The 72,089-nt window shown below is 43.0% G+C and overlaps 1 protein-coding gene across 1 annotated transcript; it reads left to right on the top strand.

The window, feature by feature from the left end:
* Positions 1–45,249: 45,249 nt before the first annotated feature.
* On the top strand, positions 45,250–65,940 carry atox1 (antioxidant 1 copper chaperone). The gene is made up of 4 exons (XM_068043915.1): positions 45,250–45,372; positions 54,243–54,318; positions 58,126–58,281; positions 64,903–65,940. The coding sequence occupies exons 1-3, from the start codon at positions 45,259–45,261 to the stop codon at positions 58,248–58,250; spliced, it is 315 nt and encodes a 104-aa protein (XP_067900016.1). The 5' UTR covers positions 45,250–45,258; the 3' UTR covers positions 58,251–58,281; positions 64,903–65,940.
* The last annotated feature ends 6,149 nt before the right edge of the window (positions 65,941–72,089 follow it).

Raw genomic sequence — 72,089 nt, 5'->3', positions numbered from 1 at the left:
AGTTTCTTTAAATATTCAAATTGAATGGTAGGGCTCAAAGCCCTTTAAAAATGGCATCAGTGCCTACGTACAGGCAGCTGACGCCATTGCCAGGGACGGACAGATCACCCCCTCCATGTCATCGGGGTGGGGGAGGGGGATCATGGCGGCTCCGCGACATGCGGCCCTTGCGGACGGGCCGCCATTGTTTTTGCCCACTGCTGATTTCGGCGGCGGGAGTATAAATTTCAGCCCAAGGAGTCTGCAAAAGGATATAGGTAGGTTAAGTGAGTGGGCAAAGATTGGGCAGATGGAGTATAACGTGGGAAAGTGTGAACGTGTCCACCTTGGCTGGAAAAATATAAAAGCAACATATTATTTAAATGGAGAGAGATTGCAGAACTCTGAGCTGCAGAGGGATCTGGGTGTTTTAGTACACAAAACACAAAAAGTTAGTATGCAAGTACAGCAAGTGATTAAGAAGGCCAATGCAATGTTGTTGTTTATTGCAAGGGGAATGGAATATAAAAGTAGAGCTGTTTTGCTACAGTTGTACAGGGCATTGGTAAGACCACATCTAGAGTATTGTGTACAATTTTGGTCTCCTTAGTTAAGAAAGGATATAATTGCATTGGAAGCAGTTCAGAGAAGGTTCACTCGATCGATTCCTGGAATGAGAAGGTTATCCTATGAGGAACTGTTGGATAGGTTGGCTCTGTATTCATTGGAGTTTAGAAGGATGAGAGATGATCTTATTGAAACATATATGATCCTGAGGGGCCTGACAGGGTGGATGTTAAAAGGATGTTTCACCTTGTGGAAGAGACTAAAACTAGGGGACACCATTTAAAAATAAGGGGTCTCCCATTTAAGACAGAGATGAGGAGAAATTTTTTCTCTCAGAAGGTCGTGAGTCTGCGGAACTCTCGTCCCCGGAGAGCAGTGGAGATAGGATTATTGAATATTTTTAAGGCAGAGGTAGACAGATTCTTGACAAACTAAAAAGTCAAAGGGTATTCGAGGTAGGCAGGAAAGTGGAGTTGAATCCACAAACAGATCAGCCATGATCTTATAGGATGGCGGAGGACGCTAGAGGGGCTGAATAGCCTACTCCTAGGTCATATGTTCGTATGTAACAGTGCATCTGAGACCTCGGTGAATGACGGGACCATAGGAACATAGAAACACAGGAAATAGAAGCAGGAGTAGGCCATTCGGCCCCTCAATCCTGCTCCGCCATTCAACTAGATCATGGCTGATCATCTACCTCAATGCCATTTTCCTGCACTATCCCCATATCCCTTGATATCTTTAATATCTAGAGATCTATCGATCTCTGGCTTGAATATACTCAATGACTGAACCTCCACAGCCCTCTGGAGTGAGAATTCCAAAGATTCACCACCCTCTGAGTGAGGAAATTCTTCCTCATCTCAGTCCTAACAGGCCTACCTCTTATTCTGAGACTGTTTCTAGACTCCCCAGGTTCTAGACCCCCCAGCCAGGGAAATGTCCTTCCTGCATCTACCCTGTCAAGCCCTGTAAGAATTTTGTATGCTTCAATGAGATCACCTCTCATTCTTCTAAACTCTAGAGAATATAGGCCCAGTCTCCTCAATCTCTCCTCATAGGACAATCCCGCCATCCCAGGGATCAGTCTGGTGAACCTTTGTTGCACTCCCTCTATGGCAAATATATCATTCCTTAGATAAGGGGATCAGAACTGTACACAAGACTCCAGGTGCGGTCTCACCAAGGCTCTATGTAATTGTAGAAAGACTTCTTTACTCCTGTACTCAAATCCTCTTGCAATAAAGGCCAAAATACCGATTTCCTTTCTAATTGCTTTCAGCACTTGCATGTTAGCTTTCAGTGACTTATGAACAAGGACACCCAGATCCCTTTGGACATCAACACTTCCCAATCTTTCACCATTTAAGAAATACTCTGCATTTCTGTTTTTCCTACCAAAGTGGATAACTTCACATTTTTCTACATTATATCCCATCTACCATGTTCTTGCCAACTCACTTAGCCTGTCTAAATCCTTTTGAAGCCTCTTTGCATCCTCCTCATAACTAACATTCCCACCTAGTTTTGTGTCATCAGCAAACTTGGAAATATTACATTTGGTCCCCACAGCCAAATCACTGATATAGATTGTGAATAGCTGGGGCCCAAGCACTGATTCTTGCGGTACCCCACTAGTCACAGCCTGCCATCCTGAGAATGACCCGTTTAATCCTACTCGCTGTTTTCTGTCCGTTAACCAATTCTCAACTAACAGGGTATCTCCTTATCCAATGAGATTTAAGGACTGGGAAAGAAACAGAGGAATGAAGGTGAAAGGTGAATTAGTGTCAAATCAGGTACAGAAAAAATTCATGAGAGGGGAAAAGCTTGGATTAAGAAAGAGGAAATAAAGATAGAAAGGAAAAGTAAGAAAAGTTAAAGTTTAAAATTTGGCATTTTTAAAATCTCTAACATTTGATTACAGACAGGAATGAATAGTTTAAACTGTTCCCTTTCTGGGCCAGAGATTGGCATTACATTGGTAACTATCTCCTCATATAAAAAAAATGCTGCTAAGTACTAGCCCTAAAGTGTGAGCTTAATGAGCAATTAATGTGCAAATACAGCAAGTTCTTAAAAATAACAGGGAGGCTAAAGGCAAGACCCTGTTTGTATGAAGCAAACAGTGTAAACCGACCAGCAAGTTTGGGAAGTTTGCAACTCATGGTGTATCTCTTAATCCCCTGAATTTGCTGGGTAATTTGTGCATTAATAATGGCGTACGTCATTAACATGCCATTATTTTTCCAGCAATAAGTGGCCCATTGTAACATTAGATAAACTGAGGCACAGAAGATTTTTTTTTATATGAGGATAATTAGAACAATGAATACTTTCCCAGAATTGACTGTTGAAAAAGAGTACAATATCACCTCAAAGAGAATTTGGTGAATACCTGAAAAGAATACAAAGAAAAGGCAAGTCATTGAGATCAGAATCGATCACTACAGTTGACAAACTAGTACTGACTCAGGAAAAATGGGCTACAATCGTTACATGCATATAGAGATGAATTTTATTTGGGCGCCATGCTCTGCAGCAGCGCACTTTAAACTCGGGGGGGGTGGGGGAAGAGGGGTGCCTGCATTCAGCGGTGGCCGCAGAGCCCCCACGATATTTTGCGTAGGGACTCACTTAAATAGTGGGGGCAGAGTGCCCGCCCCCGTTGATGTGTAGCGGCGGCGTCCGCGTCCCCGGTAATGGCGTCTGGCGCCACCGCGCAGGTGCCGGCTCCATTTTTAAAGGGTTTTAAGCTCTTAGAATTACTTCCAATTTTTAAACGGGCAGCAGTATGAAATTTTTATTAAACAATAAAAAAAATGTGGATGGCCCTTCCCCAATCCCCCAATGGTCATTTCAATGGCCAAAATGACCAACACATTCCTTTCTCCCTACCCGAACTTTACCCGCTAAACTTATAACATTTGGCCTATAACCCCTTCCCATCATCCCCACATCCAATAAAAATTGACTTCCCTGCTCCTCCACCCGTCCCGCCCTGAAATTTTTATTACTGCCCCCTCCCCACCAGGTTCTTGCCTCGGAACTCCGCGCAGAGTTTTAAAGGCGCGCGAAGGCTGAACGGAGGGCGTAAAATTGGTGTGGGACGGCAGGTAAGTCGATTTAAATATGCAGATGAAGGGCCCACTGCCAGGTGGCCGGGGGGGGGGGGGCAGTGGTTGGGGGGTGCACTGAGGTCCCCCCACTGCCAGTAATATGCGGCGGGCCTTTCTCGACGTCGCGGGTCGAGGCGGGCCTCTCCCTGTAACATTTTACCGGCCCCTGTGTCACGACCCGCGATGTTGAGGGGCCGGTAAAATTCAGCCTATAATGTTGCAAAGAATAGTAGTAAGTCTGAGGATCGGGAGAATTCTAGAATCCAGCAAAGGGCAAACAAAAGTTGATAAGAAGGGAAAAAATAGAATGAGAGTAAACTAGCTAGGAATATAAAAATGGATTGTAAGAGTCTTTACGAGTATATATAAAGGAAGAGAATAGCTAAAGTAAATATTGGTCCTTTTGAGGCAGAGACAGGAGAAAGTTTCATGGGGATTGACAAAATAGCTGAGACGTTGAACAAATATTTTGTGTCTGTTTCACAATAGAAGATACAAATTACACATCAGGGCGGCACAGTGGCGCAGTGGTTAGCACCGCAGCCTCACAGCTCCAGCGACCCGGGTTCAATTCTGGGTGCTGTCTGTGTGGAGTTTGCAAGTTCTCCCTGTGTCTGCGTGGGTTTTCTCCGGGTGCTCTGGTTTCCTCCCACATGCCAAAGACTTGCAGGTTGATAGGTAAATTGGCCATTATAAATTGCCCCTAGTGTAGGTAGGTGGTAGGGAAATATAGGGACAGGTGGGGATGTGGTAGGAATATGGAATTAGTGTAGGATTAGTATAAATGGGTGGTTGATGGTCGGCACAGACTCGGTGGGCCGAAGGGCCTGTTTCAGTGCTGTGTCTCCAAAACAAAACAAAACTAAAACAAGAAATAGAGGCTAACCAAGGTGCTAATAAGAGTGAGGAACATAAAGTAATTAATATCAACAGAGAAAAAATATTAGAGAAACTTGAGGAACTAGAAGTTGATAAATCCCATGAACTTCACCCTGGGGTTTGAAAAGAGCTAACACTGGTTATGATTTTTAAAAATTCCCTGGTTTCAAGAGCGGCCCCAGTGGATTGGAAGTTAGCAAATGCAACACTGCTGTTCAAGAAAGAAGGGAGAGAGAAAGCAGGGAACTACAGGTCAGTTAGCCTGACATTAGTCATCAGGAAAATGCTGGAATTTATTACTAAGAAAGTCTTAACAATGCACCTTGAAAATCATGGTGTGATCAGACAGAGTCAACATGGTTTTACGAAAGGGAAATCATGCTTGACAAATTTATTAGAGTTTTTAGAGGATGTAACTAGTAGGGTAGATAAAAGGGAACCAGTAAACGTAGTATACTTGGATAAAAGCAAAATACTGCGGATGCTGGAACTCTGAAATGAGAATAGAAAGTGCCAGAAATACTCAGCAGGTCTGGCAGCCTCTGTGTAGAGAGAAACAGGGTTAATGTTTCAGGTCTGTGACCCTTCATCAGAATACTTCATTAGAATCAGTGTACTTGGACTTCCATTCATTTGATAAGGTGCCACACAAAAGGTTAATACACAAGATAAGGACTCATGGAATTGGGGGTAATATATTAGCATGGATGGAGGATTAATTAACAGACAGGAAGCAGAAAGTCGGGATATATGGGACATTTTCAAGTTGGCAGGCTGTCACTAATGGAATGCCACAAGGATCGGTGCTGGGGACTCAACTATTTATAATCTATATTAATGACTTAGACGAGATTGACAGTAATGTATCCAAGTTTGCTGATGATACAAAGCTAGGTGGGAATGTAAATTGTGAGGAAGACACAAAGAGACTGCAAAAAAATGTAATCGGGTTAAGTGATTGGGCAACAAGGGGGCAGATGGAGTATAATGTGGAGAAGTGTGAGGTTATTCACTTTGGTAATAAGAATAGAAAAGCAGAATATACATTTAAAAGGTATGAAACTTGTAAATATTGATCTTCAGAGACATTGGGCTGGATTTTGTGTAGGAGGCAGGGCTCCCAGCGCCAGGTCGAAGAGGCAGGGGAATCCCGGCCTCTGCCTTTTCCTGCCCCACCCCACCCCGCTCCCGGAGTGATCCTCTGATCTTTTCCTATCAAAGTTTCACGAGCCGGGGTCCCCGTCCCTTTAAAGACTTTACAGGCCTTGGACCCAGGCTCAGCACTGGAACCCCAGCCCACAGGTAGGTGAGGCGGGATCGCCGGGGGCCAGTCCGGAAGGCCCCAGCAAGGGGTGGTGGGCGGGGGTGCAAGAAGGTGGCTGTGTGGTCCAGGGGGAGGGGGTTCCCTCCAGGGGGTGAAATGGTTCCTGGCAGGGAGCCACAGATTGCCCACAGAAGAGGGACCAACACCCCCCACCCCAAGCCCACAAGGTGGTCAACTTGTGCTATAAGGCGACGTCCCCGTGTGGCAGAAGGCCCCTTCCCGCTACTGGTAAGATCCCAGCGGCGGCGGGAAGAGGCTCTTAACTAGCTAATAATATGCCGTTAAACTTTTCTTAATGGATATTTTCTCAAAATAAAAACAACAAAAAAGAATTTGGCTCAGTGACAGAAGGCTGAAGGACTGTTTGAAGGATTAGTGGATGGACATTGGTGGAAATCGGAGTTCAGATTTGGCTGATGGCCCCAGAGGCAAAAATTTAGGTGAGGAGCCTGGGAGCACAGAGATCCACAACAGGGTCCAGGAATGGTGGGGCTCCTCGAGGTCCCACAATAATCTTCCAGCCTTCCAGCCACTTTTCTCATTCCATCACCACCACCCACCTGCCCCGCTCACCACCATCCGCCAAGAACCCACTGAATCCACTCCACCACTACTCCTCCCACCCCTCCCTCACCAACTGAGTTTTGCGTACTGGTTGTCTCTGTGCTACAGCCTGTCGATTTTGCTCCAAGACAGAACAGCAATTTGCATTTGAGGCCAAACCTGAAAGTATAAGCCCACCTTCAGCATCGGAGGGGAGTAGAGGCACTCTGCACCATTTTTTGGGTTTTTGAGGTTAAGCAATTGAAGGTTTTAGTTCAGCATAACAGGCTATAACTGAAGATTAGGATGTCCTGTAAGATTCCAACACTAACGTAATTTATTTTACTTAAGACTGCGACATAATATAGGACTTGAGCTGGAAATGATCTTGCAATCACATGCCTCAGGGACGCTGTTGTCAAATCGAGGAATATGGCGGGCTTAAAGCACTTGATGAATTAGCGTCTATGTGGCATAATGGTGCAGCAAATTTAAAAACACACTGACAGTGGAGACACAGGTGTAATTGATGCAGTGATGTCCTGGGGCTGAGCTGATTGGCCTCCAACAATTCACAATCATCTTCCTTTGAGCTCGGTTTGATGCCAACAATGGAGAGTTTTCCCCCGGTTCCCATTGACTTCAATTTTTCTAAGGGCTCCTTGCTACCACGCTCAATCAAATGATTGATGTCACTCTGAACACACCTATGGAATTCAGCTCTTTCATTCATCTTTGGACCAAGGCTGTAATGAGGACTGGAGCCAAGTGGCTGTGGTGAAACTTTGGAATTAGGAGTGTTGTACTCAGATTTGCTCAGGCACAGTTGAAAGTACACAAACCCATCTGTAGCTGCTGTTCAACCCACATTACAGACGACATATGATGAACAGGAAAAGAGCCTTTGGTCCACTCAGCCTGTCCCACACAATGCAATACCTTGTGCATCAGAATATGTATACCATCCCCCCAAACCCACCCAAAATCATGTGAGCTCCTGGAAGAGGTGAAAAAACTGGATAAAAATCCAGGTCAATTTAGGAAAAATGAAATCGGGGGAATTCCTCTCTGGCTCCCTTAGACAATCGAATCAATTCAGGCGATCACTCTGACCCTAATAATTCTATGTAGTATCTAGCTTCTCAGAGATGAACTCAATTTTCATACTCAGATATCTTTGATTAGATTTTAGTGTCTTTATGTGATGCATTCCAGCATCAGCAAAAAAAAACACAAACTGTTTTACAATGATAATCATTAGCATACAATACCATATATTATCATAAAAGCAAAATACTGCAGGTGCTGGAAATCTGAAATAAAAACAAGAAATGTTGGAAATGCTCAGCAGGTCTGGCAGCATCTGTGGAGAGAGAAGCAGAGTTAACGTTTCAGGTCAGTGACCCTTCACCTGAAACGTTAACTCTGCTTCTCTATCCACAGATGCTGCCAGACCTGCTGAGTATTTCCAGCATTTTTGTTTTTATACCATATATTATCATGTGTTTTTAATTTCATTTCAGGGAAATACAAATTCCTCTTGTGTTTAACCTCAAGAACTGACCTACAATGCAAACACATGGCACAACTACAGGGTGGCTTCCATCAGTACTAAGATCCTTGCGGCCCATTTAAATGCAACTTTAAACCTGTATCAGGTGAACAAGTTGCAACACACCAGACTGGAAAAGAAGATTAAGCAAAAAAGAACAATAAACATAGCAGTTTTCTCAGCCTGGTCACACACTGAATCAATTGTTATTGCAGACTAAAAAAATCTCCCTGCATTTACTAATGAAACAGGAAATAATTCTCTATCAGACCATGCATTATTTGTGAAATATTAACCAATGCCAATAGACACAAGGCCTTCAGGTAAGACAATGAGAGTCGCTGTGTCAGCAAAAATGGGCGGGCTCACAAAATGAATCAAATTGCTGTTGGTACAGTTCATCATAGTGACAATCGCTGCTGATCAAGCATTTATTAATATGAGCAATTACTGTAACATCTCACAGCTCAGCCTTAAATATAATAAATATTCTGGAGCATATCTGTGTATCTGCCCCTCCATCAGTGTGCAATTGTGCTAGAATGAACAAATGCGCCACTTCATTGCTTACAGGGATGGATGAAAGCATCCAGGTCTCGATCCTCTCATAACTATTCAAAAGTACATCCATTAAAAATGTGTTGCGTAAAGTGCATGTTTAAATCATTACTATTTTTCTTTAGCTGTTAAAGTTGTTATAAGATGCATGAGATCATTATAGAATTTACAGCACAAAAGAAGGCTATCCAACCTATCAGAGCTATGTTGGTGTTACCCCTTCAACTGGAGCTAACTTTGATAACCCCATTGCTCTGCCCTTTCCTCATATCCTTTAGCATTTTTCGTTTTCAAATAATTACTGGGCTTCTTTTTAAATAATTTTGTGATACTTGGGAATGCTGACTGCCTGGCCAAAGCTAGTGTCACATGTATAAGAAGTGCGATGATGAAAAATGATGGCCTAAAACTGAAGAGTTATAAAATTGATTTTATCTTTTAGAAAATGGACCTTTTATTTTAAAAAATGAACAGTGTGCTCTAAAATGGCCACAGAAGCTAAAGGACTTGGCCTTTGTATCTTCAAACTGTCTGACAAGGGACAAAGGAATACCTTCAAAGTTAAGAGGTGCCAATTGCACCCATCCTACACTCATCCTGAAATATTCCTGAAATGAATGGGTTCTTCTGAAACAAAGAAGGTGTGAAGTGAAAACATCATAACTGGATTATTCTCATCCTGAGCCATTGTGTGATCACCATGGGGGAGAAACCAAAGCATCTCCTACCAGAAGATGATGTGACAAACTTTTTTTTATCTTAAAAGGGCAGTCCTCAAAGAGAGAGAGAGAGAGACATCAGAAAGAAGCTTTCAAGAAGGTAGTTGTCAAATAAGGGGCTGAGAGAAATCCAGCAACAAGGAATGTGCCCTGCTGAAGAATTCTACACTGTCTTCAACTGAACTTTCAACCAAGAGAGAAATCTACAAACACCTCAGGCCTGCAACCAATGAGAACTTGACTTCCGAGACAATTCAACAGGTTTACAGTGACACCCCCCCACAAAACCTACCCCCCCCTTATCATCGGTTACCCCTTTTCCTTTCTATCTGCTTCTTGTGTGTGTGTGTGTGTGTGGGTGTGTGTGTGTGGGTGTGTGTGTGTGCGCGCGCGCACGAGAGCAAATGCATGAGTGGATGCGGTTGCGACAATTTTGGGTTAAGACGTATTGATCAATAAATAATTGATTTTCTGTTTTAAACCTACAAGAAAACCTGTTGCTGTCTGTTTACTTGATAAATAAAACACAAAGGGGTTCAACTGTAATAACAAACAACACTTGCCGTGTTCAGCTGGGAGTTGAACAGTGGGAACCACCCAAGCCCCTGACCACATTGCCATAACATTAGCTCATATTGGCATGACTACGCCCAATAACCAGCATGAGCTCACAGCTTTGACCTTACATAGGCAATTTACCTACTGGGTGTTAGTAGCTCAAATTGAAAGAAATATGAAAAGTTAAAAGTAAGTGGCTTCATATTGGGGGAAATGTAGTTTCAGTTATAAAAATAACAAAATTATTTTGAACAATTGTCAACTTTTGCCTAACACAGAGAAAGGTATCCCAATTAAAGTAAAAATAAAAGGAGACACCATGTGGAATTGTGAAATGGAATTGCAGCAATTAATGTAGCAGAGAAGCACCCAACCTTCTGTTTGATTGCTGTGTCAGATAGTTTTTCCAATATGGTAGTTCAGCACAGCATTCCCAGAGGACAACAGTGCACTTCACTCGAGTCATGCTCTGTACATTACATTGTTACCACAACTACACATTGTACTCTTGGGAACCTGGTACTGAGAAAATATCTTGTGCCCTGTCATGCTGATGCTTTGTTTCCAAATTGAAAATTATAAATGTGCTGCCCTTTGTCAAAAAGACCTGAGTACTTACTATCTTTGGGATTGAGCAATTTGGAATTCCCTCCCAAAACCTCTCCATTTCTCCTCTCCTCCTTCAAGACACTCCTTAAAACCTACCTCTTTGACCAAGCTTTTGGCCACTTCTCCTAATATCGCCTCATGCAACTTGGTGTGAAATTTTGTCTGATGTTAACAGTGCTATGTAAATGAAAGTTTTGTTGTTATTGATAATGCAGCTGTTATCAGCAAACTAACTAATTTTGCAATGAAGGTTTGGAAAGATCTTGCTGTAAGCGTTTTATGCATGCCAACGGGAAGAACCATCTCTGTGGTACAAGTTGTCTACAGATTGGTTTCCAAGATACGACATAGCTATATGCCAGCCCTTTTGTGAAGCAAAATGTCCTCTGTTAGGCTCTGGAAGGATGGTCTGAGCAAGTTTTTTTTTACTCTTTCATGAGATGTGGGCATCGCTGGCCGGCCAGCATTTGTTGCCCATCCCTAATTGCCCTTAAACTGAATGGTTTGTTAGGCCATTTCAGAGGGCAGTTAAGACTCAACCACATTGCTGTGGGTTTGAAGTCAGATGTAAGCCAGATCAGGCAAGGACAACAGATTTCCTTCCCTAAAGGACTTAGTGAACCAGATGGGTTTTTACAACAATTGGTGATAATTTCATGGCACCATCACTGAGATTAGCATTTAATTCCATATTTTTATTAATTAATTGAATTTAAATTCCACCAGCTTCCATGGTGGGATTTGAACCTATGTCCCCAGGACATTAACCTGGGCCTCCAGTGGAATTTAAATTCAATTAATTAATAATAAATAAAATCTGGAATTGAAAGCTAATCTCAGTTATGGTGCCATGAAACTATCACTGATTGTCATTAAAAATCCATCTGCATCATTAATGTCCTTTAAGGAAGCAAGTCTGCTGTCCTTATCTGGTCTGGTCCACATGTGATTCCAGACCCACAAGCCCAGCAAGCCTTTCAGTTGTCAAGGACAATTAATGGGCAATAAATACTGGCCTTGCCAGTAATGCCCACATCCCATGAAAAGAATAAAAAAAACTCTCCCTCCACCACCAACACACAGTGGCAACAGTGTGTACCATCTACAAGATGCACTGCAGCAACTCACCAAGGCTTCTTCGACAGCAGCTTCCAAACCTGCGACCTCTATACATTAGAAGGACAAGGGCAGCAAATGCATGGGAACACCACTATCTGCAAGTTCTCCTCCCAGCCAAATACCATGCTGACTTGGAAATATATCGCTGTTCCTTCACTGTCGCTAGATCAAAATCCTGGAACTCCCTCCCCAACAGCACTATGAAAGTACCTGCACCAGATGGACTGCAGCAGTTCAAGAAGGTAGCTTACCACCACCTTCTCATGGGCAATTCGGAATAGGCAACTAATGCTGGCATTGCCAGCAATGCTCACACCTCATGAAACAAATAATAAAAAAAGAGTACAAAAGCAAGGAAATTATGCTAAATCATTATACAACATTGTATAGGCCTCAATTGGAGTATTGAGTTCTGGGCACTATTCTATAGGAAGGATGTCAAAGCCATAGAGAGGGTGAGAAGAAATTTACTAAAATTTTACCAGGGATGAGTTAGATTAGATATGTGGAGAGGCTGGAGAAGCTATGGTTGTTCTCCTTAGAGCAGAGAATGTTAAGAGGAAATTTGATAGAGGTGTTCAAAACCATGACTGGTTTTGATAAAGTAAATAGGGGAAACTGTTTCCAGTGGTAGGGGCTAACCACCAAACAGGGGATTGAGTATTTTCAGCCACCTTTGGAAAGGTTCAAATAAGCTGGTAAAATATTTTTTAAAATGTCTTTGGATTTTTTAAAGAACATGTGTGGAATGTTTATGTTAAAAGGAAAGTAGTTGAATGTTTACAAAAACAGTGGAAAGCTGACTGCAATTGAGGCATTTACAAGATTGCACCAGGATAGGAATAGATTGAAGAAAAGGAGACCAATTAAAGAATAGTAAGTCCTTTTATGGCAAGTTTTACAGGAGCACTGGGAACAACAAGGCAAGGCATCTAAGTGTAAGGTACAGAGTCACTAAGTTAATTTAAAATTTCTGATGGGATTTGATTTTAAAGTGTTCCAATACAATTTTTCAGATTGAAGTGATACAAGATAAAATAAAATAAATGTTGCAAAGATTAGCATTTATAAAGCACTTTTCACACCCTCAGGATGTCCCAAAGCACTTTACAGCCAATGAAATACTGTTGTAATGTAGGAAATGTGGCAGCCAATTTGTGCACAGCAAGCTCCCAGAAACAGCAATGATATAAGGACCAGATAATCTGTTTTTATGATGCTGATTAAGGAATAAATATTGGCCAGGACACTGGGAACAGCTTCCCTACTCTGGTGCCAGGGGGCCTTTAATGCCCATCTGAAAGGGCAGATGGGGCCTCAGTTTAACATCACACCTCTAACATTGCAGCACTCCCTCAGTACTGCATTGGAGTATTAGCCTTCATTTTTGTGCTCAAGTTCTGGAGTGGGATATGACCCCCACAACCTTCTGACTCAGAGATGAGAGTACTAACAACTGAACCATGACTGAATGCAGTCTAGTTAATAACTCACTTAGCTCAGTGTCAGAAGGTTGTGGGTTCAAGTTCCAATCCAGAGACTTGAGCACAAAAATTTAGACCGACACTCTAGTGCAATATTGAAGGGGTATTGCACTGTTGGAGTGCCGTTTGTCGGATGAGACATTGAACCAAGGTCCTGCCTGATCTCTCAGGTGGCTGTAAAAGATTTCATAGCACTATTTCAAAGAACAGCATGGGAGTTGTTCCTAGTTTACTGGCCAATATTTATCACCCAATCAACATTACTAAAAAAAATTATCTGGTCACTGTCACATCGCTGTTTGTGGAAGCTCGTTGTGTGCAAATCGGTTGCCATGTTGCCTACATTACAATAATGGCTACACTTTAAAAGAAGCCCATTGGCTATAAAACACTTTGGGACATCCTGAATTCATGAAAGCTGCTAAAAATGTAAGTCTTTCTTTCAAATTGGATATCTGTACTCTATTATGGCACCAACTGTGGTCCTGACGCATATACCCAGTGATAATTGAGAACAACTACCATGTTGCCAAGGCATACCATCTGTTACAAAGAAACTTGTAGTCAACCTGCATCTCAGGGATGGCACTACTGGTGGCAGGCAAGGTCATCACCATGCACAATTGGGATCAATAAGAGAAGCAAAGAGAGAGTATGCGAAGAGACTGGCAGCTAACATAAAAGGGAATCCTAAAGTCTTTGCAAAAAGGTGGTAAAATGAGGATTGGGGCCAGTTAGACACCAAAAAGGGGATTTACGCATGGAGGCAGGGCCCAGAGCGGAGGTATTAAATTAATACTTTGCACCTGTCTTTATCAAGGAAGAAGATACTGCAGAGGTCATGGTGAAAGAGGAGGTAATTCAAACACTTGAAGGGTTTAAAATTGATAAAGAGGATGTATTGGATAGGCTATCTGTACTTGAAATTGATACGACACCAGGATTAGATCATATTCATCCAAGGATATTCAGGGAAGTTTGTGTGGAAATTACGGAGGCACTGGGCGTAGGTTTCCAATCTTCTTTAGACTCGGGGTGCCAGTGAACTGGAGAATTGGAAATGTAACACTCTTGTTCAAAAAAGGGTGCAGAGATAAGCCCAGCAACTACAGGCCAGTCAGTTTAACCTCGGTGGTGGGGAAGCTTCCAGAAACAATAATTCGAGACAAAATTAATAGTCACTTGAACAAAGGCAGGTGAATGAAGGAAAGCCAGCATGGATTTGTTAAGGGAAAATTGTGCTTAACCAACTAGTTTGAGTTTTTTGTTGCGGTAACAGAGAGGGTTTATGATGGTAATGCTGTTGATGTGGTGTACATGGACGAGTCGAAGAGACTTAGCAGTTGGCAGGAAAAAAGACAGAAGCACAAGGGGAGAGCCAGCTGTGTAACAGCCCCGACATCCAATTTTATCTGCAGCACCTGTGGAAGAGTCTGTTACTCTAGAATTGGACTTTATAGCCGCTCCAGGTGCTGCTTCACAAACCACTGACCACCTCCAGGTGCTTACCCATTATCTCTCAAGACAAGGAGGCCAAAGAAGAAGAAGGTGTACATGGACTTGCAAAAGTCATTTGATAAAGTCCAATATAACAGACGTGTCAGCAAAGTTAGAGCCCATGGAATACAGGGACAGTAGTAACATGGATATAAAATTGGCTGAGTAACAGGAAAAGAGAGTAGTGATTAATGGTTGTTTTTCGGATGCAGGATGATTTATAGTGGAGTTCCCCAGGGGTGAGCTTTAGGACCCGTCCTCTTTCTAATATATATTAATAACTTAGACTTTGGTGTACAGGGCACAATTTCAAAATTTGCGGACGATACAATACTTGGCAGTATTGTGAACTATGAAGAGGATAGTGATAAACATCAAAAGAGCATAGGTAGATAGGAATGGGCAGACAAGTGGCAAGTGAAATTTAATGCAGAGAACTGTGAAGTGATTCATTTTGGCAGAAAGATTGCGAAGGGTATAATTCTAAAGTGGGTGCAGGAGCAGAGGGACCTGGATGTACATATGCATAAATTATTGAAGGTGGCTGGCCAAGTTGAGAGAGCGGTTAATAAAGCATACAGCATTCTAGGCTTTATCAATAGGGGCATAGAGTACAAAAGCAAGGAAGATATATTATACTTGTATTAAACACTGGTTCAGCCTCAACCAGAGTATTGTGTCCAGTTCTGAGGACCACACTTTGGGAAGGATATGAAGACGTTAGAGAGGGTGCAGAAAAGATTTGCAAGAATGGTTCCAGGGATGAGGAACTTCAGTTACATTGACAGTGTTATGACCAAGTAAGAAAGGTGCCTAGGGGTCTCTTTCAGCCTCCATATGGCCTTACTACAATAGGATTTTATTTTTAAACACACTGTGTTTTGAGCTCCTCCTTGGTGAAACCTTATTCACCGCTTTCCAATTATAAGGTAAAGAAATGAGCACAAACAGGCTTTCTTAGGTTTAAAGAAGAACAGTGAAATTTATTAAAACTTAAACTTAAACTCTAATTTGGTTAGCGCCTAAGGATACATGCCCCATGCTAGCATGCATACGCAATACGCACATGCAAATAGAGACAGAAAAGAGCAGAAGAAAAATAAAGTGGAGAGGTTTGAGGCAATATCTGAAGAGTTTCTTGTTACTGTGCTTCGAACTCATTATAGACTCCTTGCTTGTAGGTAATTCTTGCTTTTCGTTGGGGCTCAGCATTCTTCTTAAACCTTGTTCACTGTAGGAGACTTTTCTCTCTTGGGGTTCCTGTGTCTTCAATGGATTCAGAAGCTGGTGAGAACGAGATGAGAGCAGATGTTCGCAATCCGGGAGCCAGGAGCTTTCTGTCTTCAAACACTGTTTTCTCCAATTTAAAACTCTCAGTTTAAAACTCTGGAATAGCCAGTTAGTCATGTGACTAAACTGGTCTGACTACATCCGTTTGTGTATTCGACCATTTTAGCAATTAATCTGGAATGCGAGCTCCTCCACCCTCAATGTCTGGTAATCAAAAGTCCATTGAGGATTAAATTGGAGCAGGGTCTAGCCCTTTGTCCTTTCCAAGTATTGTCTGTTACTATGCAAAAATGTCTCTCCAGCCAAGGATCCATTGTGGGTTTTTTAACCAGTTCTTTCTTTACTGGAGTAACAGTTTAGAATGAATGTTCATGTGGCAAAATTAATATTCCTCATTCTTGATAGGTGTAGGCCTGCATGACAGATAGATTGGAGAAGTTGGGACTGTTTTCCTTCGAGAGGAGAAGATTGAGAGGAGATTTGATAGAGGTATTCAAAATCATAAAGGGCCTGGACAGGGTTGAAGGATCGAGAACCAGAGGCGACATGGGGAAAACATTTTCACACAGTGAGTGGTTAGGATCTTTTCATTGCAGCAGCTTTTTCGGGAGCAGAGTGTGAGCGAGTGAGCAGCTGGGAAGGTCAGTTTGAAAGTAAATTTAATTTCCTTTTGTTTTTCGGCGGAGGCCAGGGGGCTGCTGGGTAAGTAAAACACTATATATTTGGGCGGTTTAAAATAACTTTCCTTTCATTGCAGCAGCTTTTTCGGGAGCAGAGTGTGAGCGAGTGAGCAGCTGGGAAGGTCAGTTTGAAAGTAAATTTAATTTCCTTTTGTTTTTCGGCGGAGGCCAGGGGGCTGCTGGGTAAGTAAAACACTATATATTTGGGCGGTTTAAAATAACTTTCCTTTCATTGCAGCAGCTTTTTCGGGAGCAGAGTGTGAGCGAGTGAGCAGCTGGGAAGGTCAGTTTGAAAGTAAATTTAATTTCCTTTTGTTTTTCGGCGGAGGCCAGGGGGCTGCTGGGTAAGTAAAACACTATATATTTGGGCGGTTTCTGAACCCGAGACACCACACTTGTCGTGTCTCCCACCCGCCCTCCTCCTCTAACCAAAAAAAAAGGACTCGGTGGGGTGTTTATAAGGTAAGGCTTTTTCGATTTCTCTGGTTTTATTGTGATTGGTAAAAACTTTTCGTTCCTTTTTCATTTAACTAAGTTAAGCTTAAGATTAAAAATGGCAGGAGATCTCAGACCCGTGTCATGCTCCTCTTGCTCAATGTGGGAGCTCAGGGACATGGCTGATGTCCCTGACTCCTTCACGTGCAGGAAGTGTGTCCAACTGCAGCTCTTGTTAGACCGCATGACGGCTCTCGAGCTGCGGATGGACTCACTTTGGAGCATGCGCGATGCTGAGGAGGTCGTGGATAGCACGTTTAGTGAATTGGTCACACCGCAGATTAGGATTGCTGAGGGAGAAAGGGAATGGGTGACCAAAAGGCAGAGAAAGAGCAGGAAGGCAGCGCAGGAGTCCCCTGCGCTCATCTCCCTCCAAAACAAGAAGACCTTTTTGGATACTGTTGAGGGAGATGGCTCACCAGGGGAAGGCAGCAGTAGCCAGGTCCATGGCACCGTGGCTGGCTCTGCTGTTCAGAAGGGCGGGAAAAAGAGTGGAGGGGCTATAGTCGTAGGGGATTCGATTGTAAGGGGAGTAGATAGGCGGTTCTGTGGTCGAAAACAAGGCTCCCGAATGGTATGTTGCCTCCCAGGTGCACGGGTCAGGGATGTCTCAGATCGGCTGCAGAACATTCTAAAGGGGGAGGGTGAACAGCCAGTTGCCATTGTGCACAAAGGCACGAATGATATAGGTAAAAAATGGGATGAGGTCCTACAAGCAGAGTTTAGGGAGTTAGGAGCCAAGTTAAAAAGTAGGACCTCAGAGGTAGTAATCTCAGGATTACTACCAGTGCCACGTGATAGTCAGAGTAAAAATGAAAGAATAGTCAGGATGAATGCGTGGCTTGAGAGATGGCGCAGGAAGGAGGGGTTCAGATTTTTGGGACATTGGGACCGGTTCTGGGGGAGGTGGGACTATTACAAATTGGACGGTCTACACCTGGGCCGGACTGGAACCAATGTCCTTGGAGGTGCTTTTGCTAATGCTGTTGGGGAGGGTTTAAACTAATGTGGCAGGGGGATGGGAACCAATTGAGGTCAGTTGACAGTAAGGAGGTAGTAACAAAAGCCTGTAAGGAACTAGATAATGAAGTCAGTGTGACTAAGGGGAAGAGCAGGCAGGGAGCAGATGATGAATATAAAGGGACTGGTGGTCTGAGGTGCATTTGTTTTAATGCAAGAAGTGTAGTAGGTAAGGCAGATGAACTTAGGGCTTGGATTAGTACCTGGGAGTATGATGTTATTGCTATTACTGAGACTTGGTTGAGGGAAGGGCATGATTGGCAACTAAATATCCCAGGATATCGATGCTTCAGGCGGGATAGAGAGGGAGGTAAAAGGGGTGGAGGAGTTGCATTACTGGTCAAAGAGGATATCACAGCTGTGCTGAAGGAGGGCACTATGGAGGACTCGAGCAGTGAGGCAATATGGACAGAACTCAGAAATAGGAAGGGTGCGGTAACAATGTTGGGGCTGTACTACAGGCCTCCCAACAGCGAGCGTGAGATAGAGGTACAAATATGTAAATAGATTATGGAAAGATGTAGGAGCAACAGGGTGGTGGTGATAGGAGATTTTAATTTTCCCAACATTGACTGGAATTCGCTTAGTGTTAGAGGTCCAGATGGAGCAGAATTTGTAAGGAGCATCCAGGAGGGTTTTCTAGAGCAGTATGTAAATAGTCCAACTCGGGAAGGGGCCGTACTGGACCTGGTGTTGGGGAATGAGCCCGGCCAGGTTGTTGAAGTTTCAGTAGGGGACTACTTTGGGAATAGTGATCACAATTCCGTAAGCTTTAAAATACTCATGGACAAAGACTAGAGTGGTCCTAAAGGAAGAGTGCTAAATTGGGGGAAGGCCAACTATACCAAAATTCGGCAGGAGCTGGGAAATGTAGATTGGGAGCAGCTGTTTGAAGGTAAATCCACATGTGATATGTGGGAGGCTTTTAAAGAGAGGTTGATTAGCGTGCAGGAGAGACATGTTCTTGTGAAAATGAGGGATAGAAATGGCAAGATTAGGGAACCATGGATGACAGGTGAAATTGTGAGACTAGCTAAGAGGAAAAAGGAAGCATACATAAGGTCTAGGCGGCTGATGAAAGACGAAGCTTTGGAAGAATATCGGGAATGTCGGACCAAACTGAAATGAGGAATTAAGAGGGCTAAAAGGGGTCATGAAATATCTTTAGCAAACAGGGTTAAGGAAAATCCCAAAGCCTTTTATTCATATATAAGGAGAAAGAGGGTAACTAGAGAAAGGATTGGCCCACTAAAGGACAAAGGAGGAATGTTATGCTTGGACTCAGAGAAAATGGGTGAGATTCTAAACGAGTACTTTGCATCGGTATTCACCGAGGAGAGGGACATGACGGATGTTGAGGTTAGGGACAGATGTTTGATTACTCTAGGTCAAGTCGGCATAAGGAGGGAGGAAGTGTTGGGTATTCTAAAGGGCATTAAGGTGGACAAGTCCCCAGGTCCGGATGGGATCTATCCCAGGTTACTGAGGGAAGCGAGAGAGGAAATAGCTGGGGCCTTAACAGATATCTTTGCAGCATCCTTAAACACGGGTGAGGTCCCGGAGGACTGGAGAATTGCGAATGTTGTCCCCTTGTTTAAGAAGGGTAGCAGGGATAATCCAGGTAATTATAGACCGGTGAGCCTGACGTCAGTGGTAGGGAAGCTGCTGGAGAAGATACTGAGGGATAGGATCTATTCCCATTTGGAAGAAAATGGGCTCATCAGTGATAGGCAACATGGTTTTGTGCAGGGAAGGTCATGTCTTACCAACTTAATAGAATTCTTTGAGGAAGTGACAAAGTTGATTGATGAGGGAAGGGCTGTCGATGTCATATACATGGACTTCAGTAAGGCGTTTGATAAGGTTCCCCATGGCAGGCTGATGGAGAAAGTGAAGGCGCTTGGGGTCCAAGGTGTACTAGCTAGATGGATAAAGAACTGGCTGGGCAACAGGAGACAGAGAGTAGCAGAGGAAGGGAGTTTCTCAAAATGGAGACGTGTGACCAGTGGTGTTCCACAGGGATCCGTGCTGGGACCACTGTTGTTTGTGATATACATTAATGATTTGGAGGAAAGTATAGGTGGACTGATTAGCAAGTTTGCAGACGACACTAAGATTGGTGGAGTAGCAGATAGTGAAGGGGACTGTCAGAGAATACAGCAGAATATAGATAGATTGGAGAGTTGGGCAGAGAAATGGCAGATGGAGTTCAATCAGGGCAAATGCGAGGTGATGCATTTTGGAAGATCCAATTCAAGAGTGAACTATACAGTAAATGGAAAAGTCCTGGGGAAAATTGATGTCCAGAGAGATTTGGGTGTTCAGGTCCACTGTTCCCTGAAGGTGGCAGCGCAGGTAAATAGAGTGGTCAAGAAGGCATACGGCATGCTTTCCTTCATCGGACGGGGCATTGAGTACAAGAGTTGGCAGGTCATGTTACAGTTGTATAGGATTTTGGTTCGGCCACATTTGGAATACTGCGTACAGTTCTGGTCGCCACATTATCAAAAGGATGTGGATGCTTTGGAGAGGGTGCAGAGGAGGTTCACCAGGATGTTGCCTGGTATGGAGGGCGCTAGCTATGAAGAGAGGTTGAGTAGATTAGGATTATTTTCATTAGAAAGACGGAGGTTGAGGGGGGACCTGATTGAGGTGTACAAAATCATGAGAGGTATAGACAGGGTGGATAGCAAGAGGCTTTTTCCCAGAGTGGGGGTTTCAATTACTAGAGGACACGAGTTCAAAGTGAAAGGGGAAAAGTTTAGTGGGGATATGCGTGGAAAGTTCTTTACGCAGAGGGTGGTGGGCACCTGGAACGCATTGCCAGCGGAGGTGGTAGATGCGGGCACGATGGAGTCTTTTAAGATGTATCTAGACAGATACATGAATGGGCAGGAAGAAAAGAGATACAGAACCTTAGAAAATAGGCGACATGTTTAGAGAGAGGATCTGGATCGGCGCAGGCTTGGAGGGCCGAAGGGCCTGTTCCTGTGCTGTAATTATCTTTGTTCTTTGTTCTTTGATCTGGAATGTGCTGTCTGACAGAGTCGTGCAAGTAGGTTCAATTGAGGCATTCAAGAGGGAATTGGATTATTATTGGAAAAGGAAGAAAGTGCAAGGCTGTAACGAGCTGGTGGGGGAGTGGCACTAGGTGAATTACTCCTTCAGAGCGCCAGCACAGACATGATGGGCCAAATGGCCTCCTTCTGTTCTGTAAGCATTCTATGATTCTATTCTACCTGCAGTGCCAGCCAATATGCTGCCCACACAGCTATCGACATGCAGTTGATACCTCAGTCAAGAACATAAGCAATAAGAGCAGGAGCAAGCCATTCAGCCCTTCAAGCCAGGGCTAGTCATTCAATGAAATCATGGTTGATCTTCTACTTCAACACCATTTTCCTGCACTATCCCAGTATCCCTTGATGTTTTTAATATGTAGAAATCTATCAATCTCAGTCTTGAAAGTACTCAATGACTGAGCTCCACGCTACTCTCGGGTAGAGAATTCCAAAGATTCACCACTCTCTGAGTGAAGAAATTCCTCCGCATCTCAGTCTTAAATGGCCTGCCCCTTATTCTGAAATTGTGTCCCCTGGCTCTAGACTCCCCTGCCAGGGGAAACATCCTCCCTGCCATCAACCCTGTCGAGCCCTGTAAGAATTTTGTATGCTTGAATGAGATCACCTATCATTCTTCTAAACTCCAGAGAATAAAGGTCCAGGTATTTAACCTTTCCTCATAGGACAATCCCTCCATCCCAGGAATTAGTTTAATGAACCTTCGTTGCACTCCTTCTATGGCAAGTATATCTTTCCTTAGGTAAGGAGACCAAAACTGCACACAATACTCCAGGTGCAGTCTCACCAAGGCTCTATATAATTATAGTAAGGCATCTTTACTCCTATACTCAAATCACCTTGCAATAAAGGCCAACATCCCATTTGCTTCCTTAATTGCTTGCTGTACCTGAGTGTTAGCTTTCAGTGACTCATGAACAAGGAGCCCAAGTCCCTTTGAAGTTCAACACTTCCCAGCCTCAAACCATTTGGGAAATACTCTGTATTTCTGTTTTTCCTACCAACTCGGCTGGCATGTTCATTTCCATTCTATTGAACAGCAATAGGAGCATGTTAGAGCTGGACAATGTCACCATAATGCTGCATTACTCAATGTGTGTGGGCAGGGGGCATTGATGCAGCCATTTAGTCCCCTGGCTGTTCCCCTCTGCTGCTGACATTCTTTAAGCATCCTACAAATTTATTTATTTATTTTCCCCCATACTTCTTTAAGGTTTTGTTCTCTGCCCTCCTCTCCTGGAGCAGTTGTCTCAACAGTAACAACTTGTATCTATGTAGCGCCTTTAACATCGTAAAATGTTTCAAAGGGCTTCACAGGAGCATTATCGAATAAAATTTGACACCGAGCCACATAAGAAGATATTCGGGCAGATGACCAAAATCTTGGTCAAAGAGCTAGATTTTAAGGAGTGTCTTAAAGGTGGAAAGGGAGGCGGAGAGGTGACGATGTTTAGGGAAAGAATGCCACAGCTTAGGGCTTTGGCAGCTGAGGGCACAGTTATCAATGGTAGAGCAATTAATATCAATTTTGCTCAAAAGACCAGAATTGGAGGAGCGCAGAGATCTCGGAGGACTGTAGGACTAATGGAGATGACAGAGAAAGGGAGGGATGAGGCCTTGGAGGGATTCAAAAATAAGGATGAGAATTTTAGAATTGAGGCATTGCTTAACTGGGTCCAATGTAGATCAGCGATCACTGGAGCAATGGGTGAACGTAACTTGGTGCAGCAGAGCTTTGGATGATCTCAAATTTATGAAGGGTGGAAGATGGTAAGCCAGCCAGGATTATGTTAGAATTGTCAAATCTAGAGGTAAAAAAGGCATGGGTGAGATTTTCAGCAGCCGATGAGCTGTGACTGGAATCAGGCAGTGTTATGGAGGTGGAAGTAAGCGACAGCGCAGATATACGGTCAGAAATCAATCTCGGGGTCAAATACAACACCAAGATTGTGAACAGTCTGGTGGCCAGGGAGAGGGCTAGAGTGGGTGGCTAGGGAACAGAGCTTGTGGCATGGGCTAAAGACAATGGTTTCAAAATATTTAGTTGGGGGAAATTTCTGCTCATCCAGTACTGGATGTCGGACTAGCAGTCAGACAGTTTAGAGACAGTGGAGGGGTTGAGAGACGTGGTGGTGAGGTAGAGCTGAGTGTCGCTGGTGTATATGTGGAAAGTGATGCTTTATTTTCAGGTGATGTTGCTGAGGGGCAGTATGTAGATGAGAAATAGGAGTGGGCTAAGGACAGATCCTTGGGGGACACCAGAGGTGCAGGACCAGGAAGAGAAGTTATTGCAGGTAATTGGCTACGACTAGATGGATAAGAATGGAATAAAAACAAGAAATGCTGGAAATACTCAGCAGGTCTGGCATATTGTTGTGATAGTGGAAGTAAGCAAAGCTATTTGAATGAATGTTGATGATATGTATGCACCATGACAGGAAGTGATGTAATCACCTACGTGGTGCCACCATGATGCCCAACTAGGAGCACATGTAAGAACAGTCCCTCAATAAAGCACCAAGTACAGCGTATATGCTGACTCTTCGACTGAATTTGTATTGATCTAAGCACAGATAACACAACAACAATCACATTGGCTAATATTTCTGAGTTTGTTAAAAAGCTGTTTCGATTCTGTGGCGGGGTGGAAGCCTGTTTGGAGGGATACAAACATGGAGTCCTGCGAATGATGGCCCTATTTGGGAGGCAACAAGTCATTTCAAAGACTTTGGAGAGGAAAGGGAGGTTGGAGATATGGCAGTAGTTTGCAAGTACGGAGGGGTCAAGGGTTGGCTTTTTTGAGGAGAGGGGTGATGATGGCAGATTTGAAGCAGAGGGGAACAGTACATGAAGAGAGAGAATCATTAACAATATTTGCTAACTTGGGAGCCAGGAAGGAAAGTTATGTGGCCAGCAGTTGAGTGGGAATAGGGTTGAAAAAGCTGGAGTTGGGTCTCATGGGCAAGTTGAGCCTGGAGAGGGCATCAGAGAAAAATGAAAGTTCAAGGCTAGGGCAGGGGGAACCTTAGAGGAAGTTTGGCTAGGTGGGCTAGTGGATGGGAGGGAAGTGACAGAGACAGCTGAACGGATGGACCCGACCTTAGTGATAAAGAAGTTCATAAGCTTCACGCACATATTATTGAAGGTGAGGGCGAAGGTGACCTCAACCAAGTATCCATTCTTTGGGGGCAAATTTTGTAGTGGCTGATTTGACCCACCCACTGTGCCCTGCCACCTGGGATCTCTAAGGCTAATTGCACTTTCACTGTGGCCCTATCTGAGGATAGCTAACTCAGCATAGACTTAGAATCAAACTCTAGATATCTGGAACTCATATAGTTAATCTTTTTTTTAAATTCATTCATGGGATTTGGGCGTCGCTGGCTAGGCCAGCATTTATTGCCCATCCCTAATTGCCCTTGAACAACTGCAGTCCATTTGGACTTCATAGCAGTTAGATACAATTGCTTGGCTTGCTAGGCAATTTCAGAGGGCATGTAAGAGTCAACCACAGCACATTGCTGTGGGTCTGGAGTCACATGTAGGCCAGACCAGGTAAGGACAGCAGATTTCCTTCCCTAAAGGACATTATTTGAACCAGATGGGTTTTTACAACAATCGACAATGGTTTCATGGCCATCATTAGACTAGCTTTTTAATTCCAGATTTATTAATTGAATTCAAATTCCATTTTCTGCCGTGGTGGGATTTGAACCCATGTCCCCAGAGCAATACCCTGGGTCTCTGGGTTACTAGTCCAGTGATAATACCACTATGCCACCGCCTTCCCTTATCTACACACCGTGCCTTTGGACAAGCTCATAAGGAGACCGAGAAATTCTATTCTGAATGAATTCTGAGTCTAAAACTCCAGCCTTTCATCAGCCTGAATAGCAGGTCTGTGCTGCCCACTGCAGGCTACATATAAGAACAGCAATTTATGATCTCAAGCATGTCCGAAACTGGGAAGACGAGGTTTAAAGCCGTAAAAATGCACATGGGATTGATGGATTTATATAGATGGGAATTGGCAGCAAAGATGAAGATGCAATCTTAAAACTATGCAAATCCTTTGCTAGGCGCAATTAAAATATTGTGCCCAGTTTTGTGTCCTTTAGGGAGGATGCCAAGGTTATAGAGAGTGTACAGAAGATACATACTACGATGATACCAGGGATGAGATTTTAATTATAAGGGAAAATTAGAGAAATGTTGTCCTTTTCATTAGAATGGAGATACTTAAGGGGAGAACTCATAAGAGGTGTTCCTAATAATGAAAGATTTAAGCATCAGGAAAACTACTTTGGTGATTCACTGTCAAGAAGGCATGAATTTCAAACCATTACTGAAAGACCGAAGGGAGAGAGTAGGAGAATTTATTTTTAATGGAATGCCTTACCAGCCCTTTAACAGTTTTGCCGACCTGACAGCACCACATGATTTAGATGAAGAAGCTGGTGCAACAGCTCCTTGAGAAATTTTATTTACTACAGTCACTAGCCTAAGATTTGTTCTTCTAGACCATGAGAACTGATTTCTCTCCCTCCTATTTGAGGTTATTCTCCAGCCATAAGGAGATGTCTTAACCCTGGCACTGGGCAGGCAACACAACCTTCAGAACTCCTGGATATGGTTGCAGGGAACAGTATCGATTCGCTTAAGGGTTGATTAATAACCCTACAGTAATGGGGCCTCTAGGGAAGAGTAACCATTATATGATTGAATTTTATATTGAGTTTGAAAGTGATTTAGTCTGAAAGTAGGGTCTTAAATGTAAACAAAGCAAGCTAGGTAGATATGAGGGGCGAGTTGGCTGAGGTAGATTGGAAAATTACATTAGAAGATATGACAGTCGACAAGCAATAGCTAGCATTTAAAGAATTAATACATAATTTGATCAAATATATATTCATTTAAGGCACAAAGACCCCACAGAAAAAGTATTCCAACCATTGATAACAAGAAATAATTGGAATTTGTAACAAAGGCAATGTAATAATTGTGTGGGACTTTAATCTTCATATAGACAGGACCAATCAAATTGGCAAAGGTAGTCTGGAAGATTAATTTTTAGAATGCTTTCTTGAGTGTTTCCTGGAACAATAGGCTCTGGAACTAACTATGGATGAAGCTAATTTAAATCTAGTATTGTGAAATGAGACAGAGTTAATTAGTAATCTCATAGTACAAGATCTGCTGGGGAAAAAGTGGTCATAATACAACTGAATTCCATATTAAGTTTCAATGCAACATATTCCAATCCCAAACAAGAATGTTAAGCTTGAAGCCAATTACGTGGGTATGATGGGAGAGCTGGTAAAGATTGATAGTAGAAGGTATTACAGTAAATAAACAGTGGGAAACATTTAAAGAAACAATTCAAAATGTTCAACAAAAATACATTGCATTAAAAAAACTAAATCTCAGCAAGGAAGAGCCATTCCTGCACTGATTATGGTTTTCCAAAGCTACTTAGATTCCAGAATGGTCCCAGTAGATTGGAAATTAGCAAACATAACACCACTATTCTAGAAAGAAGAGAGAGAGAGACAATAGGGGACTGACCAGTTAACCTGACATCAGTCATTGGGAAAACGCTGAATCTATTACGAAGGCAATCTTAACAATGACACTAAGAAAAACATACTATGATCAAACAAAGTCATTATGGTTTTACAAAAGGGAAGTGAAATTTATTAGAGTTTTTTGAGGATGTAAGTAGTAGGGTAGAAAAGGGGCAGTCAGTAGATGTAGTATACTTGAATTTCCAAAAGGCATTTTTCCAATAAGGTGCTACACAAAAGGTTAATATGCAAGATAAGGGCTCATGGAGTTGAGTAATGTATTAGCATGGATAGGGGATTGGTTAATGGACAGGAAGTGGAGAGTAGGTATATAAAGGGGACATTTTCAAGCTGGCAGACTGTAACTAATGGAGTGCTGCAAGGATCAGTGCTGGGGCCTCAGCTATTTACAATCCATATTAATAACTTAGATGAAACGACCGAGAGGACTGTATTTAAGTTTGATGACGATGCAAAGTTAGGTGGGAATGTAAGCTGTGAGGAAAACACAAAGAGGTTACAAAGGGATGCAGACAGGTTGAGTGAGTGGGCAACCACGTGGCAGATGGAGAATAATGTGGGGAAGTGTGCAGTTATTCACTTTGATAGTAATAGAAAAGTAGAATATGTTTTAAAAGGCGTGAAACTTGTAAATGTTGATGTTCAGAGGGACTTGAGTGTATTCATACAAGAAACACAAAATATTTGTATGCAGGTACAGCAAGCAATTAAGAAGGCAAATAGCATGTTGGCCTTTATTGCATGGGGATCGGAGTAGAAGAATAAGGAAATCTTGCTACAGTTGTACATGGCTTTGGTGAGACCATATGAGGAGATCTGTGTGCGGTTTTGGTCTCCATATCTAAGGAAGGATATACTTGCCTTGGGGGCAGTACAGCAAAGGTTCATTAGATTGGTTCCTGGGTTGTCCTATGATGACAGGCTGAGTAAATTGGGTATATACTCTTTGGAATTTAGAAGAATGAGAGATCATCTCATTGAAATTTACAAGATCCTGAAGGGGCTTGACAGGGTAGACAGAGAAGTTGATCCCCTGGCTCGTGAATCTAGAACATTGGGGCCACAGTCTGAGGATAAGGGGCCAATCATTTAGGACTGAGATGAGGAGAAATTTCTTTACACAGAGGGTTGTGAATCTTAGGAATTTCCTACCCCAGAGGGTTGTGGATGCTCTATCATTGAAGTTTTGGTTCAGACTGAGACGGACTGATTTTTGGTCTCAGGGATTCAAGGGTTCTAGTGGGAAAGTGGAGTTGAGACATAAGATCAGTCATGATTGTATTGAATGGCACAGCAGGCTCAAGGGGCCATATCATCTACTCCTGTTCCTATTTCTTATGTTCTTAGGTTCTTAAAAGGAGTTAAATTGTGATTTTTCTGCCCCTGTTGCCAGGACTTCTGCTCGAAGCCTAGCCTAAGCCATGTGACAAACAGCAGCTCTGTTCTCAATCTGGCTCCCTTAGTCGTCACCTTTCAAAAACTGATCCAACATTTATTTAGCTTAACTATAAATTCTTATAAAAAAATATTTTTAACAAAACAGAATCACCTTCATAACAGACTAAGTGGTTAGGATCTACATATGAGTATATGTAGTGGGCGGCACAGTGACGCAGTGGTTAGCACCGCAGCCTCACAGCTCCAGCGACCCGGGTTCAATTCCGGGTACTGCCTGTGTGGAGTTTGCAAGTTCTCCCTGTTTCTGCGTGGATTTCCTCCGAGTGCTCCGGTTTCCTCCCACAGCCAAAAGACTTGCAGGTTGATAGGTAAATTGGCCATTATAAATTGCCCCTAGCATAGGTAGGTGGTAGGGAAATATAGGGACCGGTGAGGATGTGGTAGGAATATGGGATTAGTGTAGGATTAGTATAAATGGGTGGTTAATGGTCGGCACAGACTCGGTGGGCCGAAGGGCCTGTTTCAGTGCTGTATCTCTAAATCAAATCAAAATCAAATATAGTATTAGATCAAAGAAAGAGGCTTATACAGTAGTAAGCCTGAGGATTGGGAGGATTTTAGAATTCAGCAAAGGAGAACCAAGAAATTGATAAGGAAAGAGAAAAGAGACGATGAGAGTAGACTAGCAAGAGACATTTAAAAAAAAGATTGTAAACTTTTCTGTAGGAATGTAACGAGGAAGAGATTATGGAAGTAAACTAAACTTGATTGGGACAAGCTGGATGGACCAGAGAGCATTTCCTGTTCATTGTTTATATATTCATACCGTTTGACTTTGCTTTTGGTATACCCCCTAACTTTCTTTACTTCCTGCTTAGGATTCACTTCTTAAGCAGGCTAGTTGACATTGCATGTGTAGGGTTGGATCTAGTTGGAGGGAGAGAGGTAGGAGCATTCAGCTAGGTCTGATCCTTTCCTTACTTGGCATTTATGCATGCACATTTGCCAGCAGGAATCAATCAACAGTAAGAGATTTTCTTAAGTTTTATTGTATCTGAAAGCAGGGAAATTGAGACCTGACTGTAGACTTCGCATAGATGAACGAACTCAACGTGACTCAACCCAGACATGGTACATTTCTTATTCTCACGGCTCAACACCACACCAAACTATACAGATTTCTACAGATTTTAGAAGAGTGAGTGAGTTTCTTTTTGTCAATAGTCCCACAGTGTAAAATAAAAGTGGAAAACTGCAATGGAGCAGCATGGTACATGTATGGAACCGCCATTGTTGTGCCTACCATGTACTTCAAACCAAAAGGTTCCCAGCACACTGTGCAAGTAACGTAAAAGTGATAAAAATTGATTTTTAAAGAACTTCCATTAATGTACTACCCATATTCGACCTTCATTAGTCTTCAAGATGGGATGGGAGCAGACATGTCCGAGTTGCTGTAGCTAGAGGCAGAACACAGTTCTTGTATTGTGTTTTGCTCAGTAAGCATGATGTGGCCAAAACTGATACATATTTAATTTCTCGTTGAAATTTTTCTTAACTAATCAGTAAAAGAGATAATCTAAAAGTTGAGCATTTAGCATATGACTAAGCAACATTCCTGTTCAGGTTGGGATCGAATGGAAACTGCGATTAAACTACACATCACAAGAAGAATCCTAATGTAACAGCAGAGGCTCACGCCTGTGAACAGTTGTGTAAGCTGGTGCACATGATTGCATATTATCTGCTGAACATTTGTCTTAACTTGTATGGTGGCGTTTTGACAATCGTAACAATTATATAGAAAACAAAAGAATGTTCAGCCTTAAGCTGAACAAACCAGTCTGTCAGCATCATTGAAACAGTTGCAATGAGATCTAATTGCCTGGTCTCCTAATAAATCCCATCTCCTTGGTTCACAAGGCATCACTGTGCCATTGACTACACTCCTCACTGTATTATGCTCACCCTTCTGAGTTAAAGGCCAACATTCCATTCGCCTTTCTGATTATTGTTTGTACCTGTGCACTAGTTATCAGCAAGGGCGGCACAGTGGCGCAGTGGTTAGCACCGCAGCCTCACAGCTCCAGGGACCTGGGTTCGATTCCGGGTACTGTCTGTGTGGAGTTTGCAAGTTCTCCCTGTGTCTGCGTGGGTTTTCTCCGGGTGCCTCCGGTTTCCTCCCACAAGCCAAAAGACTTGCAGGTTGATAGGTAAATTGGCCATTATAAATTGTCACTAGTATAGGTAGGTGGTAGGGAAATATAGGGACAGGTGGGGATGTTTGGTAGGAATATGGGATTAGTGTAGGATTAGTATAAATGGGTGGTTGATGTTCGGCACAGACTCGGTGGGCCGAAGGGCCTGTTTCAGTGCTGTATCTCTAAAAAAAAAAAAAAATTAGCATGGCTTGGTGGTATCTCCCTTGCTTGTGGGTTTCAGTCCCACTCCAAAGACATGAGCACAAATAGAGGCTGACACTCCAGTGAACATTCAGAGAACATTCCCTTTATCCTTACTCCCTGCCTCCCAGCTCCCAAAGGATTACCAACCCACACAAAAGCAAAATGCTGCAGATGCTGGAAATCTAAACTAAAAACAGAAAGTGCTGGAAATACTCAGCAGGTCTGGCAGCATCTGTGGAGAGAGACACAGAGTTAATGTTTCAGGTGGATGACCTCTCCATTAGAACCCATGTCACATGGTCTGTAAGTTCCCATTTTTGCTTTACAACACTTCCCCTTTCCCAAATTTCTTAAATATCCTGACCCAATTTGCTTTCTCCTTTGTCAGATTGTAACTTCTCAGGAAAGTGTACACATTCACTGCCACCTTCCTGCCGCTCAGTGTTGAATAGCCTACCAACATCTCAGTTCAGCATGAAGAATGAGAGAGGTAAAGAAGGAGTGTCTGGCATCCCTGGAAAAGTAACCCAGGGAACGTCTGCCTTCAAAGTCAGTGCTGACCTTTCATTTTCTAATCTGTGCATGCTGCAGCCAATCCAGGCTGACACCTCTGTGCAGTGCCAAGGGAGGGCTGCGTAGCTGGCGAATTGCCTTCTTTTTGGATGAGACAGAAAACTGAGGTCTCATCTGTCTGTTCAAGTAGATTTGAAAGATCCCCTGGCACTTTTTGAAGGAGACCAAGGTATTCCCCAGGTATCTTGGCTAAAAATCTACTTTTAACCAACAAAACAAGAAAACTGACTTCTAGTCATTCATTCCTTCACCGTTTTGGGGCTTTCCTAGGTGAAAATTGGCTGCTGTATTTGCTTATGTAACAATAATCATCACACTTAGGATCATAGAGATTTGGGGCAAGGGGGAAGCCATTTGGCTGATTGTGTCTGTGCTGTTTCTTTGCTAGACCAATCCAAGACTATTCACACTGCCCTGCTGTCTTTCCATAGCCCTATATCTTTTCAAACTTCAAATGTTTATCTACTCTTCCCATAAAAGGTGCAAGTAAAATCAATAGACAATTCCATTACCACTCATTTCAAATCTAGACTAAGCCTTTACCAAATGTGAAAAAGCACAGTACTGAGCCACACAGACCAGGGGATCTTAGGTTCAATTCCAAGCCTCCAATGAACGCACTTATCTAAGTCAGGACAGTTGTTGAGGTTGCTACTATTAACCTTAGTCCCCCTGCGATACAGATGGGAAAAATTTGTCAAGAATCTTGCTTCTAAATGCTGTCCAGTGATATTTGCTGGAAAATAGGAACTGGATTTTACATTGAGTGACAGCGGGCGAAGAAAATGGTGGCCCTCGTGTGTGGGCCTTGCGCCACAATGCCGTTGTAATCTAGCACTCGGCAGCTCATTATAATATGCAGGGCAGCCACCCTCCCTCCCAGTCACGTGGCAGGGGTGGGCTCTGTGACGCAGCAATGGCGTCAGCTGCCAGACCTGCACAGTGGAACCCCTTCCCCCCACCCAGTACACTAAAAATGAATTTCTGACTCTTCCCCCCATGCAATAAAAATAAATAGACCCCTCCCCCAAGCACTTACATTGTTGATTTGAAATCTCCCCCCGCCACCAACTGTACAAAGTGCAGAGATCACCCCTTCCCCCCACCTCCTCTACACTAGAAATGCCGATTTGACCCTGTTACCATCCCCCGCGCACACTACAAAAACAAATCCTAAGTTTCCTCCTTTTCCACCTTAGTGATGTCAGCTTTCCCTGGACGGGAAAGCAAAGGCGCGTGAGTGCCGACCGCCGCACAGAAGATCCCGGGCAGCCAGTAAGACTGCGGGGAATTGGATTTAAATCTATGCAGTTCCTTTATTTAAATACTTAAAGCTAGGTCCCATCACTGAGCGGTGGGGGAGGCTGCCATGGAGCCTTGCCACCACTGGGAAGATCGAGCCCAGCAATCCCGGCATTGGGCTCCGTGGCAGGCCGCTGTCGGTACAATCTTCTGGCACCACCCGTCATGGAGCCCGATATCGGGAGCTCAACAAAATCCAGCCCTACATGTGTTAGTGTCAGGATTCACAGTCAAGCAGCCTGCCAACATTCATTGTGTGAATTCAGATTGAAGGGCTGAATTTTCGCTTTGGGGGTGGAAAGCAGGAGCCGGGACTGTTTCCAGGTCTTGAACCCGCACCCATGAGGGCGCTGGGGGGAAAGCAGTCACTCATTGGAATTTTGATCAGAGCGCCCATTAATGGCATGGGGAAAGGCTCCCTGTTCAATTAAGGGCGCAGGAAGGCTCTCAAAGATGGAGGGCCATTGAGAGGCTTTCCAGCTTGGGAAGCACCCAGCTGCAGTAAAAGGTAAGCAACTGAGAGGGCGTTTCAACATGAAGGTGCCCTCTAGCCACTTTAAAAAAAAAGTAAACAATAGAGAAAGCAGCCAGGCCATGACTGTTGGTGGTTTGGGGCTGGGGACGGGGGGGGGGGTGTCCTCTACAGGGTGACCTTTGGCTGCACTTCCACCCAGACAGGCAGAGAGGGCTTGTAGGCCTACCTGGAGTGCTGGCATCCCAGACTGCGATTGGGTACCTGCCCCCGCCACCCCCCACCCCCCCCCCCCACCCCGTCATGTTAGGAAAGTGGAAAATCCCTGTCGGCCTCCTTACCTTACCTTTAACAAGGCTCTTAATGAGCCGAGTTGGCTGCCCAATTCATGGGAGCGGGCAGCCCTGCCAGCCCCAAACCCATCTCAGCCAAAATACCCAACCCCAGGATCAGCATGCCAGCCAGTTCCAGTATTTTCTGGCTCCTTCCGCCTCTGTTACAGACCTCGACTGGGACTGAAATTCTGCCCAAAAACTTCGTACTGGCGTGAGATATAAAAGGTCAGCTAACATCCATGGTAGTACATCCCACATTACAGGAAAGAGAATTGCAAAGAAAAAATTAAAATGGCATCTAACTTATAGCACAGAAATAGCCATTTGACCCAACTGGTCAATGCCGATCTTTAAGCCCCACATGATCCTCCTTGCACTATACATCAGAATATCCTTCTATTCCTTTCTTCCTCATGTAGTTAGCTAGTTTCCCCTTAAATATATCTATAGTATTCATCTCAATAGGGGATACGGTAGCATCATGGTTACTCGTAACGCAGAGGCCTGCACTAATGATCCAGAAACGTGAGGTCAAATCCCAATGTGGCTCCTGGGGAATTTAAATTCAGTTAATTAATAAATCTGGAATTTAACAAAAGCTAGTGATGACTATTTCATGATGACCATGAAACTACCAGATTGTCATAAAAACAGTAACATCCCCTCACCTGCTGCTGAAACCCTCATCCATGCCTTTGTTTACTCCAGACTTTATTATTCTAACACACTCCTGGCCGGTCTTCCACAATCTACCCTCTATAAAGTTGAGGTCATCCAAAACTCTACTGTCTGTGTCCTAGCATGCACCAAGTGCTTTCCACCCATCATCCCTGTGCTCACTGACCTACACTGGTTTCTGGTAAAACAAAGTCTTGATTTTAAAATTCTCATCCTTGTTTTCAAGTCCCTCCATGGCTTAGCCCCTCCCTATCCCTGTAATCTCTCCCAGCCTTACAACACTCCGAGATATCTGCGCTCCTCTATTTCTAGCCCATTGAGCATCCCCCATTTTAATCGCTCAAATATTGGTGACCGAGCCTTTAGCTGCCCAAGTCCTAAGCTCTGGAATTCCCTCCTTACACCTCTCTGCTTCTCATCCATGATTTCCTCCTTTAAGACACTGCTTAAAACTTACCTCTTTGACCAAGCTTTTGGTCATCTGCCCTGGTATGTGGCTTAGTGTCATATTTTGTCTTATATAGCCTCCGTGAAGCACCTTGGGAGGCTTTGTTCGATTAAAAGTGCTATATCAATACAATTTTTTGTTGCTGTTGATTCTCTAATCTCATTTAGCAATGGAAATCTGTTGTTCTTCACCAGTCCGTACTATAAGTGGCTCCAGACCCAAAGCAAAGTAGTTGACTCTGAATTACCCTCTGAAATAGCCTAGCAAGCCTCTCAAATGTATAGGAATGAGCAATAAATGCTGGCCTTGCTAGCAATGCCCACATCCCACGAATGAATAAGAACAAGTTCCCTATTCTAACCGTTCTCTGAGCAAAGAAGATTCTCTTGAATTCCTTAAAGCATTGATCAGTCTCGATCTTATGTTTACGTTCCCTAAATTCAAACTGCCTCAATATCAGGAAATACCTTAATTATATCAACCTTATGAAGCCCTTTCAAAATTTTTAATAGCTGTATTAGGATTATAAATTATTTTAAAAATCTGCCTGACAGGGTAGTACCTAAAGCGTTAAAATCTTAATGTCTCATGGTGTTGCTGATCCTCAGCTATTTGCTGTGATTTATGACAAACAAGCTCACCAAATCTCATTCAGTTGAGATCTCTGAATTGAGGCTTTATTAACTTAACCTGTGTTTTTGTGACTCAGACTTAATAACCTTCATAAACCTGAAGATTTTGTCACCTCACTCACACCCTGCACTGGTACAAACCTCAGAAGATGAATTGCTCGAGTCACAATTAATAGGAAAAAGGAACAACTTGCATATATAGTGCCGTTCACATCTACAGGATGTCTCTAAGCACTTTCAAGGCAATGAATTACTAGTTACTGTTGTTACATGGGCAAACTTGGCAGTCAATCTGTGCACAGCAAGGTCATATGAATAACAGTGAGATAAATGTCCAATAAATCTATTTTGGTAGTTTTGGTGAAGGGATAAATATTGACTAAGACACTGGTGCAACTCCTCTGGCTTCTTTGCATAATCCCATGGGATCATTTACATCTCTCAGAACATGCAAACAGGGCCTTGATTTGACATTTTATCCAAACCGCAGTACCTTCAGTGATATCTCACTGCACTGAAGTATCAGCCTGCATTATCATAGAATCATAGAAATTTACAGCACGGAAGGAGGTCATTTGGCCCATCCTGTCCATGCCGGCCAACAAGTAGCCATCCAGCATAATGTCAGTTTCCAACCCTTGGTCCAGAGCCTTGTAGGTTAAGGCACTTCAAGCGCATATCCAAGTACTTTTTAACAGTCATGAAGGTTTCTGGCTCCACTACCCTTTCAGGCAGTGCATTGTAGATCCCCACGACCCTCTAGGTGGAAGAATTTCCCTTCAAATCCCCTCTAAACCTCTTACCCTATTATGACCAGATGAAAAGAGGGTCTAGGGTTCCCTCTGAACCTTCACCTGGTCTTACCATAACAGGGTTTAAATTTAAACACACCATTTTTTTAGCTCCCCCTTAGTGAACCGTTGTTCACTAACTTCCAATTATAAGGTAAAGAAACTAGCCAAACAGGTTTTCTTAGGTTTAAAGAAAAAAGGTTGGACTTTATTAAAATTAAACTCTAATTAGGTTAATGCCTACGGATACGCGACACGCCCATGGTAGCGTGAATACGCAATACACACACGCAGATAGAGACAGAAAAGTTGAGAAAAAATAACGTGGTAAAGTTTGGGGCAATATCTGAAGATGGTTTTGGTTACTGTTCTTCGAGCTCGCTGTAAAGTCCTTGATTGTAGGTAGGTCTTGCTTTTCATTAGGGCCCAGTATTCTTCTTAAACCTTGTTCGATGTGGGAGACTTTTCTCTCTTGAAGTTCATATGTCCTCAGTAGGTCCAGAGGCTTGTGAGAAAGAGATAGGAGCAGATAGGAGAAGTCTTCTCACTCCAGGAGCAAACAGTCTTTTTTTTTTCAAACTCTTTGCACAATTCAGAAAAACCCAGGTTGCCAAGCATGTCGTGTCAACTAGTCATGTGACTAGTTGCTCTGACTATGTCTCTTTGTGGATTCTCTTGTCTTAGCCAACCCTGGAATTTCTCGTCTTACACCCAATACCTGGTGCTCAAAGTCCATTGTGGGTTAAACTGGAGCAAGGAATAGCCCCTTTGCCCCTCCAAGCACTGTCTGTTAGTATGTAAATGTTTTTTCCAGCCATGGCTGATCTATTTAACAAGTAGCTTCCTCGCTCCAGCAGCAGTTTAAAATCAATGTTCATATGACAAAATGAATATGCCTCATTCTTGGCAGGTGGGGGGTCTGCATGACATATGCTAAATCTATGTCCCATAGTTATGGGCCCCTCAACCAAGGGGAATAGGGCCTTCCCATCCACTCAATCTAAATCCCTCATACATTTATACACTTCAAATAGATCTCCCTCAGCTTCCTCTGTTCCAAAGAAAACAACTCTAGCCTATCCAATCTTTCATTGTAACTAAACCTTTCCAGTCCGGGCAACATCCTTGTAAGTCTCTTCTGTACCGTCTAGTGCAATCACATCTTTCCTATAGTACAATGACCAGACTGCAAGCAGGACTCCAGATGTGGCCTAACCAGTGTTTTATACAGTTCCAGCATAACCTCTCAGCTCTTATATTTTATATAAGTTAGTAAAGGAAGGTATCCCGTATGCCTTCTTGACCACCTTCTCTATCTGTCCAGCCACTTTCAGGGATCTGTGGACATGTTCGCCAAGGTCCCTCTGTTCCTCTACACTTCTCAGTATCCTACCATTTATTGTGTATTCCTTTGCATTGTTAGTCTTCCCCACATGTATTACCCGACAGTTCACTGGACTGAACTCCATTTGCCACTGTTCCGCCCACCTGACTAGCCCTTTGATACCTTCCTGCAGTCAACAACTTACTTCTTCATTATCAAGCACATGGCCAATTCTTGTATAGTCTGCAAACTTCTTAATCATTCCCCCTACATTCAAATCCAAATCCTTGATATATACCACAAAAAGAAAGGGACCTCATACTGAGACCTGCGGAACTCCACTGAAAACAGCCTTCCAGTCACAAAAACACCCATCGATCATTACCCTTTACTTCCTACCTCTGAGCTTATTTTGGATCCAACTTGCCTTGGATCTCATGGTCTTTTACTTTTGTGATAAGTCTGTCAAAAGCCTTGCTAAAAACCATATATGCTACATCCAATGCACTACCCTCATCTTGTTACCTTGTTACCTCCTCAAAAAATTTTATCATGTTAGTTTGACATGACCTTCCCTTAATAAATTAGTGCTGACTGTCTTTGATTAATCCATGTCTTTCTAAATGAAGATTCCCTCAGAATTTTTTCAAATAATTTTTCGACCACCGTGGTTAGGCTGACTGGCCTGTAGTTACTTGGTTAATACCTTTCTCCATTTCAAGCAATGATACAATGTTAACAGTCCTCCAGTCCTCTGGCAGCACGCCTGTAGCCAAGGAGGACTGGAAAATGATGGTCAGAGCCTCCACTACTTCTTCTCTTGCTTCTCTTAACAGCCAAGGATAGATTTTGTCTGTGGATGTATCCATTTTAAAGATGTTAACTCCCTTATAGGGCAGCACAGTGGCGCAGTGGTTAGCACCGCAGCCTCACAGCTCCAGGGACCCGGGTTCGATTCCGGGTACTGCCTGTGTGGAGTTTGCAAGTTCTCCCTGTGTCTGCGTGGGTTTTCTCCGGGTGCTCCGGTTTCCTCCCACAAGCCAAAAGACTTGCAGGTTGATAGGTAAATTGGCCATTATAAATTGTCACCAGTATAGGTAGGTGGTAGGGAAATATAGGGACAGGTGGGGATGTTTGTTGGGAATATGGGATTAGCGTAGGATTAGTATAAATGGGTGGTTGATGTTCGGCACCCACTCGGTGGGCCGAAGGGCCTGTTTCAGTGCTGTATCTCTAATCTAATCTAATCTTAATACTTCCTCTCTTACTATGTTAATTTCATCTAATATTTCACACTTCTCCCTGACTGCAATGTCTGTATTGTCCCTTTCTTTTGTGAAAACAGATGCAAAGTATTCATTAAGAACCGTACCAACATCCTCTGCCTCCACACATAGGTTACCCTTATCGACCCTAATAGGCCCAACTCTTTCTTTAGTTATCCTCTTGCTCTTTATGTATTTATTAAAAAACTTTGGGTTTCCCTTGATTGTACTTGCTAATATTTTTTTATGCCCTCTGTTTTCTTTCCTAATTTCCTTTTTAATTTCACCCCTATACTTTTTATACTCCTTTAGGTTTTCTCCAGTATTGAGCCCTCAGTATCTGTCATAAGCTTCCCTTTTTATCTTTAACCTCTCGTTTAAGTCCTATGTAATTGAGCCTCGAGGCGGCCAAGATCCCCAGCTTGTTCACACTACTGAGTCAGCGGCGCTTGAGATGGCTTGGCCATGTGAGCCGCATGGAAGATGGCAGGATCCCCAAAGACACATTGTACAGCGAGCTCGCCACTGGTATCAGACCCACCGGCCGTCCATGTCTCCGCTATAAAGACGTCTGCAAACGTGACATGAAATCCTGTGACATTGATCACAAGTCGTGGGAGTCAGTTGCCAGCGTTCGCCAGAGCTGGCGGGCAGCCATAAAGACGGGGCTAAAATGTGGCGAGTCGAAGAGACTTAGTAGTTGGCAGGAAAAAAGACAGAGGCGCAAGGGGAGAGCCAACTGTGCAACAGCCCCGACAAACAAATTTCTCTGCAGCACCTGTGGAAAAGCCTGTCACTCTAGAATTGGTCTTTATAGCCACTCCAGGCGCTGCTTCACAAACCACTGACCACCTCCAGGCGCGTATCCATTGTCTCTCGAGATAAGGAGGCCCAAAAGAAAAGAATTGAGCCCAACAACTTCTGACTCAAAAACGAGAGTGTGCTTTGTCACTGAGCCAAGCAACATGAGAAATAAGCTTTATGAATACATTCATCAACTCATTACACAAAGCAACCAGCGTTACCCTTCCCTTTCCCTCCCTGTGCCGCCCTTCCGGCCCATTCCTGGGTAAGTGTTTGCAAGGAAAGGCACACAAGTACCTTGGAAGAGATGAAGCAAGAAGTAGTCGGCAAATAAAATAAACAGCAGAAAATTCTTATCGTTCATTTGAATTTTCACTGAACTTCTCACAAGTCTGGACAGAAATCAATGATAAAATCTGCTTTGTGCCATCTAATCAAAACAATGTGAGTCCATTTAAATGTCAGCATTCTCAGATTCCTCATGATCACCCTTAAACCCTTTATCGTGGAGTATATATTTTTTGCAACAGCCCTGTATCAACAGAAGTCAGATTGTATCAAGCATGAAATAATTAAACTGTGACAACATTTCTGTACAAAATAAGACATCCTAAATGTCTCTTCAATCTCTTCTATACTCCCAGTAAGTTTTCTTTCTCCTTCTCCTTGGAGATTTACACATGCTTGTCCTTCCCCTAGAAAGATAATCCCTCTCGCCTGTCTATACATCTGTAATTTAAAAAATTGTGGACGCTTTTTTTTTCCTCAATTTATCAATCACTTTCAATGTTTTAATCTAACACACAATTGTGTGATTTTTGGCATGGGTGTGCTACTACTAATCATAATTCCCATGTTATGGGGTTCTGGAACTCCATTCTGGAATACTTTGGTGAATCATAGAACGACATCGAAGTTATAGCATGAAAACAGGCCATTTGGCCCAATTAGTTCTAGTCCAACAAACTGATCAAAGTTTTGGAAGGCATGTTTCACCTCCAAAATCATTGATAAATATAGAATCATAGAAAGTTTAAGGTTCAGAAAGAGGCCACTTGGCCCATCGTGTCTGTGCCAGCCAAAAAACAATCCACCTATTCTAATCCCACCTTCTAGCATTTGGTCCATAGCCTTGCAGTTTACGGAACTTGAGGTGCATATCCAGACACCTTTTGAATGTGTTGAGGGTCTCTGCCTCAACTACCCTTTCAGGCAGTGAGTTCCAGACCATCACCACCCTCTGGGTGAAAAAGTTTTTCCTCATCTCCCCTCTAATTTTTCGACCAAACACTTTAAATCTATGCCCTTTGTCACTGGCCTCTCTGCTAAGGTGAATAGACCTTTAACCTCTATCCAGACCCCTCAAAATTTTGTAGATTTCAATCAGATCTCCCCTCAGCCTTCTCTGTTCCAAGGAGAACAACCCCAACCTATCCAATCTTTCCTTATAGCTGCATTTTTCCAGTCCTGGCAACATCCTCGTAAATCTCCTCTGTACCCTCTCTCGTGCAATTCTGTAATGAGTTGACCAGAACTGCACACAGTATTCAAGTTGTGGCCTAACCAATGAGTTATACAGTTCCAGCATAACCTTCCTGCTCTTATATTCTATACCTCAGCTAATAAAGGAAAGGATTCCACATGCCTTCATAACCGCCTTACCGACCTGTCCATCTACCTTCAGGGATCTGAGGACATTCACTCCAAGGTCCCTCACTTCCTCTACACTTCTCAGTATTTTCCTATTAATCGTGTATTCCTTTGCCTTGTTTGACCTCCCCAAATGCATCACCTCACACCTCTCCAAGTTGAATTCTATTTGCCACTTTTGTGCCCATCTGGCCAGATCATGAATATCTTCCTGCAGCCTACAGCTATCCTCCTCGTTATCTACCACACGGCCAATCTTTGTGTCGTCCAGCAAACTTCTTGATCACGCCCCCTACATTTAGATCCAAATCGTTCATATATGCCACAAAAAGCAGGGGACCCAATACTGAGCCCCGTGGAACGCCACTGGAAACAGCCCTCCAGTCGCTAAAATACCCGTCAACAATTGCCCTTTGTTTCCTGCCACTGAGCCAATTTTGTATCCACCTTGCTGCATTTCCGTGGATCCCATGGGATTTTTTTTTTAAGCAATCTTCCATGTCGGACCTTGTCAAAAGCCTTGCTAAAATCCATGTAGACAACATTAACTGCACTACCCTCATCTATCCTACTTCTTCAAAAAATTCGATCAAGTTGGTCAAACAAGATCATCCCTTAACAAATCCATGCTGACTATCCTTGATTAACCTGTGCCTTTCTAAGTGACAGTTTATTCTGTCTCTCAGAACAGATTCCAATAATTTTCTCACTACTGAGGTGAGACTTACTGTAATTGTTTGGTCTATCCCCCGTTCCCTTTTTAAACAGAGGTACAATGTTAGCAATTCTCCAATCCTCTGGCACCACACCTGTATCCGGTGAGGACTGGAAAATGATCGTCAGACCTTTTGCTATTTCCTCTTTTGCTTCTTTTAACAGCCTAGAGTACATTTCATCTGGCCCTGGTGATTTATCAACTTCCAAGAATGCTAATCCCATTAATACTTCCTCTCTCCCTATGTTTATCACATCCAATACTTCACACTCCTCCTCCTTAACTACAATATCTGCATCATCCCCCTCTTTTGCGAAGACAGACACAAAATATTCATTAAGAACCATGCCAACATCTTCTGCTCCTACACATAGGTTACCTTTTTAGTCTTTTATGGGCCCTACTCTTTCCTTAGTTATCCTCTTACTTTTAATGTATGGATAAAACATCTTTGGGTTCACCTTGATTTTGCTTGCCAATATTCTTTCATGCCCTCTCTTCGCTTTCCTAATTTCCTTTTTGATTTCACCCCGCCACATGCTATACTCCTCTCGGCTCTCTATAGTATTAAGTTCTCGGTGTCGGACATAAGCCTTCTTTTCCTGCCTTATCTTACCCTGCAAGCTCCTTGACATCCATGGGGCTCTAGATTTGGCCGCCTCACCATTTTTCTTTGTGGGAACATGTTTACTCTGAATCTCCCGTTTGAATGCCTCCCCCTGCTCTGACACTGATTTACCTTCAAGTAGATGTTTCCAGTCCACTTTCGCTAAATCACTCCTTAGTTTCGTAAAATTGGCCTTACCCCAATTGAGAACTCCTGTTCTATCTCTGTCCTTATGTCACTCATAAATAATCTTTATTTTCAATTTTTGCGTGTACTGCCACTGTTAAAAATAGGAACTCAAGTCCATATACTTCTTCTTCTTTGGCCTCCTTATCTCGAGAGACAATGGATACGCGCCTGGAGGTGGTCAGTGGTTTGTGAAGCTGCGCCTGGAGTGGCTATAAAGGCCAATTCTAGAGTGACAGATTCTTCCACAGGCGCTGCAGATAAAATTGGTTATCGGGGCTGTTACACAGTTGGCTCTCTGCTTGCGCTTCTGTCTTTTTTCCTGCCAACAGCTAAGTCTCTTCGATGCGCCACTCTTTAGCTCCGCCTTTATGGCTGTCCGCCATCTCTGGCGATCACTGGCAACTGACTCCCACGACTTGTAGTCAATGTCACAGGACTTCATGTCATGTTTGCAGACGTCTTTAAAGCAGAGACATGGACGACCGGTGGGTCTGATACCAGTGACGAGCTCACTGTACAATGTGTCCATGGGGATCGTGCCATCTTCCATGCGGCTCACATGGCCAAGCCATCTCAAGCGCCGCTGGCTCAGTAGGGTGTATATGCTGGGGATGTTGGCCGCCTCGAGGGCTTCTGCATTGGAGATATGATCCTGCCACCTGATGCCAAGGATTCTCCAGATGCAGTGAATATGGAATGAATTGAGTCATTGCTTTTGGCTGACATACGTTGTCCAGGCCTCACTGCCGTAGAGCAAGGTACTGAGGACACAGGCTTGATACACTCGAACTTTGGTGTTCCGTGTCAGTGTGCCATTTTCCCACACTCTCTTGGCGAATCTGGACACAGCAGCGGACGCCTTTCCCATGCGCTTGTTGATTTCTGCATCGACAGACAGGTTACTGGTGATAGTTGAGCCTAGGTAGGTGAACTCTTGAACCACTTCCAGAGCGTGGTCGCCGATATTGATGGATGGAGCATTTCTGACGTCCTGTCCCATGATGTTCGCTTTCGTGAGACTGTTGGTTAGGCCAAATTTGTTGCAGGCAGCCGCAAACCTGTCGATGAGTCGCTGCATACATTCTTCTGTGTGCAATATTAGTGCAGCATCATCAGCAAAGAGGAGTTCCCTGATGATGACCTTCCGTAGTTTGGTCTTCGCTCTTAGACGAACAAGGTTGAGCATCCTGCCATCTGATCTTGTGTGGAGGAAATTTCCTTCTTCTGAAAACTTGAACGCATGTGAGAGCAGCAGGGAGAAGACGATCCCAAACAGTGTAGGTGCGAGAGCACAGCCCTGTTTCACACCACTTAGGATAGGAAAGGGGTCTGAAGAGGCACCGCTATGCTGAATTGTGCCTTTCATATTGTCATGGAATGAGGTGATGATACTTAGTAGCTTTGGTGGACATCCGATCTTTGCTAGTAGTCTGAAGAGACCACTTCTGCTGACGAGGTCAAAGGCTTTGGTGAGATCAATGAAAGCAACGTAGTGGGGGCATCTGTTGTTCGCGGCATTTCTCCTGTAGCTGGCGAAGGGAGAACAGCATGTCAATGGTGGATCTCTCTGCTCGAAAGCCACACTGTGCCTCAGGGTAGACAAGCTCAGCCAGCCTCTGGAGCCTATTTAGAACAACTGGAGCAAAGACTTTCCCCACTATGCTGAGCAGGGAGATTCCACGGTAGTTGTTGCAGTCACCGCGGTCACCCTTGTTCTTACAGAGGGTGATGATATTGGCATTGCACATGTCCTGTGGTACTGCTCCCTCGTCCCAGCACAGGCAAAGCAGTTCATGGAGTGCTGAGAGTATAGCAGGCTTGGCACTCTTGATTATTTCAGGGGTAATGCTGTCCTGCCCAGGGGCTCTTCCACTGGCATTAGAATCAATGGCATCACTGAATTCCTATGTTGTTGTCTGTTCGTCCAGCTCATCCATGACTGACAGAGACTGGGCTGCATTGAGGGCGTTCTCAGTGACAACATTTTCCCTGGAGTACAGTTCTAGGTAGTGCTCTACCCAGTGGTCCATTTGCTTGCGTTGGTCAGTGATTATGTCCCCGATTTAGTTTTAAGGGGGGCGATCTTCCCGATGGTTGGCCCAAAAGCTCTCTTAATGCCATCATACATTCCTCTGATGTTTCCGGTGTCGGAGGCCAGCTGAATATGACTGCATAGGTGTTGCCAGTAGTCATTTGCACAGCGCCTGGCTGTTCTTTGTGCAGCACTTTTGGCTACATTAAGTGCTATGGATATTAACTCGCTGGGGGCTTCCTTGTAGTTCAACAGTGCAATGCGCTTCGCGGCTTTGACAGGTTCCAGCTCTTCATAGTGAGATTGAAACCAATCTGCATTCTGCTTCTCACGTTTGCCATCGGTGGTCATTGCTGAGTCATACATGGCATCTCAGATGTGGGCCCACTTGGTCTCTGCATTCCTTGTCGGAGTGTTTTGAAGGGCTTTCACAAGCGAATTTCGAAACTTATGTAACAGCTGTGGATAAGAAATTCCGTTAGGGCTGATGCGCAGGCGGCCCTTCTGCTTGGAGTGATGTAGCTTCTTTGGTTTGAGTCTAACTTTGCTGCACACCAGGTATTGGCCGGTGTTGCAGTCCACACTGTGGAAGCTGCGTGTGATTTTGACACTGTTTATAGAGGCTCACCTTGTGACGATGAGGTCCAGCTGCTGCCAACGACGTGATCTTGGGTGCCTCCGTGAAACCTGGTGACAGGGTTTAGTATGAAAGAACGAGTTGGTGATGCAGAGGTTGTGATAGGTACACAACTCCCATCAGTAAGTCCTTATACTTAAATGAGTTTTTAACCACTCTAATCTTTTGCTCAGCACAAATGCTCCCAGAGTCAGAGGCCTGTCCAACCTGACCCGCGGGCTCCCCTCGCGGCGGCTCACTGAGTTGCAGCCTGGGTGTGACACGTGGGCACTCCTAGCGGCGGCTCATTGAATTGCAGCCCGGGTGTGACCCGCGGGCTCCCCTAGTGGTCGGGCAGGTCTATGCGAGAGATGCCCGTGCATGCGCTGAGATTGCAGCCGGCGAGTTGCAGAAAGCTTGTTGTTGTCGAGGAGCCTGAGCCTGGGAGCGGCGGAGAGTCCGGAGTCGCGATGTCGGTGAGAAAGGGCCTCTAATAGTCGGTGACTGACATTGGCAGCGGCCAGTGGTGAGGGTACGGCTCCCCTCCCCCGGAATCTCCTGGAGAAGCCGAGAGAGCTGAGGCCGCTCGGGAGGGTGCAGAGGCGGGCAGACGGCAGCGGGAGCAGCGGGGCTTTAACCCTGTGTTCAGGCCCGGCTTTTACCATTCCTTTGCTCGGTTTGAGCAGCCTCTCGGCTGCCAGCCTAGACCCTGATAATCAGCGGGCTATTCGGCTACGGGAGGGGTGCTTGATCCTGCCCTACCTCAGGCTGCACATTTGCAGCTGGGCGGACAAGCTGCAGATGGCACGGCAGAAGCCTCACTCTCCCCCTCCCCCCTCCCGTATCTCAAAAGATGTTTTAGGTACATTTTGACCGGCCCAAGCCCCTTTGTAAGGCTGACCACAGGAAAAAAGAGGGAAGATTTCCCCAATTTTTCCCTCTCCAATGTCCCAGACGAGTTGAGGCCAATTTGGGCTGTGGGACAGAGTGGGTGGAACTCATGAGCCAGTATAACTCTACTAATTGTTGTCGACTAATATCCATTATAAGCCCACCGACTGCCACAGCTACCTCGACTACACTTCTTCACACCCTGCCTCCTGTAAGGACTCCATTCCATTCTCCCAGTTTCTCCGTCTCCGACGCATCTGCTCTGATGATGCTACCTTCCATGACGGTGCTTCTGATATGACCTTTTTCCTCAACCGAGGATTTCCCCCCACTGTGGTTGACAGGGCCCTCAACCGTGTCCGGCCCATTCCCCGCACCTCTACCCTCACCCCTTCCCCTCCCTCCCAGAACGGTGACAGGGTTCCCCTTGTCCTCACTTTTCACCCCATCAGCCTCCATATCCAAAGGATCGTCCTCCGCCATTTCCGCCACCTCCAGCGTGATGCCACTACCAGTCGCATCTTCCCCTCCCTTCCCCTGTCAGCATTCCGAAGGGATCGTTCCCTCCGCGACACCCTGGTCCACTCCTCCATTACCCCCACCATCTCGTCCCCGTCCCATGGCACCTTCCCCTGCAATCGAAGGAGGTGTAATACCTGCTCATTTACCTCCTCTCTCCTCACTATCCCAGGCCCCAAACACTCCTTTCAGGTGAAGCAGCGATTTACTTGTACTTCTTTCAATGTAGTATACTGTATTCGCTGCTCACAGTGTGGTCTCCTCTACAATGGGGAGACCAAGCGCAGACTGGGTGACCGCTTTGCAGAACATCTCCGCTCAGTCCGCAAGCAGGACCCTGAGCTTCCGGTTGCTTGCCATTTCAACACTCCCCCCTGCTCTCATGCTCACATCTCTGTCCTGGGATTGCTGCAGTGTTCCAGTGAACATCAACGCAAGCTCGAGGAACAGCATCTCATTTACCGATTAGGCACACTACAGCCTGCCGGACTGAACATTGAGTTCAATAATTTTAGAGCATGACAGCCCCCCATTTTACTTTCATTTTTAGTTATTTTTTCTTCCCTTTTTTTAACATTCTTTTTAACATTTTTTACAATTTTTTTTTGCATTTATTTCATTTCATCTTAGTTTGTTCAGTTTGCTTACCCACTGTTTTTTTTCAGGTTTGCATTTGCTGCTGTTCAATATTCAGTGTATTCACACCTAATCTGTACTAATGCTTTGTCTTTCAACACACCATTAACATATTGTTTGCCTTTGCTCCGTGACCTTTTGGTCAGCTATGTGGCCTGGTCCAATCTGCACCTTCTCCTTTGTTATCTCTTGCCCCACCCCCACCTCACTTGCTTATAACCTGTGACTTTTCTAATATTTGTCAGTTCCGAAGAAGGGTCACCGACCCGAAACGTTAACTCTGCTTCTCTTTTCACAGTTGCTGCCAGACCTGCTGAGTGGTTCCAGCATTTCTTGTTTTTATTTCATGAGCCACAAGGTCCTGGGTTCAAGTCCACTTCAGAGACTTGAGCGCAAAATGTAGCCTGGCACTACAATGCGGTACTGACAGAGTGCTGCACTGTCGGAGGTGCTACCTTCCAGATAAGGTGTTAAACCAAAGCCCATGTCTGTCCTGGGTGTAAAAGATCCTGTGGCTGAAGAAGAGCAGGCGCAGTGGTTAGCCGCAACCTCACTGCTTCAGAGACCCGGGTTCAATTCTGGGTACTGCCTGTGTGGAGTTTGCAAGTTCTCCCTGTGTTTGCGTGGGTTTCCTCCGGGTGCTCCGGTTTCCTCTCACATGCCAAAGACTTGCAGGTTGATAGGTAAATTGGCCATTATAAATTGCCCCTAGTATAGGTAGGTGGTAGGGAAATATAGGGACAGGTAGGGATGTGGTAGGAATATGGAATTAGTGTAGGATTAGTATAAATGGGTGGTTGATGGTCGGCACAGACTTGGTGGGCCGAAGGGCCTGTTTCAGTGCTGTATCTCTAAATAAATAAAATAAATAAAGTTTTTCCCAGTGTCCAGGCCAATATTTTCCCCTCAGCCAACACCTAAAACAGTTGATCTGGTTATTTATTTCATTGCTGTTTGTGCACAGCAAGGTCCCATAAACAGCAAGATGATGATAACCAGATAATCTGATTTAACTGAGGGATAAATAACTGTCTTAAATGGGATCTTCTGTGCTCACCTATGAGCGCCAATGGAGCGTCAGTTTGATGTCTCAAGCAAAAAATGGCATCTCTAAAAACATCAGCTTGCATTTTATATAGTGCCTTTAATGTAGTAAAATGTCCCAAAGTGCTTCACAGGAGCATTATTAGTCAAAATTTGACACTGATTCACCTAAGGAGATATTAAGATTGATGACCAAAAGCTTTGTCAAAGAGATAGGTTTTGAGGAGTGTCTTAAAGGAAGGGAGAGAGGTGGCGAGGTTTTGGGAAGTGAATTCCAGAGTTTAGAGCTGAGGCAGCTGAAAAGTGCAGCCACCATTGGCAGAGCATTTAAAAGCGGGGATGCACAAGAGGCCAGAATTGGAGGAGTGGAGAGATCTCAGAAGGTTCTAGGGCTAGAGCAGTGTTGCCTAATACACTTGCCGCATTTGGTAGATCGACAACAGACGTGGCAGGTTGATGCTGTTCATTTTTAGAGCCACACAATACTGAGTTGGGTTAAAATTGCAGCGGTGGGTATGAGTTTGGGTGGCACTTGCTAGACTACTATTTGTCGTCCATCCCTAATTGAGCAAGGAAGAATCAATCACGTTGCTCTTGGACAGGGATCACATATCGGTCAGACCGTGACTATGATTATCAGAATATAAAAGCAAAATATTGCAGATGCTGGAAATCTGGAATAAAAAAAGAAAGTGCTGGAAATACTCAGCAGGACAGGCAGCAACTGTGGGGAGAGAAGCAGAGTTAACGTTTCAGGTCCGTGAGTTCTGATGAAAGGTCTGTTTTTATCAGACTATAGTTCCGTTGTCAGGTTTCTCATGACCTGGAAGCTGAAGAGCCACTTGCTCAAAGAAACAAGAAAAATAGTCTGCTGTTTGTTACCTTTGTACCTGTTCTCTCTGGGTGCCTCGAACAACGATACATTTAGATCAGCGGGGGTGCTCTTTGTAAGCATGAGCAGCGTTTGGAAGGGCAGCGGTTCGATTGCCGTCAAAACTTTCTTGGAGAATCTAGTGACACAGGCGATGCTAACTGAAGAACTTGGTTTTGTTAAGCTGGTAGTTGGTTTTCGCAGAAGAGTTTTGGTGTGTGAGCGATGGACAGTGTCGCATGGCTGCCAGTGTGCAGTTTTGGTAAGCTGGGGCAGTGCAGCAAATCCAAATGTGTTTTGCCTTCACTTTAATAGATCTGCTGAAATAAACAATTGAAAGGAATAAGGTGCTATTGCATAAAATGAAGGATTACAGGAGTTTGGCCATGAGCCAAAGTTCTATTAAATATCCAGACTCTATGTTTGGAATTGGCAGGTGACAGACCGTAAGCAAGGCAAGAGTCAAAGTGCAGAAGCCAATAGGTAGAGATTTGTTGATTCTTTTCCCTCTCCAAGTCTCTCTCTCAATTTTGATAAAATACTCTTGAAGAAATTTATTTTCTGGTGCACACTGTCAGAAACAGAACGCTTCAGTTAATAGATTGCCACCACCCTTTGAGAGTGTATACAGTAGGCTTGTTTTGTTGGATTGCAAAACCCTTTTGAAGCTGTTCTCCTGGCTCTGGCAATGAGTGCATCGGTCTTGATTGCTGAAGATGTAAAACTTCCAACCTATTTTCAAAAGATTGCACATTTGTTTTTATTAATATTATGTATATTTTGTGTCATGTGTCGAATATGGTAACCTGATGGCCACAACTTTGGTGAGCGTTGAAATCCAATGGACAACATTGGGCTAGAGGAGGTTTCAGAGATAGGGAGATGTGAGGCCAAGAGGGATTTGCAAACTGTATTTCTGCATCAGTTACACTATTCATGTGACAGTATTGGACAGTGTTGTAAGTAACTCAGCTGAGTGTATACTGGGATCCTGTGTCTCAACTGATTTTGAAATTGATTCTGAAATCATCAATTTTTCTAAAATGGACTACAGTCTACTCTTAATTCTAAGCTCCTAATTTGAATTATCTAATTCAGTTTTTTGAGTAAAAAGATTTAATTTGAATTACTAGATAATTTGATTTTTTTTTGTGCATTAAAAAAGCCTTTGAATTAACATCAGCTTGTGCACTGCATCAGAATAGTTTCTGTCTGAGAGAATGTTAGCTCAGAAGAGATGCAGAATTTCAGGTTGGACAAATTTGATAAATTTTAGGATGGAAGTTTTGACCTAGTGAAGGATGGGGTCTCCTTGGGAGACCGGAAGAGATTAGAGTATTATTGAGGTGTGGAAGAGTACTCCTGTGGAAAGTGCAATTGAATGGTGGAGCAAGCTAAAGGGGCTGTATGATGACCTCCTATTTCCTGCGTTCTTATGTTCTTACATTGAATTATATAATTAAATTTATGTAATCTGGAATTAAGAGCAGGCTGTAGTTAATTTTCTAAAAATTGGTGAGCCAATTTCAAAAGGAATATGTTGCAGTGGCAATAACTGAAACCAAGCATAAGAAGAGGGAAGATTGGATACTTAATATTCCTGGGCACAAGTTATTCAGGAAAGATAAGGAAGGATAAAAGGAGGAGTAGCAGTTTTGATTAGGGAAAATATTGCAGTGCTAGAAAGAATATCCTCGAGTGGTCAAAGAATCTATTCGGTTGCAGTTAAGAACAATAAACAAGCTATTACATTACTTGCTGTATTTTATAGATCACCAAATAGTGGAAAAGAGATAGAGGAGCAAATCTGCAAAGAAATTACTGAGTTGGAAGAACTCTAGAGTAGTGATAATGAGAAACTTTATAATGACCCCTTTTTCAAAATTCAATCATGTGACATAAGCGTCGCTAGCAAGGCCAGCATTTGTTGCCCATCCCTAATTGCCCTTGAGAAGTTGGTGTTGAGCTGCCTTCTTGAACTGTGCCATCCATGTGGTGTAGCTACAACCACAGTGCTGTTGAGAAGGGAGTTCCAGATATTTGACCCAGCGACAGTAAAGGAACAGCGATATAGTTCCAAATCAGGATGGTGTTTGACTTGGGAAGAACTTGCAAATGGTAGTGTTCCCACACGTCTGCTACCCTTGTTTTTCTAGGTGGGTTTGGAAGGTGCTGTCCAAGGAGCCTTGGCGAGTTGCTGCAGTGCATCTTGTCGACGGTACACACTGCTGCCACTGTATGCCGGTGGTGGATGGGATGCCGATCAAGCGAATTGCTTTGAATTGTATGGTGTCAAGCTTCTTGAGTGTTGTTGGAGCTGCACTCATCCAGGTAAGTGGAGAGTGTTCCATCACATACCTGACTTGTGCCTTGTAAATGGTGGACAGACTTTGGGCAGTCAGGAGGTGAGTTGCTCATCGCAGAATTCCCACCCCATGACGTGCTCTTGTGGCCACAGTATTTATATGGCTGGCCCAGCTAAGTTTCTGGTCAATGGTCACCCCCAGGATGTTGATGGTGGGGGATTCAGTGATGATAATGCCATTGAACATCAAGGGGCGATGGTTAGATTCTCTCTCGTTGGAGATGGCCATTGCCTGACACTTGTGTGGCATGTCTGTTACTTAGCACTTATCAGCCCAAGCCTGAATGTTGTGCAAGTCTTGCAGCAATAGGGCACATTGTGCTAGGGGCAGAAAAGGGGAGAAATTCCTCATATATTTCTTACACAAAAGGAAGGACGCATAGGAAGGGCTAATTTCAACGAATTGAGGAGGGCTCGTGCTCAGTAAATTGGAGTTGAAGACTGACAGGCAGAAATGTAATGGAGAAATGGGTGACCTTTAAAGAGAAAATGGTTCAGGTATTGTCTAGACACATTCCCACAAGAGGAAACAGGAGGGCAACTAAAGCCAGAACTCCCTGGATGTCAAAGGAGTTAGAGAGTGGGATGAAGCAGAAAAAAGGGGGTGTATGACAAATGCCATCTTGATAATACAAGGGAAAATAAGGCTGAATATAAAAAGTTCAGAGAAGTGAAAAAGAAATGAGTGGCAAAGAAACAGTATGAGAATAGATTGCAAGCTAACATAAAAGGGAATCCGAGGGTCTTCTATAGACATATCTTATATATTAATAGACATATTAATAGTAAAAGAGTTGTCAGAGGAGTGGTGGGCCAATTAAGGACCAAATGGAAGCAGAAGACATAACTGAGGTACTAAATGAGTGCAATGCATCAGTATTTACCGAAGACAAGCGTTTTGCCAAAGCTATGGTAAATAAGGAAGTTGCTGGGATACTGGATGAAATAACAAAAATAAAGGTAAAGAAAAGCTGGTGATATATAAAATGGATAAGTAACGCAGTCCGGATGGGATACACCCTAGGTAACTGAGGGATGTAGAGGTAGAAATTGCACAGGTGCTGACCACAATCTTCCAATTCTGCTTAGAGAAAGGGATGGTGCCAAAGGACTGGAGGATTGCAAATGTTACACCCTTGATCAAAAAAAGGGAGAGGGTTAAACTGGGCAATTACAGGCCAATCAGTTTAATGTCGATGGTGGGGAAGCTTCTGGCTTTGATAATCCGGGAGAAAATTAACAACTGCTTGAAGAAGCATGGACTAATAAAGGAGAGCCACCGTGGATTTGTTTAAGACAAATTGTGTTTGACTAAATTGATTGAGTTTTTTTGATGATGTCGCAGAGAGAATGGATGAGGGCTGTGCAGTTAATGTAATGCATATGGATTTTCAAAAGGCATTGATAAAGTACCGCATAATAGTCTGGTTAGCAAAATTGAACCCCTATGGGACAAAAGAGGTAGTAGCAGAATGGATGCAAAAATGGTTAATGGACACGTGAATGGCTGTGTTTTGGACTGGAGGGAGAGATACAGTGTTGTATCCCGGGGTTCAGTACTAGGGCCACTGCTGTTTTTGATGTACATTAATGACTTGGACTTGGGGATACATTACAAATTTTGAAATTTGCAGATAACATAAAACTTGGAAATGTAGGGAATAGGAAGATAGTAATGGACTTTAAGAAGAAATAGGCTGGTAGAATGAGCAGACATGTGGCAGATGAAATTCAGTGTAAAAAAAAAGTGAGGTGATACATTTTGGTAGGAAGAATGAGGAGCGACAATACATGTTAAATGGTGCAATTTTAAAAGGGATGCAAAAAGGGAGAGACCTGGGGCTGTGTACAAATCTGTGAAGCTGGCAGGACAGGTTAACAAAGCAGTTCATAAAGCATATGGGATGCTGGTCTTTATAACTAGGGGCATAGAGTGCAATAGCCAGGAAGTTAGTCAAAACCTATATGAAATATTAGTTTGGCTCCAGCTGGAGCATTGTGTCCAATTCTGGACACCACACTTCAGCAAAGATCTGAAGGCTTTTCAGAGGATTCTGAAGAGATCAACTAGAATGGTTCCAAGGATGAGGGATTACAGTTAGGTGGATAGACTGGAAGCTGAGGTTGTTCTCCTTAGAGCAGAAAAGGCTAAGAGGAAATTTGATAGACATGTTTAAAATCATGGAAGGTTTAGAAAGAGAAACTGTTTCCAGTGGCTGAAGGGTTGATAATGAGAGGGCACAGATTTAAGGTGATTGGCTAAAGAACATGAGGCAACTTTCTTTAAACATCTTTTTGAGTGATTAGGGTTTGGAATGGTGGATATAGATTCAATAGTAATCTTCAGTAGAGAATTAGATGAATAATTGAAGGAAAACCATTGCAGAAATATGGGGAAAGAGTGGAGGAGAGGACTAACTGGATGGCTCTTTGAAAAAGCTGGCACACTTGATGTGCCAAAGGCCTCCTATGCTATACTATTCATCGTTGGTCCATGTCAGGCTTACTTGTGTTTTTTGTACATGAGACACAATATATAGATGTATTTTGTTTACAGATCTCATCTCATGCATAATTTGAGAATTAATGAGTCAATAGGTTTTCAACAACAACAACTTGTATTTATATAACACCTTTAACTTAGGAAAATGTCCCAAGGAACTTCACAGGAGCTTGATCATACAAAATTTGACACCAAGTCACATAGGCAATATTAGGGCAGATGACCAAAAGCTTGGTCAAAGAGGTAGATTTTAAGGAGTGTCTTCAAAAAAAAAAGAAGAGGGGTAGAAAGAGAGAGAGGTTAAGAAATTCCAGAGCTCAGAGTCTTGGCCACCAATGGTGCAGCGATTTAAAATTGGGGGTATTCAAGAGGCCAGAATTGGAGGAGCACACTTATCTTTGAGGGTTTAGGGCAGGAGGAGATTACAGTGATAGTGTTGGGAGGGGGCACAGAGATTTGAAAATAAAGATGAGAATTTTAAAATGAGAAATTTTAAAAATAATTTAATCTTTTGCAGAAACACGAGTTCTTCGTTGATATGACATGTGAAGGCTGTTCTAATGCTGTGACTCGAGTGCTGAATAAGCTGGAAGGTGAGCATGAAAGTTTTGTCACATGAAAACTGATTCCAGTGTGGAAAATGATTCTCTGATCTTGATCGGGTTCATACATTTTACTCAACATACCAATAGTGGGTTGTTTAAGATTACTATAGATTCTAACTTCTTTCGAGAAGATCGGAAGATAATTACAAATGAAGGCGGCCATTTGGTTCATCCATTCTGTAGGACACGAAAGTCCCTCCAATTGTTGCAACTGTTTGGTTCTTAAATGGTTCCAATAATCTATCCAATAGTTTGTTCCATGTGTTGATCACTTAATATAAAGAAGGACTTCTTGATATCTGTCCAGAATTTGTTTTTTTCACTAGTTTGAGCCTATGGCTCCTAGTTCTACTCTTGCAATTTAATTTGTTTCCAGATTTATCTTTTATTATTTATAAGGTCGCCTCTCAGAGGCTGAAAGAAACAAATTTCTCATAACTCCAGCCTTTTAACAGTAGGGATGAGCCTTGTAGCTAGCCTCTCCACACTACCTCGAGACATTTGATTGCCTCCCTTGTAGCTCAATGACCAGAAGTGAATACAGCACTCATGGTATGGACTGACCAAATGGCATAGAGTTGACAGCATGCTAGTTGTAGGGTTACCATTAGGATGGAGATATAATGGGTATGTGATAATGTTCTGGTATTCCGCTATGTGGCTATTCTTAAGTGAACCTAGAGAGTATGCTTCAGCAGGGTAAGTGAACCATAGAGACCATTGTTGCTGAGCTTCAACTCATCCTTTTGCCAGTTCTGTTGAAGGGTTACTGATCTGAAATGTTAACTCTGCTTCTCTCTCCACAGATGCTGCCAGACTTGCTGAGTATTTCCAGCATTTCTTGTTTGTATTTCAGCTGATCCTTGCCTGATGTGTTCAGTCACACACAGAGATCTTGGCTGATCTCAACTCCACTTTCATACACTTTCCCCATAGCTGTCAATTACCTTATGTCCAAGGATCTTATTGATCTCCCTCTTGAATAAATGCAATGACTAAGCATCCACAGAGCTCTGGGGTAGAGAATACCAAAGATTTGCAATCCTCTGAGTGAAGTAATTGCTCCTCATTCTTAAATGGCTCACTCTTTATCCTGAGACTATGACTGCTTAGTTTTAGATTTCCAGCCAGTGAAACAACCTCTGAGTATCTGAAACAGCTTATCAGCGTCTAAAACATTGGGACAAAGGATAGCCAAATAAACATGTTAAGCTTTTGTTCACTATCATGAGCAATGTAATAGGCTTATATGTCAAAGGGCAAAATATCAATGGACTAACTGAAGTATTGATTGAACTGGAGGTACAAGGAGCATGGCTACACTGACGTGGAGGGTCAGTGCATATGGAAACATTGACAAAAGCATGACACAAAATGAGCAGTGTGGACAAATATGTGTGTGTTTCTGGCTAACAGCCTAGTTTGAGTAAAATTCGCAAGAAGACTTTTGTTTCCAGCTGGTAATTACTAACTGTAAGGAATTTGTTGGTTTGGGAAACCTTTACTAGCCCTTATCTCCACTACACTTGAATGCTGTGGAGGTAGCTGCTGGGCAATGAATGACTTCGGCCCCCACAATCAAAAATGACTCTCTGGGCAGTGTCTGGGGCTGAAGGGTGACCTTATGTCAACTAATTTCATCTTGGTTCAATGGTAACCCTCTTCCCTGTGAGTCAGAAGTCTGGGTTTGAAAGCCAAACGACGCTCTTTTTTCAGCAGCCTGAGGAGTAGAGGTCTCTTGCAGTGTCTCAATTATCAACCTTGTTGAGATTGCCTTTCACTGTCCATAAACTTGAAGTCATCCAAAACTCTGCTACCTATATCCTAACTCACACCAAGTCCTGTACGCCTGTCACCCTGTACTAACTGACCTACCTTAGGGCTCAGTACGGCGAAGCCTCAATTTAACAATTCTTGTTCTTGTTCTCAAATCCTTCCATGTCCTCGCCCCTCTTTATTTCTGTAACCTCCTGCAGCCCTACAACCCTCCAAAATTTCTATGCTCCGCCAATTCTGGCCACTTGCACATCCCTGATCTTCTTCACTCCCCCATTGGTACTTGTGTTTTCAATTGCCTGTGCTTTAGGCTCTGGAATTCCCTCCCTAAGTCCCTCTACCCACCTCCTCCTTTAAAACACCCCTTAAAACTTGCTGCTTTGACCAAGTTTTTCGTCACCTAATATCTCCTTTTGTGCTTCAGTGTCAAATTTTGTTTGGTAACACTCCTGGACAAGTATAGATTTCTGGATACTCGTGACATCAAGGGGTGGGGGATAGCGTGGAAAAGTGGCATTGAAGTAGATGATCAGCCATGATCTAATTGAATAGTGAAGCAGGCTTGATGGGCTGAATGGCCTACTCCTGCTCTTATGTTTCTAACTCAGCTCAGACCAGTGTAATAAACTTGGTTTTTTTATGGTCTGTATGCTTGAGTGCCACACCAGAAAATGCAATTACCCAGCCAGCTACTGGGGAAGCCCAAATAGATAGTTTTCTACTCTATAACAAAGCATTTTATCTTTGGCGTTGTGCCTGTCTTGTGCCTAATTGTTTTAATTTTCTTTGGGGCCAACTTTAGTCCTTCACTGCTCTTCTGTGATGTCTGAAATGTTGAAGGCAGTCAGTAGTCTTGTGATATAAAAATAATTAGCTCTGATTTAAATTACAGGACTGTTTGCCGTAGTTGAGATACCTAGTTCAGTTGTGGAATGGAGTCTGTCTGTAGAGCTCTGCATATTGCTCGGGTGTTTTAATTAAAAAAAAGGGTTAGTGAAAAATGGGGGTGAGTAGGTACTTGAGTCTCTGATGCATCCTTCTTCATATCTGAATCCACACATTGGGTACTATCTGGTTTCCCATTCATGTGCTTACCAAACATTCATGTATGCATTTTTTAACATGTTCTGGGGAATGTGGGCAGTGCTGGTAAGGCCATAATATTGCCCATTCTTAATTGCCCAGAGAATATGAAAAGCACCTGCCTTGAATTGCTACAGTCCTTGATTTGATGATGCTAACAGAATGGCATTTGGTAGGGAATTGCTGGAATTTGACTCTGCAACATTGAAGGGATGGTGGTATATTTCCAAATCAGGAATGATGTGTGACTTGGAGAGGATGTGGAGGGTGATGGTGTTCCCATGATTTTGCCGTTCTCGTCCTTCTTAGTGATTGAGGTTGGAGAGCTAGGAGGGCTTAGTGGACATTGATTTGGGCACATCCATAGTAAAAGATGAAAGAAAAGGAGAAGGATTTTTTTCCTCCTCCCTCTTCACTCAAGCTCCCACCACTGCTCCAGAGAGGGTCAACACAGGCCAGTAATTGAAGTTAGAGAGAGATACAGCACTGAAACAGGCCCTTCAGCCCGAGTCTGTGCCGACCAATAACCACCCACTTATACTAATCCTACATTAATCCCATATTCCCTACCACATCCCCACCATTCTCCTACCTACACTAGGGGCAATTTACAATGGCCAATTTACCTGTCAACCTGCAAGTCTTTGGCTGTGGGAGGAAACTGGAGCACCCAGCGGAAACCCACGAGGTCACAGGGAGAACTTGCAAACTCCGCACAGGCAGTACCCAGAACCGAACCCGGGTCGCTGGAGCTGTGAGGCTGCGGTGCTAACCACTGTGCCGCCCACAAGTTCCCAGTCTATTTACCTTAGTATAAAACTTAGTCCACTAAGATGCTACTTACCAGTTTCAGAATTCTCCTTTCTGCTTTATAGAGCTCTTCTAAAGTTTTTAAAAAGCTAAAGTAAAATGATCTGCCCTCAATTTGTTTTGCAGATGTGCAGTTTGATATTGATCTTCCCAACAAAAAAGTTTTCATTGAATCGAAGCAGAGTGTGGAGGTGCTGACAGAACACCTGAAAAGGACGGGAAAGGCTGTACAGTATGTTGGAGAAAAGTAGAGCATGTGTGGTGGTCGGTGTAATTGAAAAGGTAACTACTCAGCGTGCATGCCACTGGAAGAATTCTGCAACATCTACGACTTACGCAATGCTCTGTCTGTGTTTCTGCACAAATACTTGACACTTGGAATTTCTATCTGGTCATCTTTGGACTCTCAAGCCAGTATTTTCATGCTCCCTTCTATGGGAGTGCTTTATAATGATAAGTGAATAAAATGAGGATGATTTAGATTATCGTAGAATCATAGATCATAGAAATGTACAAAATGTAACTAAGTCTGGTGCAGTGTGTTAGGCCATACCAGAGTCTTCCAATCCACTGTCAAATTACATTGAACATGTCACAGAAATACCAGTTGGAGGTGAGGGACTACCCACAGTGGTATTGGGGACAGGGGAATCATGGGGGACAAGAGAAAGCCGCTGTATCTGGCCAGAATGTGCTGCCCTCGTACATGTATCTGTATATTCTTTCATGGAATGTGGGCGTCGTTGGCAGGCTAGCATTTGTTACCCATCCCTAATTGGCCTTGAACTGAGTGGCTTACTAGGCCATTTCAGAGGACACTTAAGAGTCAGTCACATTGTTGTGAGTCTGGAGTCACAGGTAGGCCAGACCAGGTAAGTATGGCAGATTTCCTTCCCTAAAGGACATTAGTGAACCACATAGGTTTTTGCGACAATCGGTGATAGTTTCATGGTGCTGTTACTGAGACAAGCTTTCAGTTCCACATTTTTTTTAAACATAAACTCCTTTCACATTTAAAAAAAAGTATATAACTTGTCTGCATTGTGTTAGCTGGGGCAATGATTGAGGTGCTACATATGCCTCAACAGCTCCACTCTAGGAGCTGGGTATGGGCAGACAGTCATGAATTAGGCTATCTGCATGTTTGAGGAATGGTGCAGGAGACAAAATAAGGTTTGAAACTGGATTTCTGGCTTTCAGGTGGCTGTAGGGAACTATTTATATTGTGTAATTAACTTCAGGGCAGAAATATGTCCAGTGAAACACTAGATATAATTAACATCACTATCGAAGATGCACATCACTTAATCTTTCTAGCTCACTCACAATAGCCACTGTTGCCTCAACCTGCTTATGTAAACTCTAGGTCACATTTTAAATGGTAGTACTACTGGTGGTGGCAAGATTAAAGATCAAATACTTTAAATAGTTTTCTTCTCATAGTATTGTCTCCTCATAAAGGTTGTGGCTCCTGCAAGTAACTGCTGTTTAAGTGTGAGCTTTGAGAGTAAGTTTTGGAACGCTATTTAATATTGGGAAGCATTGCAGCTAAACCTACTTTTGCCTGTGCATGTTGAGTGTTTATCTTTTTTATTCTTCCTAGCCTAGTGCTGGTGATATTTTTCTGGTGCCCCCTAACTCAAGCATACAAGCTTTTTCAAAACAATACAAGAAAAGTTTAAATTTCTGCTGCTTTTTAAATTTAAAGCTAATGCTTGTGGTCGTGCAAGGCCTGTACAATGTGGGTGTAAGCAGGTTATTGAATTGGCAGTGACTAGAGGTAGTGCTAAATTGGCATATCTAAAGCATGGCTGGAGCTTATAAGAATATTTTCCCAATGAAGAAGTGGATATTTGAAGCAGGCTCTTAACTGGCTAATTTTAAGTTTATTAACGCCTATAAAATATCACGTTAATATCCTGGAGTTTTTGTTTTTTTTATCTTGGATGTGTTACGCATTGTGTTTACTATAGGGATGAAGTTCAGAACAGTCCCCCACGGTGCAGTTTTACTTGGGCCCTTAAAAGGAGTGAGCATATGGAGGCTGAAAAACTCTGAAGGTGATCATATGCCTGACCTTATGCAGTATGTCAGATTCAAACAACCTAACTAAACTGAATGTATATTAGTCATAGATGGCATTACCATATTCCAAGACGACTGAGCCCATGGCATTCAGCAGAGTATTAATTACTGTATATACTTTAAAAAGGAGCTGGATCTGCTTCCTGAAATTAAATGTTACATAGTTGATAGCAGGCTTGACATTACAAAAAGGCAGATGGCCACAGCTGGTATTTTGGGCCAACTTATCTGGAAAGGTTAAATGTCTTATGCAGTCCTTTGATCATTGATGCAGGTGTGTGTTTTTGACTTGCACATGTTTTCTTGCACAAATATTTCTTTATATACTTCGCATCAGTATTGAAGGAGTAAATGTTCCTCATAATGCGGGAGTTTGAATACCTGGCAAACCAGATTAGCCTATGGCTGCGACTGCTCCTTCTCCAACTAATCCACATTATTTTTTTCCTCATTTTATTTCCTTTCACCCATTAAGTCTGCACAACATAACATTCTCCAGCCAAAAGCCCACTCCAGGCTTAAACTGGCTGCCAGGAGGTACAGCAGAAGGAAGTGCTGAAACTCCATCTCTGATTTTGACCTTCTCTTCTACCTCCGGACCTTCATTGCTGTTAACTGTTAAGCAGTTGTTAACTGGAAATTCTTTGCCATGAAGCGAGCTCCTTCGAAGAGAAGTCCTGAAAAAGAACATTTTTCGAAAGATAAGGGCAGGACATATTGTAGCAGATCATGCAGATACTATAGATATTTTTATTCACGGTACCGCTGCAGTGTTATCTCTGGTATTTCATAAAGATTAAGACACATTGTAGTTGCGAATTACATTTTGAATTTCTTGGTAATTTCTAATTCTTTCGGAAGTGGGACGCCGCAAGGACATCTGACCCTGTAACGTCAAGCTATGCAACTTCCCCAGGACAGTGGTTGGATGACATAAAATGTGTTTGTGCTTGGGAACGGCCTTACTGGAAACAGAATTCTTTGTGTTCAATGTCAGTATCAGGTGCTTCCAAGTCAAATACAACACATGTTGTATATACTAGTTAAAGCTGCTTCTGCACTGCCACAACAAGGTACTTTAATTCCAGCCTCAGAAAGAGCATCCCTGCACCCCACCCCCCCAACACACACACACACACACACACACAAACACAGAGTTAGTTCATCAGTTCCATTCTCCACACCTGCTTTTGTGGTTTCTCTAAGTGAGAGTGCCCTTTGCAACAGTTTTGTGGTATGATCTGATGCCCACTGCAAACAAGGTTGTGTCCCACATTCATTCTAGTTAGGACTTTTACAATCAGGAGAGTTTCATCCCACAAGTAAAGTTAAATGGTGAAAGATAATTTTTGATGGCCCCCCCACCTGCCAAGAATGAGGCACATTAATTTCGCCATATGGACATTAAATTTCAAATTGTTGTTGGGAAGAAGAGAAGGCCTATGACAAGGGGTTGCCAGACCCCTGGCTGGAAAGATATTTTTGCATATTAACAGGCAGTGTTTGGAACAAAGGAGCTATCCCCTGCTCCAATACAATCCACAAACAGACATGGTCAAACCAGTTAGTCACAAGACTAACCTGCTTGGCAATCTTTTTTTTTTCTGAATTGTACAGTTTTGAACTGAGAGCCAGCGGAAAGCTGTTTACTGCTGGATTAAAAAGACCTCTCCTGGCTGGCTCACCACAGCCTTTCCTGTCTGCTCCCTTCTGTTTCTCACGGAGCTCCAAAACCCACTGAAGACACATGAACCCCAAGAGAGAAAAGTCTCCTACAGTGAACTTGGGAAGATTACTGGGCACCAACGAAAAGCAAGATCTACCTACAATCAATGACTGTACAGTGAGCTCGAAGAATCGTAACAAAAACTCTTCAGATATGGTCTCAAACTTTTCCACTTTATTTTCTTCTGCTCTTTTCTGTCTCTATCTGCATGTGTGTATCACGTGTACATGCTAGCGTGGGCGCGGTATGTATCCGTAGGCATTAACCGAATTAGAGTTTAAGTTTAATAAATTTCAATCTTTTTTCTTTAAACCTAAGAAGACCTGTTTGTGCTGGTTTCTTTGTCTTATAATTGGAAAGTGGTGAACAAGGATTCACCAAGGGGTATTTAAAATTAAACCCTGTTACAGTAAGACCAGGCGAAGGCTGAAAGGGAACCCTAGACCTCTTTCTCACCTGGTCGTAACATGGTGAATTGGTAGAAGCAATTTATATAGTTATATATAGTGCCTTTACCATAGTAAAATGTCTCAAGGCACTTCATAGAAGCATTATCAAACAAAATTTGTCACCAAACCATTTAAGGAACAACTTAAAGGAGGAGAGAGAGGAAGAGGAGTTGGGGAGGGAATTCCAAAATTCGGGCCTAGGTAGCTGCAGCCACAACTGCCAGTGGTAAAGCGATTAAGATTAGGAATGCTCAAGAGGCTAGAATTGGAGGAGTGCAGATATCTTGGAGGGTTGTAGGGCTGGAGGAGGTTACAAAGATAGTGAGGGGTGAGGCCATGGAGGGATTTGTAAACAAGAATGCAAATTTTTAAATTGAGGTGTTACCAGACCAGGCACAATGTGTGTCAGCGAGCACAGGGGTGATGAGTGAACAGGATTTGATGCGAGTTAGGATACAGGCAGCATAGCATTTGAATGATCTCATGTTTATATAGGGTGGAAGTTGGGAGGCTGGTCAAGAAAGCCTTCGAATTAGAGTCATATATATATATATATATATATATATATATATATAGAAGGAGGCCATTTGGTCCATCAAGTGCATTGCCAGCTCCCCACAGAGTAATCCAGTCGGTCCCACTCCCCTGCTCGATCCCCTTAGCCCTGCAAGTTTATTTCCTTCAAGTGCCCATCAGTTTCCTTTTGAAATAATTGATTGTCTCCACTTCCACCACCCTTGTAGGCAGCGAGTTCCAGTTCATTACTGCTCGCTGTGTAAAAAAGTTCTTTCTCACATTCCCCCTGCATCTCTTTCCCAAAACCTTCAATCTGTGTCCACTAGTCCTTGTGCCATCAGTTAATGGGAACAGTTTTTCCTTGTCTTAACTCATCTAAGCCTGTCATAATCTTGTACATATCTAACAAATCTCCTTTGCTCCAGGGAGAACAATCCTAGCTTTTCCAACCTAACATAAATAAAATCCCCCATCCCTGAAACCATTCTGGTAAATCTCCTCTGCACCTTCTCAGGCACCCTTGCATCCTTTCTAAAGTGTGGTGTCCAGAACTGGATGCAGTACTCTGGTTGGGGCCTAACCAGAGCTTTATAAAGGTTCAGCATAACTTCTCTGCTTTTGTACTCTTTGCCTCTATTTATGAAGCCCAAGTTCCCATATGTTTTCTAACCACAGTCTCAGTATGTACTGCCAGCTTCAGAAATCGATGAGCATGCACCCCCAGGTCCCTCTGTTCCTGTACTCTTTAGAATCGTGCCATTAAGTCGATATTGCCTCACCCTATCCCTTTTGCCAAAATGCATCACCTCACACTTATCTATATTAAATTCCATCTGCCACTTGTCTGCCCATTTTGTTAACCAGTCTAGAGGTAACAAAAATATGGATGAAGGTTTCAGCAGCTGAGAAGAGACAGAACCAGGCAATGTTATGGAAGTGAAAGTAGACAGTCTTGGTGATGGAGTGGATGTGTAGTTAGAAGTTCATCTCGGGGTCAAATTCCAAGGTTGCGAATGGTCTGGTTGAGCCTCAGACAGTTGCCAGGGAGAGGGATGGAGTTAGTAGCTAGGGAGCGGAGTTTGTGTCAGGGACTGAGGGCAATGGCTTCGGTCTTCCCAATATTTAGTTGGAGGAAAGTTCTGCTCATTCAGTACTGGATGTCAGACAAGCGGCATGACCAATCAGAGACAGTGGATGGGTTAAGAGAGGTAGTGGAGGTAGAGCTAGGTATCGTCATATGTAGGTTTTGTTTAGCATTTGAGTATGATGTTTTTAAACTTGTCCTCCGGATGTGCACAGCTAGGTAGGTCAGTTTAGTTGCTTGTTCCCAGTTGCCCCAAGAAAGTAATAGACTGCCTTCATTGCGATTGGTTGTGTACAGCTGAGTGACTTGCTAGGTTGCATAATGTGGAACCTGAGATATGTGTTGGCCTGACTGGGCAGGATTGATTAGGTTTCCTTCCTGAAGGGTACTAATGAACCAATTGGCTGTTCAATGATATTCTGGCAGCTTTAATGGCCTTTTTTGTTCCTGGTGTTAGTCTGCAAATTACCAGATTTCTTGATGAAAGGTCGCTGACCTGAAACGTTAACTTTGCTGCTCTCTCCCCAGATGCTGCCAGACCTGCTGAGTATTTCCAGCACTTTTTGGTTTTATATCAGATTTCTTGAATTCAGTTTCACAATTTTCCATGGTGAGGTTTGAACTTGTGACCTGAGATGCTAGTCCAATATCATAACCACTGCTGTTTCATACATGCTATTGAAATCAAGTCAATCGCAACATTTAAGAAGGAGTTAAATGAGTACTTAAAGAAGAAAAATATTACAAGAGATGGAGAAAGAGCAAAAAAATGAGAGTAGACATCAGTATGGAGCTAGCAGTGGAGTAGGCATGATTGACTGAAATTGCCTCCTCCTGTGCTGAAATTTCTGATAAATCTTGGCAGAATTCACCTTCAGCCCCATAAGAAAGGACAATAATGTCGTCTAGTTCCCTCTTCAAAACAAAGTCCTTGACTGTGCAGCTGTAAAGTACTTCTGCTCATTTGCTACTTTCACAATAGTTTTAAATTGTACTGTTGTAAATGAACTTTGTAATACCTATTAAATTTCATTCCCTTTCAGAAATCACCAACCTGAAATCAAAGAGCTATTTTGACGGTCAAATCAATGGAACCAAATTACAGAGCAACGCCAGCTGGATTCTTTGTGAACATAATGAAAAGTTTTAATTCCGATAATTATTAGCCTCTTATTGAATGGAAAACAAAGTGCTTCTCATGTAGTTGTTTGGACTGTTGCCTCCTTGAAAATGCCTTCATTTATAATTTGTTTAAATGCATCTATAATTATTTTCTTCTATTCTCATATATGCAATAAATAAATGCCTGTCTTAGTAACTCTTAAAGCAGCTGCTTTCAGCCTTTTTCTCCTTGCATTAGTCTTAAGTTTCATATTTAATTAGTAAGGTTGCTGCAGTTCTGAGTGTGCTGTAACTCGAGACACGGCGAAATGTTTTTTCTGTCTTGCCCACCTGATGACATGATCAACAAGTTCCTATTTGGAATCAGTTCTATGAAGTGTTAAATTCTTTGCAGTTGCTGTCTGAACTGTGTATCTTGCTTTTATTTCAGATTGCTACTATTTGCATTTTTAAAAAATTGGATAGAATAATGTATGTTACTGTAATTTGAACTACTTAGAAAAGTTACACTAGAACCCCCTGGGTTAACTAACAGAAAAGCTCAGGCATAGGGCGAATATGTATTCATGTACATGGAAAATTATTATTTGTACTATAATATTCAGGATTGGGTAGGGATCATTAACTGTATTCATGCAGTATTTGGAATGGGGTAGTCATCACTAACTGCACTGCTGCAGCATTTGGGATGGGAGCCTTGAGTTTCCTCTACATTTACACGCAGATACACATGTAATCTGGATGCAAACAAATTATGTGGTTTAAAAGATTGCAGAAATTTGGGTGAGAGCAAGGTGTGTGTGTAACTTTTATACGCCCAATTCTTCTCGCGATTTGCACTGTATATATCTTACATTTGAATTTCCTTGAACTTCTGCATTTGTTTAGCCAATTTTGGTGAATTCTCTACCCCAATATATTTAGTCCTGTGCTGATAAATAAATAAATTGGTTTCCTTATATTTCATGCCTTTGTAAGTACTTGAACCTCTGTGTCGTATGAACACCTCTACCATAATTCTCCAACTCTGTATGACTCTATAACTGTTGATGTGGTTTTTTATTGTAAAGGTCGAGAAATATAAAACATCAGAAAAGATAAAAGTAGTTTGCATCATTCCCCTTCAAATATTTTTGCAATAATATTTGGTGTTTTTCTTTTATTCTTTCACGGGATGTGGACGTTGCTGGCTAGACCAGCATTTATTGCCTATCACTAATTACCCTTGAGAAGGTGGTGATGAGCTGCCTTGTTGAACCGCTGCAGTCTATATGGTGTAGGTACAGCCACAGTGCTGTTAGGAAGGGAGTTCCAGGATTTTGACCCAGCAACAGTGAAGGAACGGTGATATAGTTCCAAGTCAGATGGTGTTACCAAAAGTGCAATGTTCAAATTCCGGAGTTTTCTTAAGAACCTACCTTCTAACTTGGATAACAATATTTCCAGAAAGTGCTATTGTTTGAGACATGTTTGAGTTCTGAATATAAATTAGAGAAATGCAGCTAGCCTATCATTTAAAATACATGACATAGTGGGCCACTTTGAGTAATTGCCATTGAGTCATGAGAAGAATGAGCCTGTATTCTCTGGAGTTTAGAAGAATGATAGGTAATCTCATTGAAACGTATAAAATTGTTAAAGGGCTTGGCAGGATAGATGTTGAGAGGCTGTTTCCCCTGGTTGGATAGTCTAGAACTAGGTATCATAGTCTCAGGTTAAGGGGTCAGCCATTTAGAACTGAGATGAAAAATGTCTTCTTTGGATTGTAAATCTTTAGAATTCTCTACCCTAGAGGGCTGTGGATGCTCAGTCATTGCGTATATTCAAGCTTGAGATTGATAGTTTTTGGACACTAAGGGATCATAGGATATGGGGATGGGGTGGAAATGTAAAGTTGAGGTAGATGATCAGCCATGACCTTATTGAATTGCAGATCAGGCTTGAGGGGCCATATGGTACCTACTGCTCCCACTTTCTTCACTCACCTTTATTCTCCAGCTGTATCTGTTCATTTCTCATTGCACTTGTGGACTGTTTTTGCAGGGTTATACATCTGTTTGCTTTTGAAGTTGGTTCAAGGAAAAGGTAGTAATGGTTTACCTTGTCTTGCTTGATGTTTTATACAAAAAGAATAAATTCTGGGTGCTTTCAATATTTTTCCCGAGGGTTTTTCATTCTTCATACCCTTCAGTTGAGGTTACAAGCAGCAAGTTCTGGAATGCTCATGAATGGCTGTTCTTACTGTCTGTAGTAAAATAAAAGTAGGCTCTTTTGCATTCTGCAAGCTACAGCATGCTAGCTGGTGAGGCTTTTCAGCTGATGGTGATGCATTTAGAAACCTGAAGCTCTGGCTTCTCACAAGCCTCTGATGAAAATGTATTGCTATAGCTGTTTCAAATACAGAAAATGCTGCTGTATAGTTCTGTTTATTTTTTATAAATTTATGTTACAAAGTTATTTCCAATCATTGGTGCTCAGTTTAATGCTGAAATATAGATATCGGCCAAAAGATCTATCAAAAGTAATTTGATTTGTTCTTTGATCAGCTGCAAGGTCCATGGGCAATGGATGGGGAGAAAATAATCAGGGTTCCAATGACATGGTGAAAATTTGGTTGATGTCAATGAGGATATGATTGGGCTCAGCTGTGATGGCCTCTATGGTCAAATAGCTTGTCAGCAGTCACAGCTGAGGTCTATATATTAAGAATGGCCAGTTGAGTCAGGTAACTAAACTAATCTAAACTAAACTACTGGAGATTGCAGCTATGGAACCATATCACAATATGAGTCAGTTGTCAAGTGGGCGAAGGGGAGAAACAAAAAGAACCTGGGATATGGTTTTTGTTGCAATGCAATAATTTTAAACTACGTCTTTAATGGTGTTATGAATAGCAATTAGGTATTATGTCACTTACTCCATTGTGGCTTACCTCTATTGCCTCATATCTTTGTAACTTCAGCCACCTCTTAGCTGTACAATTATCTTTAGCAGATTCTACAGGGCTGATTTTAAGTTTCAGTGATGGTGGAAAATGGGCAGTAGCAGATTGGCCGCTCATTAATACACCCCCACCCGCCTTCCGAATGTTCCTTTCCCTTGAAGGAGAATAAGATTGTCAGGAACTCTGGAATCATACGTGTGAAAGCTTTGAGAAGAATAGGGGGGTAAGGGAAAAAAATCAGCGTTAAAAATTGCAAGATAGAAATGGAAAAAATGTAAATTATATCCATTTGAAGCCCATTAATTGCTTCAGGCAATTGTATTAGTTTGTGTCATTGTATCCAGTTTGATATTTTGTGAGTTCTATTGCAATTTAGCATGATCTCAATCTGTTAGTTTATAACATTCAATTCAGTGCATGCAGTAGTTCCTGTGTTCCACTATTCAGTCCTATAATAAGTGCACTTATGTTATATATGCTCAAGATGGAACTTGATAAAATCATATTCATTGTGTTCTATCTGTTTACATGCTGTTTGTAAGCTTTAGTTGCAGCAAAGTTAATTTGAATCCAGTTCATGAAATGCTGACATTAACATTACCAGGGATTCCTGCTTGTTTGTGGTGTGAATGCTGACTGACCTCTTCTGTTTAGACTAATTAGAATCGCCTTCAGCTATAATTTGAAGCTGCGATAAGTTTACAGAGAGCACACATAGAACCGTAGAAGAATTACAGCACAGAAGGGGGCTATTCAGCCCGTTGTGTCCGTGCCGGCTGAAAACTAGCCTCCGAATTTAATTCTCCGAATTTAGCAACTATGTCCTTCCTGTAGTGTGGTGACCAGAACTGTACACAATACTCCAACTGTGGCCGCACCAGCATTTTATACAGTTCCAGCATTACATCCCTGCTTTTGTATTCTATACCTCGGCCAATAAAGGAAAGCATTCCATATGACGCCTTCACCACTTTATCTACCCGTCCTGCCACCTTTTAGGGACCAATTTTTGTGTCATCAGCAAATCTGCCAATCATGCCTCTCACATTTAAGTCCAAATCATTAATATATACCACAAATAGCAAGGAACCCAACACTGAGCCCTGTGGCTGCCACTGGAAACAGCTTTCCATTCACAAAAACATCTGTTGATCACTGCCCTTTGCTTCCTGTCACTCAGCCAATTTTGGAATTAACCTGCCACATCCCCCTGTATCCCATGGGCTTTCATTTTACTGACCAGTCTGCCATGCCACACTTCAGACGCACTACACTTGTGCTGTATTTCCTGCATCCATTTGTCACAAATGAATAAATTACGGATAACCTTAGAAATCTGACGGGATTTGAGGCAAAGGAAAATGAACCACTGAGAATTTCAGCTGAGTTTTATTAAATTCATTTTTATGACATTTTAAAATTATTATCCAGAAAACACATCCGGATACACAACTGAATAAACACCATTTCATGATGTTTTAATGCCCCGAAATGGGATGAGACATTGAATGGGAATTACTTGGCTGTGAACGTACCCTTCACTACCAGACGGAGAACCGAGAGAGCAAACAATAATCACTTGGAACACAAAATGGAGTACAAATAGTCGTTTGGTATTACAGAATTTGAGTATTGCTGAAAATAGAGATATGTTGTCGAGGTTTTTCGTCTTGCAATTATCAGGACAACCTGAAAGAATACCAATGTAAGGGAAAACAACATCTTTATACTGTATGAGAAGAGAGTGCTGATTGGCTGGCAAGTGAACTCTGATTGGTTGAGGTGCTGCCATGGGGAAGGCACCAGTTGACAGTGACTGACAGTTAACTGTCAAGCTTTGTTTGAAATTTAAACCAGGCACTTGACTCTGGTCAAGGCATTGCCCTAAGGAATGAGCCAGTGAATGGCTGTCACTAATTTTGTTTAGCTGAAACCGGTGCAAGGTTTGTACATATTCTTTCTGTCTGCAAAGAACAGGGCCCTGTGGGTTAATAGCTTCCAGTACAGGGTAAGTTAAAGCAGAAAAAGAAAGCTTATGACGATCACAAATATCTTAATACTTTAGAAAGCCTAGAGAGGTATACAAAGTGCAGGGGTGAAGTAAAAAAGGAAATTAGAAAAGCAAAGAGAGGACATGAAAAGTTATTGGCAGGCAAAATCAAAGAAAACCCGAAGATGTTTTGTTAGTGCATTAAGAGCCAGAGGATAACCAAGGAAAGGGTAGGGCCTATCAGAGATGTACAAGGGAATTTGTACATGGATGCAGAAGATGTGGGCAGGGTTCTTAATGGGTTTTTTGTCTCTGTATTCACAAAGGAGAGGGTTGTTGCAGACATTGTAGTTAAAAAGGAGCAGATGTACAAGAATGTTGCTAGGGTGTCTGGAATTCACTGCGAGGAATGGTGGTGATGGCAGAAACCCTCAATTCTTGTAAAAGATACCTGGACATGCGCCGGAAGTGTTGTAACCTGCATGGTTATGGACCAGATGCTGGAAGGTGGTATTAGATTGGGCGGCTAGTTTCTTTGGCCAGCATGGACATGGCGAGCTGAATGGCCTCCTTCTGTGCCATAATTTTTCTATGGTTCTGTGCGCAAATGTGCCACACTGCGAGCCCTACTAACAATCTGAAATTGGTTGTCAGCGTAATTCTTAGCACACTGCGCATTATTTAGCAAATAAAAACAAGAAATGCTTGAAATACTCAGCAGGTCTGGCAGCATCTGTGGAGAGAGAAGCAGAGTTAACGTTTCGGGTCAGTGACCCTTCTTCGGAACTGACAAATATTAGAAATGTCACAGGTTATAAGCAAGTAAGATGGGGGTGGGGCAAGAGATAACAAAGGAGAAGGTGTAGATTGGACAAGGCCACAGAATAGCTGACCAGAAGGTCATGGAGCAAAGGCAAACAATATGTTAATGGTCTGTTGAAAGACAAAGCATTAGTACAGATAAGGTGTTAACGGACTGAAAATTGAACAGCAGCAAGTACAGACATGAAAAAAACAGTGGGTAAGCAAACTGAACAAACTAAGATGAAATAAAATAAACATACCAAAAAAATGTTAAAAATGTAACAAAGAAAAAGAAAAAATAACTTAAAATGTAAGTAAAATGGGGGGCCTGTCATGCTCTGAAATTATTGAACTCAATGTTCAGTCCGGCAGGCTGCAGTGTGCCTAATCGGTAAATGAGATGCTGTTCCTCAAGCTTGCGCTGATGTTCACTGGAACACTGCAACAAGCCCATGATAGAGATGTGAGCAGGGGGGAGTGTTGAAATGGCAAGCAACCAGAAGCTCAGGGTCCTGCTTGCGGACTGAGCGGAGGTGTTCTGCAAAGCGGTCACCCAGTCTGCGTTTGGTCTCCCCAATGCAGAGGAGACCACATTGTGAGCAGCGAATATAGTATACTACATTGAAAGAAGTACAAGTAAATCGCTGCTTCACCTGAAAGGAGTGTTTGATCAGATCCGCCAGTCTTTGGGACATACGGCCTGTATACCTAGTATCACACTGGCATCGAAATTCATATATCACATTACTCATTTGTGTGATAGGCAGGACATCCTTTTGGCTTGATGGCAACATCCTGTTAGTGGCGAATGCCACACCTGTTGCTACTGCATAGTAGCAGCGTGAAACAGCTAGCTTTATCTGTTGCTCACATTTTTGGGAAACATTACCCTTCCAGGGTAATTTGAGGTAGACTGGGCATTTATCAGGGCTGAAAGTGATGAAAATGCACAATATACAGCGAGAAATGATCTGATCTGGGTAGCCATTGTCATGCAGGATGTCTTTGATTCACCCTATTTCAGCATCTAGCTTGCATGGTGAGCAAATGGCTCAGGCCCTATTTATGAGGTTGCCGACAAGGCCAATCTTATAGCGCGTGGAACTGTAAGAATCCCAATGCGTGTATTGACCAGTGAAGGTAAATTTGCGGTAGACCATGGTAGAGAACCCCTTAGCAGATTTCTCAAATAGTATGTCAAGGAAAGGGAGTTCACTGACTGCTCCATTTCAAAGGTAAATTTGAGCGCAGGATGAAGCTCATTCAGATACGTGAGGAAATTATTGCATGCAGCTGCAGATTCAAAAATAGCAAACATATCAACATATAGGAAATGTGCAAGAGGTAGGAGGTTAGGTATCATTCCCTCA

This window comes from Heterodontus francisci, chromosome 12 (assembly GCF_036365525.1).
Source record: "Heterodontus francisci isolate sHetFra1 chromosome 12, sHetFra1.hap1, whole genome shotgun sequence".
NCBI classification, from domain to species: Eukaryota; Metazoa; Chordata; class Chondrichthyes; order Heterodontiformes; family Heterodontidae; genus Heterodontus; species Heterodontus francisci.
Note: the sequence above shows the minus strand (reverse complement) of the source record. Positions and strands in the feature narration are given on the sequence as shown.

Bases quoted from the DNA above. Each gene is read 5' to 3' on its own strand.
- atox1 (XM_068043915.1), top strand. From the start codon at position 45,259: ATGCGAGAGATGCCCGTGCATGCGCTGAGATTGCAGCCGGCGAGTTGC. The intron at 45,373-54,242 runs GTGAGAAAGGGC...AATCTTTTGCAG, and splicing joins AGTCCGGAGTCGCGATGTCG to AAACACGAGTTCTTCGTTGA. The intron at 54,319-58,125 runs GTGAGCATGAAA...TTTGTTTTGCAG, and splicing joins AGTGCTGAATAAGCTGGAAG to ATGTGCAGTTTGATATTGAT.